The sequence below is a fragment of the Numida meleagris genome, chromosome 8 (assembly GCF_002078875.1).
Source record: "Numida meleagris isolate 19003 breed g44 Domestic line chromosome 8, NumMel1.0, whole genome shotgun sequence".
Taxonomy (NCBI): domain Eukaryota; kingdom Metazoa; phylum Chordata; class Aves; order Galliformes; family Numididae; genus Numida; species Numida meleagris.
The window spans coordinates 14,463,542-14,534,630 of NC_034416.1; the positions used below are offsets into that span (position 1 = coordinate 14,463,542).

At 42.0% G+C, this 71,089-nt stretch overlaps 1 protein-coding gene and 2 long non-coding RNA genes across 5 annotated transcripts; all 3 read left to right on the forward strand.

The window, feature by feature from the left end:
* Positions 1,635-41,406, forward strand: SMARCA1 (SWI/SNF related, matrix associated, actin dependent regulator of chromatin, subfamily a, member 1). 3 transcript variants are annotated; one of them, XM_021405998.1, is made up of 27 exons: positions 1,635-1,809; positions 4,473-4,559; positions 6,701-6,867; positions 8,404-8,504; positions 8,611-8,711; positions 9,495-9,674; positions 10,563-10,718; positions 10,961-11,092; positions 11,832-11,900; positions 12,645-12,754; positions 13,403-13,629; positions 14,125-14,246; positions 14,646-14,798; positions 15,971-16,103; positions 17,013-17,161; positions 17,799-17,918; positions 18,446-18,556; positions 18,759-18,872; positions 20,113-20,235; positions 21,798-21,930; positions 23,470-23,588; positions 23,816-24,028; positions 28,432-28,542; positions 29,246-32,546; positions 35,202-37,386; positions 39,679-39,803; positions 39,966-41,406. In XM_021405998.1, exons 1-24 carry the CDS (start codon positions 1,717-1,719, stop codon positions 29,315-29,317), a joined length of 3,096 nt encoding a protein of 1,031 aa, XP_021261673.1. In that variant the 5' UTR covers positions 1,635-1,716; the 3' UTR covers positions 29,318-32,546; positions 35,202-37,386; positions 39,679-39,803; positions 39,966-41,406. The 3 variants fall into 3 exon arrangements, with proteins under 3 accessions (XP_021261673.1, XP_021261674.1, XP_021261672.1); XM_021405999.1 differs by having other exon boundaries at positions 35,202-35,324; XM_021405997.1 differs by having other exon boundaries at positions 35,202-39,803.
* Positions 49,976-52,348, forward strand: LOC110403070. Its single transcript, XR_002441478.1, has 5 exons — positions 49,976-50,057; positions 50,443-50,559; positions 51,566-51,657; positions 51,972-52,110; positions 52,264-52,348. It is a non-coding gene; the product is annotated as an uncharacterized LOC110403070 (long non-coding RNA).
* LOC110403287 lies at positions 56,904-68,829 on the forward strand. The gene is made up of 4 exons (XR_002441606.1): positions 56,904-56,990; positions 64,530-64,597; positions 65,945-66,080; positions 66,471-68,829. It is a non-coding gene; the product is annotated as an uncharacterized LOC110403287 (long non-coding RNA).

The window sequence follows — 71,089 nt, forward strand, 5'->3', positions numbered from 1 at the left end:
CCTTACATTATGCTTTTCCCTTCCATGATCAAACCAGCCATATGATTGGGCGGCTTCCCACCGCTCTGCAGCCTCCATCCAGCCTGCAGCGTGGCATTGCCACCTAGTGACATCGGGCAGGGTGCTGCTGCCTGCTGCATTGCAATTCTCCTTTGCATCAGAGAGCACACAAATCACAACCCATCATTACAACGTCTTTTATTACTTGAGTTACTGTTATTAGCAGAACCAACATTTCGCTGCTGGCAGCAGGTAACCACTCATGTTGTGCATTCCCGTATTGCCTCGCATGGTTCAATTTTGAAAAACTATACCAAAGCAATGTATCAGTGTTAGAGAAATTAAGACCACCACAACTAGTCTTCTGTTCTCCACAGCTGGTCCCTATTTGGAAGAAGATGGGTATCCACAGTCCAGGATCTCAGAAGTCTTGCATTCTTATTGGGATGGTGACGGAAATGCCTCTGGATCAGCACTTCACCAACTCTTCATGTATTTCTGCAGTGTCTGATATGTAAAAGTGAGTAACAATGATGTGCCTGAGAACAGCATAACTTTTGTCACACAACATGCTAAGTGCCATCTGAATTGGACAGAGCACTGCTATGAACTCCATGTGCAGGGCATGGTGCATGCAGCCCTGCCAACTGTGTTTGCAGACTGTGAAATGAGAGGGGGTTAAAACTGGAAAAGCGAAAAGCTAGCAGCTCATTCTTTACATGGCAACTAGCTCCCTGCCTCCCAGCCACAGATAAATAAAGAAAACTTCGGAGAAATTCTGTGGAATTTTGCAAATGAATTAGAAAAGATGTCATGTAAGAAGGAAAAATAGTTAATACAAAACACACTTCCAAACATTTTTTATAATTAATTAGATTATCACTTGATAATAGAGCTGTATGAGTCGATTTTTCAACCGATGGCCTGCAGAACCACAGGAGCATGCAGCATAGCCTAAGAGAAGCAAGCGAGCGCTTCTCAGCTAAGTGCCAAACGCAAATGTCAAGTACATGAGCAAAAAATATCCAGAGGGGATCTTTCATGAAAGCAGCAGCTGATTGTTGGGTACAGCGTGTAATGTTCCCGCGAACTGCAAGTAGAAGGCAAGCTGCGAGGAACACTTGAGCACATTGTGGATAAACGGAAGCTACGAGCATTTGAAGCTGCGGTAGGAAAGCCAGACATTAATAACTGCTGGTAAGCTATTTTCCATCAAGCCTAAGGACAAGCGCACTGCAGAGCGGAACTTTTCCACCTGAGAGATCTCTTGCAGTGCTGCGGGTCTCGTGCTGGTGCAAACCGCGCCCCAGAGGCAGGGGCAGCGGGGCTCCGCGGTTTGGAGGAGCGCTGCTCTGCAGGTGTTTCACAGCAGGGAGAGGGGAGTTCGGAGCTCAGTGCTTCTGTGCGGGACCAGCACCTGGATGCTGCAGCTCAGGGCGGCGATGGGAGCAGTGCGGCCGGAACGGGGGACAGCGCGTGGAGGAGCAGCTCCGCCACTAACGCTGCCCGCACGGGACGCGCGCGGGAAGAAATATTAACGAGACCTTCCCACACGGTGCCCGCACCCCAGGACCCGACCCGTCCAGCAGCACCGGCCCGGCCCGGCCGCTCTCGCCGAAGCCTCGCGAGGGCTGCGCGGGGCGGAGCCGCGCCGTGTTTGGGGGCGGAGGGGCCTCTCCCCACGTCCCGGCGGCTCCCGCCCCCGCCGCGCACAAAATGGAGCAGGGCCCCGCGGCCGTATGTGGCCGCTCGGACGGCGAAGTGCCCTCCACCTCGGCGGCCTCCGCGCAGGAGCCCGGCGCCGAGGAGGTACCGCTGTGGGAGGCGGGAAGGGAGTGCGGCGGAGCTGCCGGCCCCGCGCGGAGGCCGCGGTGCGGCACGGCCTGTGTGGAGGCCTCGGGCCCGGAGCCGTGCTCGCGGCTCTCTGCCCCGGCCTTGGCGCTTCCCCGCTGCCTCTGCCTGGGGAGCCCCGCCCGGCTCCGTGGCAGTGGGCCGCGGTGGTGCCCGCGGGTGGGGCGGCCTCTGCGTCCTTGGGAGCCGCGCGGGGCTCGGGGTCCTGCGGGAGCTCTCCCTGAGGACGCTGACTGTGTGCCCGCCCGTCCTCGTGATACGGCTCAGAAATACCGATGTGGATGAAGGCAGGGTTTCAGTGCATGGAAGTCCGGCTGAAAAGCACGCCTGACCTGTTGTTTCATTGCTCTTGTGCAGGAGGGCCGTGAAAAACGGCAGTTCTCAGCGTTACCTGCACGTTTGGGAGATAAAGTTTAAGGGTTATTTCTGCATGGGAATGCCCTCTATTCTGTAAGATCGTTTGTTTCTGAAGCGATACTGCGTTGGCAGTAATGTCCACAGAAAGCAGCGGATGGTTGAGAATGCTGCCAGCCTGTGCCGTGCTGCTCCGTGCCTCTGAGGGCTGGGAGGATGGGTGTCAGAGCTCCCGCTCGGCTGCGAGCCTGCTCGGCTGGGCTGCAGGTCTGCTTCACGGTTGTGCAGTAAGAAGGCTTTGGGGTAATGGAGTTTAACAGAACCTGTGGTGCCCCTTTCCTCTCACACTGCTTGACTTGACCATCAGTCGTAGCCCTGACGGTTATCTGAAGTGTATTTCTGCTTTGCATACACATGGTGGATGCCCAAGTGTTTGCTTGTTGTGATTTGTAATGCGTACTTGAAGTACTTGGCTGCAAGCTACCCACAGTACTTGCATGGGTGTGTAGTGACCCACCTGGCTTAGGACTGTTGCCTGCTTAGGGCTCTGTTGGTCAGGCTGGCAGAGATGTCAAGGGCAGCATTTTGATCCTTGAAGTGGTCAGGGTCTGCTGTTCCTGGAGTGTGACGCTCATTCCTGCTGCCTGTCAACTCCACCGGTACGGAACCGTGTTTAATGAAGAGCAGCACTCCAATGAAAGTACAGCATGCTTTTCCCTTGTGAGTGGTCGGGAGGGTCTTGGGCTGCCTGTGTCTTACACTGTTCTCATCAGGTTTTGGCAGTCTACTTCGATTTGTTTGGATTTCCCTACTATTTTGGTGCCACCAGCAGAAACACTGCAACGAGGAGTGAGGGGCAGCAGGGACATAAATGCTTTCAGCCTTGAAAGCTGAGGTGTAGGCTGTGAAATTATGCTGCTGGAGCTGCGTGAACTTCACGCATCAGTTCGTGTACTTGTTTGACTCAGGAATTAAATATATATATGTAATGTGTGACTTAATGTAGAATGTTTTGAATGCTACCTGCAGCTTAATCGCTTAGCCTTGCACAACTGAACACAAGTGTTTTCAAAATCATTAAACAGTCAAACAGCTTAATTATACACTTAGTACTGCTCTTCACCGCAGAGAGTTATATCTTCAGGCCAAAACTTTAAAGGTGTTCTCCAGCATCAGGAATCATTCCTCCCATTTGCATCCATCTGCCTGAAGTTAAAGAGTAAGGTGGCAGATAGGTTTGTCAATAACAATTCTGAAATATAAGTGAGCATAATTCTGCTTGTTACGCTGTTACATGTTTTGTACTGGTTTTGCTGCCTGGCCCTGAATAGTTTAGTTTGCTATTTCACTTCGTTGTTTTTATCCCAGGCTGATGCTTGAAGCGCCTGCCAGCTCACAGCTCTGCTTCTGTGCAGATGGGCACTCTGGCAGCTCCTTCCTGCTAAGGGAGTTTTGAAAACATTTTTGTATTTTAACAGACCTCAAAAATTAAAATATTTGTTTTTTCTTTATTTGAAGGAGGTATGGAGAGGGAAAAAAAAAGCATACTTGAAGGACTAAATCGGGGGAAACAACTATACAAATCACTTCTCTCATGATAGTTTTTTTAGAAATGATATTCTGCCAACTTTGTGGCTTTTGCTGGCTTTGTCTCTTTTTCCATGCAGCAAAGTAGCAGTTGAAGTTGTAGACACTTTGAACTTCCCAACTGATGGCACAAATGCATAATACCAACTGCAAGAATTCACCATTTTGCTACTGTTTCTTAAATAGTACATTGATAGTAAAATTGATTTTTATCGCTTAATTTCTGTTTCTTCCTAAGTATATAACTGAATGTAGTTAAGCCTATATTTCTAAATGAACTCCAATTATTCACCTAGAAGTGCTAAAAACAAGCATTAAGAGATTTACGTTTAGTTAGCACGTTTATTTTTTTAAATATCTTTTTGAGATGCTTGAAACACATAAATAAAGTAAGATCTCAGTGAAAAACTGAACTTGGCCCTCTTCACATGCTTTCCTTCAATCCTTCCAGCTTGGATCTTACTTGTAGAAATAAATGTGAGCATGAGACTCAGCTTCAATTCACATTTTATCTGGTCATCCCTCCTACTTTTTAGTTACATCATGGATTCTGTTGTGGGTGAAGTAATACAATTAATGCAATCATTTCGTGTTGAAATAATTACTTTTTAAAATCTGTTATCTGTGCTTTGTTAAATGAAGATGCTGATATTTACAATTGTTTACAATTTGAATTCCAGAAAAATGATCCTCCATTTCAACTCAAACTTCCTCCAAAGGCAGCCAGGCCTGAAAAAGAAGTTGACCCAGAATATGAAGAGAAGATGGTAAGCGTTTTCACAACAAAACACACTGCAGCTTTTTTTTTGGCATTTGTTTGCTTGAACTGGGTCAGTGCAGTTGCAAGTAATAAGAAGTCATGCAGGCAGGATATGTCAGAAAGGGAACACAAGTGGGACCCCCGGGGGACACCACCTGACACTGGCCTCCACCTGGGCATAAAGCTGTTGACCACAACCCTCAGGCTGCGACCATCCAACCAGTTATTATCCACCAAACTGTCCAACCTTCAAATCCACATTTCCCCAATTCAGAGATAAGGATGTGGTGTGGGACCATGTCAAAGGCCTAGCAGTAGTCCAGGTAGGTGACATCAGTTACCTTCCCTTTGTCCACCCTCCATCACAGAAGGCCAGCAGATTGGTCAGGCATGCTCTGCCCATGGTGAAGCCATGCTGGCATCTCTGATCACCTCCTCATCTCACGTGTACCTTTATGTGTCTTCCAGGAGGATCTGTTCCATGATCTTCCCACGCGCAGAGGTGAGGCTCACTAGCCTGTACTTCTCTGGGACTTCCTTTCTCCCTTTCCTAGGAACAGGGGTGTTGTTTCCCTTTTTCCAGTCACCAGGTGAAAGGAAGTCACTTAAATGAGAGCACTACTGAAGCTGCTAGTTTCTCATATAAAAATACAAAGGTTTCAAATGTTGATATGCCTCATAATATATTCTCAGTAACAATGTAAAAGAGGCTCTGTCTAGGACCAAAAAATAAGGGAGCTTGTAGCACTGAAGAAGAGAGATAACTGGGTAATTTTTGTATGAAAGAAGCAGAAATAGGTGGACGTTTCAAACCTCGTTCTTGGATGACACGTAGTTAAGCTCTTGATTGAAGTTGCTTTTTTCTTAGAAGCTTTAATATTAAATGGATGCCTAGTAAGTGCAGTACTGTTTGTGAAGCCACGGGAGCCAGGGGAGAGTATCACTGTTAGACATAGAAAAATTGATACCTGCCTGAATGAATACTTAATTTTTAGACAGAGAAGACACAAGTAAATCTGCTTGTTGATGAGCTGAATGGTATTGGTTTGATACAAACCGGCAATTTTGGATGACAGGTTATTCACTTCTAAAATCAGTGTATTGTGAATACATTGCCCTCATGTGGCAAGACATTGCATTGCTCTTCATTCCAGGTTCACTCACTGCCTTTTTCTTCGACAGATTGGTGCTGCTGCTGTTCAGGCAGTTACTTCTATGTATAAGTTACCTGCAGAAAAGTGTTCTGTTGTTCATATTTTTTTTTTTTAGGAAAGATATGGTACAAAACTACAGTCTCACTTTATGTATCTTGACATAACCTACAAAATAAATCCAGTGAGAACTGGCTTAAATGGTACAGCATTATGTGATGCTTAGAAATGGCATAGAAGAAGTGATAGCAATTGCATTCTATCCAATAAGTTTCATGTTTTATCCTATTTTTCTTTTAAAAATATTTAAATCGTTTATATAGAGAGGACACAGTGTTTTGCTGTGCTCACATAGTGAAGTGCACGTGCCTCATGATTGAAATCGGAAATCTAAGAGCGAATGCCACTAACTTCAGTGCAAGCAGTATTGAGCTTGTGCATCCCCATTACTTGTCATACTTCTAAAAGCAGAGCTGCTGCAGTGTCTTCTTGGATGAAGTCCAGAAAGCCTTGACACTGACATGTGAAAGGCTAAGATTTCATCTCTTGTCAAGAGTCAGAACTGTAGTTTTCAAAATATCCTTTAAAATGTACCCTTACAGTTACTGGTGTACTGTGCCAACGTAAGGAATATATAGAAGTAAACTTCTTGAGTTGTTTTGACAATTATTTGAGGTTTTGAAGGGAGATGACTTGTGGGGATGAGGTTATCAGCTCTTGATTGTATTTCAGATGGCTGTGGTGTTCCGGGAGGACCTTTCAAACTACAGCAAATTACAACTGGGTACTTCAAGGTGCTAAGTTGTAAGCTGAAGGAGCTCAAGAGCTATTTTGTGATGTCTGTAGCCCTCTGAATTGGCTAGGAGTAGGCAGGTGGTCTTCTGAGTCTGTGCTCATCTAAGTTGTCTTCATGAGTATCTGAATTCTGTTTCTAAGAAAAATACATTTTCTATGAGGAACAGGTACTGATTTTATTTTATTTCCCTCTGGAAACTAGAAAGCAGATCGTGCAAAAAGATTTGAATTCCTCCTGAAGCAGACCGAACTCTTTGCTCATTTTATCCAGCCTGCAGCACAAAAATCACCAACATCTCCGTTAAAAGTCAAGCTGGGACGTCCACGGATAAAGAAGGATGAAAAGCAGAGTTTGATCTCAGCTGGGGAGTATGTTTTATTGTTATTTCTGACTTAAGATTTCAAGAAAATCGTTCATTTTAATATATCTATTTAGTTCTGAGATTGCTCTGAGTCCAGAACTTTTGCAGTCAGTGGTATATAGTTTAAAACTGGATTTGTGTATGCGTGTTGGATCATCTGTGTTAATATGAGCCTGGACTGGGAGAGCACCTCTTAATTAAAGGCCTTGGTTACTGCTATTTACCATGCTCTGCTCTGCGTTCTGGAGTGACAGATGGCATGAATTGAATTTCTTTTGCGTGACACTAAACTTCGAGATGCTCTCCAGAAATGCACCAGGTGTGCTCCAGCCACTTGTGTCAGTGGGACCAGAGCAGAGGTGGAGACCAAGTTCAAACAATGCAACGTGCAGGTCGTGCCGGGGTTGGATCCTCAGCGTGAACTGCCTCACTTCACAGGTCTTTCTACACTGGTCCTAATCCAGATCTGCACTGCATGTAGCATTGCTGAGCAGTTACGTATAAGCAAACACTAAGTTTTTGAAGTGTTTACAAGATGACATTTTGTTTTATCAATTCTTAAAAATACTTTTGGAATCAAGGAAGTGAATTTTCTTAATGGTATACTTAGCAAGTAATTAATTCTGAGTTGACCGCTGATGTGGGTGCTGTATTGCTGTGTTGCTCGTTAAAATCATAGAATCATAGAATGGCTTGGGTTGAAAAGGACCTCAAAGATCATCGAGTCTCAACCCCCCTGCCAAGTGCAGGGTCACCAACCACTAGACCAGGCTGCCCAGAGCCACGTCCAGTCTGGCCTTGAATGCCTCCAGGGATGGGGCATCCACAACCTCCCTGGGCAACCTGTTCCAGTGCATCACCACCCTCTGTGTGGAAAAACTTCCTCCTAATATCTAACCTAAATCTCCCCTGTCTCAGTTTAAAACCATTCCCCTTTGTCCTATCGCTATCCACCCTCACAAACAATCAATCCCCCTCCTGTTTATACGCTCCCTTCAAGTACTGGAAGGCCACAATGAGGTCTCCCCGGAGCCTTCTCTTCTCCGAACTAAACAAGCCCAGTTCCCTCAACCTTTCTCCATAGGAGAGGTGCTCCAGCCCTCTGATCATCTTGGTCACCCTCCTCTGCACTCGTTCCAAGAGCTCCATGTCCTTCTTGTGCTGGGGCCCCAGGCCTGGACACAGTACTCCAGATGGGGCCTCACAAGAGCCAAGTAGAGGGGGACCACCACCTCCCTCTCCCTGCTGACCACTCCTCTTTTAATGCAGCCCAAAATGTACCTTAATACATTGATATTGATCAACAGCTTGATACCTGTTAGAGTGGAGCTGTGGCTCTGGAGGAGAGAGATGCATGTCAGTCTTTCCAGTTACAGCTGGAATGAACCAGGAGGAATAGATGATATACAGGATGGGATTTTTGGTCAAAGATAAGGGTGCTGGAACATACATGCTCATTGTGGGTAAATGATTGTTCCTGTTATAACTTCTTTTTAGTCAGTGTTTGAATTTCTTGTATACACACACACATTGTGTTCTTTAGTTATCGTCACAGGCGCACAGAACAAGAAGAAGATGAAGAACTGTTATCAGAAAGTCGAAAAACATCTAACGTGTGTATTCGATTTGAGGAGTCTCCTTCGTGTAAGTATTCTGTTGACGCTTTGATGCGATTAAAAGCTGATGAGGAGAACACAATTACAGTTTTGTACTTAGTATTCTTCTGCTTAGAGAAATGTTACATTTGCAGATGTGAAAGGAGGAACGCTACGAGATTATCAAGTCAGAGGTTTGAACTGGATGATCTCATTGTATGAAAATGGTGTCAATGGCATTCTGGCAGATGAAATGGTAAGCAGTAATCTTTGGAAATTTTTGTGGGAATTCACTGTCCTTTTCTGTCACTTCCAATTGATTTGTATATTTTCTTATTTTATATCCTTCAGTTTCCAACAGGGAACATACGTTGTGTGCTTAGTGCATTAAGTTATTCTCTTAGTAAAAAATACGTGGAAGAGATATTATTCAAGAAGTTCCTATTCCAGTTATGCAAATAGGAACTGAGAGTCCCTGTGTACTTCAAATAGATTAAACAAATGCTTATAGGTTTTTTTGTTTTGTATGTGACTGGTATGTTCATAAGTAACAGCAATGTGCAAATTCCTTCCTTCAGCACTGCCCAGAAGGATGAATGTGTGCAGCCTCAAAGTCCAAGATTTTGATGGGATTGATGAACTCAGATGCAAAGAAACTGATTTTATTTTTTAATATGTCTTACAAGTATTTAAAAACTTCTTTGGTTAAAATAGAATGATTTTGAATGTTGAAACAAGATGTGTGTAAGATAACATGGATTTTAATGCTCAGTGGATGTTATTTTGAGCAAAATTCAAACATTAAAGTACCTGTGGTATTTACTGTATATGCAGTAAGTAGTATGTGCCATTTTACTGCAGTTAGATTTCTTCACATCTGGAAGTGTAATAGAACGAAAGATACTGTATTGCAAACTTCTGCTGTGTGTACTTTGCTGTAAAGTGCTTAAGTGACATTGTGATACACTAGGAAAGTTGTTTGAAGCTATTTTTGTACAGTGTCTCGTTTCAGAAGGTTTCTTTTTCTTTGTCAACATAGGGTCTTGGTAAGACTCTGCAAACGATAGCATTATTGGGCTATCTGAAGCATTACCGAAACATTCCTGGGCCACATATGGTCCTGGTTCCAAAATCAACTCTGCACAACTGGATGAATGAATTTAAACGCTGGGTTCCTTCATTACGTGCTGTTTGCCTTATTGGAGATAAAGATGCCAGAGTAAGTGTTCTACATTTAAACCATGGATGTATTTTTCTATCAGGAACCACCATCTTGGGGCATGGAACTCTTCCTCAGCCACTTCCTTAATCACAGTATTTTTCAATAGTCTTTAACTATACTAGCATGGAAAATGCAAAATGTTATACTTGTAATTTTCAGGATAAAATGGAAATCAGTAAGTGAAATAATAAACTGGTATTGAAATACAGCTGTCTGTGAGTAACCTCTTCTGTTGTGTTCCTCTTTGATTTTTTTTTTTTTTTTGGTGCTTTGATCTCCTCTGTATTTGCATTATGACAGTTTTAATTCGTTTTCCTTTATTGTTCTCACCTTGTTGCCTCTGTCTTCACCTTCTTTAGGTGACTGCTCCCACTTTGTACTTGAATCCAGTGTCTATGCTCAGCCCTCTAACTAGGCTTCTATTGTAGAGCTTTCATTCCTCATAGTGTAGGCTTTGAGTAGGGTGGCTTGTTGCTTGAAGTGGGGAATGAATTCTGTGCATCTCAGTTCCTAATAGGAGGAGGAGAGAAGGGGATAGATGGGCTGTTTCAAAACGCTTTCCTGTTGATGGAGAGCTTTTGGACTGTGTGGTTTAATGTAGGTTTTTTTCTTGCTCCCTTAGCAGTTTGTACTGTACTTCAACAACAGGGGAAAAAAAAATACACTAAGGAGTAAATATCTAATTCTGTGCAGTATAATTTCCCCTCTAAAGGGGGAAGGTTTGACAGCTTTAGTTACAGTAACTTCCAGTTATACAAAGTATTTTTCAGACTTGTTTTGTGTGCTAACGTAGTGATTCAGTAACGCTGGCAGAGAGAGATCTTCATGAACTGCAATGGAACTGTTTCTTTATAAAAGTTGATTAATTGTCTTGCTGTCCTGCAGGCTGCTTTTATCCGTGATGTTATGATGCCTGGTGAATGGGATGTTTGTGTTACATCATATGAAATGGTCATAAAAGAGAAATCAGTCTTCAAGAAATTTAACTGGAGGTACCTGGTAATTGATGAAGCACACAGAATAAAAAATGAGAAGTCCAAGGTAAGCACAAATAATTTATCCTTTTAAGAGAATTTTTATACAACATTCCCTCTGATTTAAGCAATTTTTAAATGTTAGGTATGTGGGTTTTTTCTTGTTATAAGCTGTTGGGCTGTAAATATTAATTTCTTATAGCTCACTGTCTTTAAATTCAGTTCATGTGACTTCATGTTTCAGAAACCAATGAAAATAGCTCATGTTTAAATGCACGTTATGATGATAACTATTTGTTGTATTTTCAGCTGTCAGAGATTGTCCGGGAGTTCAAGACCACAAACAGACTGCTGCTTACAGGGACTCCTTTGCAGAATAACCTCCACGAACTGTGGGCATTGCTTAATTTTCTTTTACCTGATGTCTTTAATTCTGCAGATGTAAGTAGAGTTTGGAAGTAAAATCTTGTTATTTTGATTCTCAAACTGCTTTCTGTAGAAGAGAAGAATGTTCAGCCTAATGAGAGACATAAATTTGAAAAACCTGGATTCAGCAGAAGCTCTGTGGCTTGCTTAACTTCAGACTTTCTTCTTGTTTTTTCTTTTTGCTGAATCTAATTAAGATAGTGTGTTATGTTAGTGTAGATAAGGCCTCAGACTAGCATTAACAATTTAATACTTTGGAAAGATGAAGAATTTTGCGAAGTGGAGTGGAACTTGGTAAGGCAGTACAGAATGGAAACGGTAGAGCATCCAAATGTGCATAAGCTTTTTTCATTTAGACTTGGAATCATATTTCACTGTTAATGTTCCCTTGTACATGTATTACCTGCATTGCTTTTGCTGTCATGTTTTCAATTGCATTTATGACTGAAGGATTTTGGCTTTTTTAACTCTTGCCCTACCATTAATCAAGCACTAAGGGTAGGAACTTGGATACTCCAGTGGTGAGCATGGAATAAGACTGGAAATGGAACATAGTAGTAATGTTTTTGTCAGTGGAGTTACTCAGTTTACTTAAATGTTGTAACCTTCTGGGTAGCTGGCAAAGAATTGTGGCTCTACTTTCAGTCACTGAAATCATTCGTCACTCAGCTGGAGTGAAAGAGAATCAATATGTGTCTGTTAACACCACAAATGATAAAACAATTCATACTAGTTGTGCTGTTTCTTCCCACAGGATTTTGACTCATGGTTTGATACCAAAAATTGTCTTGGTGATCAGAAACTTGTAGAAAGACTTCATGCTGTAAGTAAAGCTTTAATCAAGTGTCGTCATTAGTATACACAGAGTAAAAAAACATATAATATTTCTCCTTTTGTCTTAGTCAAAATTAAGATGAACATGAACATACTGAGTTACTGAAACACCCAACTGAATCTTATGAATTAAATGCTAGGACTTACTGTTTAGTCACTGCTTTTTGTAATGTTGCTGTTTTGAAGCAGACCAAATCTGTACATAAAATACAAAAATGATTTTGAGACCTTTTCAAAACTATTTATTATCCTGAGTACTAATCTAATACACCCTTTTGCTAGCCTGGAAGGACATGTCTTCATCTTTGATTTGCAGTGCACAAGATAAGACTTCCTTCTGATTTGATTTATAACTTAAAACAAAAGAAGTCTAATGTGCAGTGCTTATCTTTGAAATTTTGGTGTATTGTGTTTACGTCTCTAGAGGAAATAAAACAGACTATAAAGGGAAATAGACTTCTTTAAGCTCATGGATTAGGTTTGTGCTCAGGACAGCAGCTGGGAGGAGTATGGCAATCTCTGTAATACTGCACATTTTTAGTGTGAACTCGGGAGTGTAGTAGTGGACATCTCATTTTTCAGATTGTAGCAGAATTGTTCTGAAGGAGTCACCATGACAACAATAGACATTGGTTGGTTTGGAGTAAATGTCATAGAAGTGAGTCTAACTTTGTGTTTTAGGTGATGAGTTTTAAGTAACTGTGTCTTTGGAAAAAACTCCTAATTTCTGTAGGTTTTGAAGCCATTTTTACTGCGTCGCATAAAGGCTGAAGTAGAAAAGAGTTTGCCTCCAAAGAAAGAAGTAAAAATTTATCTTGGACTCAGCAAAATGCAGAGGGAATGGTGAGTTACTTACATTAAGATTCTTTTTTGATAAAGGACACTACAGCTCTTCACAAAGTTTGTTTGGTAGTTGCACATTAAGATGGTTGAGCAGAGAAACCTGTTATAGCTTTTTTGGGGGCATTTCAAAGGTGCACAAGTTGTGAGGAACTCAGGAACTGTAATAAAAAGGGATGGTAAGAGTGAAGCAGAACCTTTTTTTACCTTAAGTTTATTTGAAAAAATGTATGCCTACCAAGTTTCATTTCCATTTTTCTTTTTTTAAAGCTACATGCCAGTAAAAGTCTGAGTTGAAATGACAGAAGAAGAGTGAGGAAAAAGTCAGGTCAGTGTAGCAGCTTCAGGAGAATCAGGGAAGTCTTTAATCAACTTCATAGTCACAAGATGTGGAAGAAAGCTTAAGAATACCCAGTAAGTGACAGATCACTGTCGCTCACAGGCAAATTGCCTTTCATGTTAGGTGTGGATTTATAAGTGCTTAGTATCAGTCAGATGTTTTGTCCAAGTTTGGTAATAAAATGGCTCATTATTTAAGTAAACAAAAACAACTCCCGCTTCCGGAAATTAGTAATTGGGATTTGCAGGTGCATTCATGCTTTAAATATGAAATAAACTGAGAGTTATTCAAAATTGCCTGTAAAACTTCAGGTATACAAGGATCTTGATGAAAGATATTGATATCCTAAATTCAGCTGGGAAAATGGATAAGATGCGTCTGCTGAACATCCTGATGCAGTTGCGGAAATGCTGTAACCATCCTTACCTGTTTGATGGTGCTGAGCCTGGCCCTCCTTACACCACTGACACACATCTCATCACTAACAGCGGAAAAATGCTAGTTCTGGATAAACTGCTGGCAAAACTCAGAGAGCAAGGTGAGTTGAGCTTGTGGACAGTAATGCGACGAACAGTCATCATAGGTAGAATTTACCTTTTGAAAGCTTGCAGAGACTCATTCTTGTCTTTCCTCCAGTGTATGTGTTTGTTACCTTCAGTGAGGTTTGGTTTGAAAATCAGTTTTCAGTAGACCTTAATGCATGGAGGGATGGAAGGAAGCCTTATAGGAATGGTGAAGAGGACCAGTGATGTGATTAAGTAGAAGGAAAGGGAGAAGTCTCTACTGCTGTCTTTAAGAGCTTTTCTGGTGAGAGGATTAGTGTCTGTGCACATCTTACCATGTTTTTAAGTGTTCTACTTCTTCAGCTTTGTATTTATTCTATAGAGATTATCAAAAAGCCTGTCTTGAGGAGAAGTTAAATTCAATATCAGAAAAGTAACTTTATAAAGAGATTTATTTAAGTTAACATAATAGCTCTAAAAAATAATTTAAAAATACAAAACCATCAGCAGAGGATTCTGTGTTGGGTCAGGTTCCAGAGTGCTACTCTTCAGCCAGATGACTCGTTTGTTGGATATTTTGGAGGACTATTGCATGTGGCGTGGGTACGAGTACTGCCGACTTGATGGGCAGACACCACATGAGGAAAGAGAGGTAAGAAAGATGTGTAAACAAGGCACGTCTGGTTTACATCTTAATTCATTATTAAACTGCTGTTGGATTCATATACATAATATATAAGGAATGATGCTTGTCATTCCTTAAAAGGAGTCATTCATTTAAAGGAAAAAATGCTACAGTTTAAAAAGGCAGCAGGACTGTTTTCTAATCAGAAGTCCATAGTAAGTAGGTTTCACGTGTTCCTCAACTAATTGAACAACTTAGTGTTGTGTTGGCTCTGAGTAGGTTTGCACAGGTGAAAATATCCACATGGTTACTTCTGGTACTGTCATGGAACATGTTTTTTTTCTTAAGCTCTGAAGAAATTTGTTGGAAAACTCACGAGTGTTTTGTAAATAACTGTAATGCATTCATGACACTCCTCTCTTTTAGGAAGCAATAGATACATTTAATGCTCCCAACAGCAGTAAATTCATTTTCATGCTGAGTACCAGAGCCGGGGGTCTAGGAATTAATTTGGCAACTGCTGATGTGGTTATTCTCTATGATTCAGATTGGAACCCTCAAGTAGATCTGCAAGCCATGGTGAGTTATCTTCTAATACATGGTGGTTTGGTCGAGTTATCATTGTTCAAGCTGAAGTATTTCCAGAACCTGCTTTTTAGTTATTTTTCTTTTTTATTTATTACCAGCAAACTAAGGGATCAGATAAAGTACTTTGGCTGTTTCCAAAGTAATAGGAAAAACTAAAAACATGCAACATTGTATTGAATTCTATTGGAAACCTTATGCTTCTGCAAATCACCAAATCACCTTTTTTCTGTGGAAACATAACATAATTTACTTGTAAATTAGGGAAGAGAAACCCTAGTGTTTGATTTAAATATATCTTTTTCTCTTTCTGACTGCTAATTAATTTCTAAGATCAAGTTATGTAACTTGTGGCTTAAAAATCTCATGAGCCTCTTGCATGCTTGGGGCAGTTGTTCTCTTCCTTAATGTTAAGTGCATTGAGTATTTACTGTAAATATCTCATACCTTCTTCTGAGATGCACACTGTTTAAGAATTATAGATGAAATTACTGGAAACTGCTGAGTGTGATTTGTGAGCTTTAGGAATTTCAGGAATATCATTCATAACAACCTTGTTTAAAAGGACAGTCAGAGAATGCTGGTGCCAGCACTCAAAAGGACCATATTTCTTTTTCTTGAACAAAATGTTGACAAAATGTTTTTATTCATATGTTGTAGAGAGAATAACCACCAGTTTTGATGCATGTAAACACAGTAAGCTATGACTAACTTCATATATTGTGCACTGCACATGTACGATGTGAGCTCCATACAGATGCCTTAATGTAGCCAACTTGGGACAGCTATGATATGAAGCTGTAGCTGCATGGACTTTGCACGTGGAATTAATGCTGTCAAGCCAAGGATGCCATGTTTCAGTGCTTCTGTCATGTGAACTGAATGTAGCGTGGGCTTGTGTACGTATATCCCACAGCTGCAGTTTAAACAGACGTTTAATGATGTGCATTTACAATAAAGTAGATGCATTTATTGCAATAGAAAGACCTCAAATCTAAAAGGTGTAATAGCCAGATATAGCTAGGTAACTTTTGTGTTCTGCTGAATAAGCAGGGGGACAAGAAATTCATGCTACCTTCAGACTGATGTTTCTGCCTATGTAGCAAGCTAACTGTCTATTGCTTGTGAGTTTTGTTGCTGAACACTCATTAATTTATGTTTGTTAGGATCGTGCGCATCGTATTGGTCAAAAGAAACCAGTACGGGTGTTCCGACTAATCACTGATAATACTGTTGAAGAGAGGATTGTAGAAAGAGCTGAAATAAAACTGAGGCTGGACTCTATAGTTATACAACAAGGTATCAACTGCTATGTATATTTTTCTGCAACAGAATTGTTCAGTACCTTAAAGTATTTGCGAAATAGTTGTACAAATGTACAGTCCAAGAGAAAGCAGGCCTTGTGTATAATAACAGTACGCTAAATCCAAGTATAATGCAGAAGTTACTCAACTGTTCAGCTGAAATTTTTGAAAGAACTGTTTTCTTGGGTGATGTGGGCATAGACTCAAAGTAAGACTCTAAATGAACCAAGTACTGCTGAATAGGTGAACTTCTGACCGCATCTGAGCTTACTGGAGGTTAAAGCTGCTTTGTGTGGCTTTGTTTAAAAGCTCTGGGAAGAAGAGTTTGTCAAAAACCAAAGTTCTGTAGTTGAGTTTGTGAAGTTTGTGAGCCATCGAGTTGTTTATTTTGGAAAGGATGGGCTGCTGGATGAGTAATGGTCAAAATTGTGATGGTCTGTGGAGTGAACGGGTTGGGGAAATTTTGGGACAAAGATGAGAGGTCTATGAAAAATGAAAGCATTCGCATATGGGTCAAAATCAGTGAAGTGAGCGTTAAAAAGATTGAATCCTGTTCAGTGGTTATTCCAGAATAATTTGTCACTCTTCCTTTTGAAATAGGATTTTAATATTAAGTTCAGTTAACTTTGCAAGAATAACACCTTAAATACAAAATGGGTTACCTGAATGTGAAATTCTTTGCTATGGCTTGATCCATGATCCATAGTTGCATTCTATATTGTTCTTTAAGTTCCCAATTTCTGTTTATTTTCAGCTCAAGTTACATTTAACTTTTTTTCTTTGGTGGTGTTTTTTTTTTTTTGCTTTCTTTTCTGCCAGAGAACTGCAAAAATTCTCTGCATTCATGTTTTTATTGGAACTTTTACCTTTTCTGTAGCTTTCAACATATTTCTTCTAATTTTAGGGAGGCTCATAGACCAGCAATCCAACAAACTGGCAAAAGATGAAATGCTGCAAATGATCCGGCATGGAGCTACACATGTCTTTGCTTCCAAAGACAGCGAGCTGACAGAAGAAGACATAACCACTATTTTAGAAAGGGGAGAAAAGAAGGTTAGAGCACTTCTATATAGATTTTGAAATGTGTCAAACATTAAAAATAGATATGCAAAATGTATTTTACAGAAGAAGACAAGAATGGTGTAATGATTATGTAAATCTGTTTTATATGCCCACCTATTACTTCACTATTCATAAATATTTCAAAGCTTCTGAAAGCTTGGAAGGAGTAGGAGTAGTGAGTTGTAATTACTTCCACCATTTCAGACCGAGCACTGCATCTTCAGCATTGTTTAATTCATGTGCTTTTAGAAACATGTACATTTTATGCCAACAATTCTAATCGACGCAAAATCTTTATGGAACTTCATCGAGGAATGGGTAGCTTTGTGGAAAAAAATGAACTACCATTTCAGCTCCAAAGTGTTGGGCATAAATTTCATTTAAATCTGAAGTTAAATCATGTAATTGTAGGGCTGCATCACAGCATTTATAGTTTGTTTAATGGCAAGGCTTAGAGTCAGTTCAAAACTGGAAAACGCTGTGGGCATCTCTCCTGGATAACAAGAAAAATGTAAGTAGAAGTGTAAAGCACAAAAAAACCATGAAAAAATGATTTTAATAATGATGAAGGCTTTTTTCTCTGAAAACAGAACTTGAGTAAGCCTAAAAATATCTTCCTGTATTTTAGACAGCTGAAATGAATGAACGATTGCAGAAAATGGGGGAGAGCTCTTTAAGAAATTTCACTATGGACACGGAGATGAGCTTATACAACTTTGAAGGTGAAGATTATAGAGAAAAACAAAAGGTAATTTTTCTTACAATGACAAATCTTTGAGAGTTCAGTTTAGCATAGCCTATATGCTTGGTCCTCTAGAAATGTGGCTAAAAAGGCTGTGCTAGAGAAGGAAGAAATCACTGAAGAATTCACTTAGCTCTGCACAAGCATCAGGATTTTTCTTGATAACTTCATTACCAGAAGTCAGCTTAGTAGAGCATAGTCTTGAAGTATGATTTTGTAAGTTTAATAATACGTTTAATTGAAGTCCTTCAGTAAGATTAATTCACTGCTGTCTAATGGATTTTTTGCCAGGGTTGTAGTTCTTGTAGAGCTTATTAATTGGGATATTTAGAGAAGCAATTCATTCATATCATAATAGATGACAGAATTTAGGGCCCTAGACTATCAATGGTGTTTGAGTAGATAAAATCATAACCTCCCTCAAGTGACCAGAGTCAGTAGAGTACTGTAAAGATACCTGCCTGTGCCACTGCAAGACTACAGCCTGCCCTAACTGTTCTTCAGTATGTTGTTCTTCAATTCTGTTTTTGTAGTTGAGCATGATGGAATGGATAGAGCCTCCCAAACGAGAACGCAAGGCTAATTACGCAGTTGATGCGTATTTCAGAGAAGCTCTACGTGTTAGTGAACCAAAAGTCCCCAAGGTAAGGCATTGGCAAGTATGGAACTTATTTCTGTGTTTCTTTTGCTTTTCTTCTCTTCCCTGTTACATCCCCTGCTATCACCTTATACTGGTAATAAAACTAATGTGTCAAGTGGTACATTGCCCACTCAGTTCAATTGTGGCAGTTTAACTACACAGAAATCAAGTTTATGTAATTTTAATATGCCTATCTGTTTTTAAAGGCTCCACGACCTCCAAAACAGCCGAATATTCAGGATTTCCAGTTTTTTCCGCCACGGTTATTTGAACTTCTGGAAAAAGAAATTCTGTACTATCGTAAGACGATAGGATATAAGGTAATGCTTTTTCTTCCCTCCTACCTCTTACCCCTCACTTTAAATTAGTAAATGGCATTTTTATTCCTCTATGTAAATTCACTTGAAAATTGAAAATAAAGTAAATAAGACTGTATTAAATTATTGTTCTGGTCTTATTTTCTTTTTGTAAAGTGCTTCTCATTTTGAGTGGAAATGGCTTAAAGTCTCTCCTCTTGTTTCTGTTCCACTATAGAGTAGAAAAAGCTGTCTGTAATTCCTTCCTCTATTAAAAATGTCATATGTGTGTATCTTTGTTTTGTGGTGAGTTCCTAGCAGTAAGGTTGAGTGGAAAAAGTGAAGACAGTTCTGATGCTTAATATACTTTTCCTCACAGAAAAGTATGATATGTGGTCTAAGGTGAAAAAATAGTTTTTGACAAATATAAGATCGCCTTGCAGAGTGTGGGGCGTGGGTTTCTATGGTTGTTGTGTATCTTGCACAGAAAGTAACTTCAGGTAATATTGAAGTCAACTTCGTGTTGTTATGATGGTAAGCAAAGTGACATCAATTTTCTTCCCATTTTCTTGGCATATAAAATGTTTAAAGATGTCAAGTCTCAATGTATTACCGTTACAACAGGGAAGACAACAGTTACCTTTTTTTTCCCTACTGTGTTAGCTGAATTCCCCCTTCTCCCCTGCTGACATAACTGGGCAAGCAGTGAGCATAGTTTGTGTTTTGATGTTGATTTTCATGACTTGTGCCAGTGTTGGCTGATTAACTGGAATAGATCCCCCTACTTCCAGACATGCTCTTTACTGCAAAACAACCATGTCTCATGACAGATTGTAGCAAGAAGAAAGCACTTATAAGATGTGGTGAACGTAAACTGTCATAGGAGGCAAGGTAGGAAACTGCCATTGCAAAAGAGTAGAATAAATATTAGCTATATATATGTATATATATATTTTTCTCTTTAAGGAAAAGCAGAAGGTGTCTTAAAGCCTAGTAGGAAGCAAAAAGATCTTTCTGTGAATGGCAGGAGAGATGAGAATAAAAGGAATTAGCTGAGGGAAAGCAATTCTTCAATGAATGCTTCAATAAAAAGTTGAGAGAGTTGCAAATTCTCGTTGGGAAGACTGGAACTTAAGGCCTAGAAGAAAGATGTTCTGGTCACTGCTTGCTTCTGAAAACTGAAGGAATGCTAGGTGAGGTACTGGAAAGAGAAATGTGTCTTTAGTAGCATTGCATTATTGCTTATTGATGCCTCTGTTCTTAGGTTCCCAGGAATCCTGACCTCCCCAATGCAGCTCAGGTGCAAAAAGAAGAACAAAAGAAGATAGATGAGTCTATGCCTCTGAATCCTGAAGAAACTGAAGAGAAAGAAAAGCTACTAACGCAGGTACAATAAGAGCAGGTCAAGTATTATATTGTGTGTATATATATATTTACTGTTATGGAACGTAAATACAAGTAATAATGATGCCACAAATGCAAAGGAAAGCATGATGAAAGGAAAACTGATGTTACAGAGAGATACAATGATTTGGACTTGTAATTCTTCTGAGAGACCTTTCCTGTCCTTGAGTAAGTTTTCATCAGCTGCTGTTCCTTGAACGTCTGCAGTGTTTCTGAGGCAACGACTTGTGCAGTGAATGTGCTGCCCAGCAGTCCATGCAGAAACCAGTCAGCGGCTTGCTTCTATGTGCAGCTCTCTTGATTTTTGTCTGAAAAGGTTTAAATCAGAGAGGACAAGTTAGTATCGACATAGATTTTTTTTTTTTACACATCTGTATAAGACAGCATGTCACCTTCATGATTTCTGCCTCAGTTTGGTTTGGCATGTTCTTTCTCTGCCATGGCTGTCTCTCTGTCACTGGCTATTTTCTTGACACTTCGGACTGTTACATCGCTGACTAGGCTTATTAAAAGCTAATTTGCAAGGAGAAAGATGTATCTTGAAGTAACAAGTTTTTGGTGTAGGAAATTTTCTCTGAAACAGTTGGGCTTAGTGTACCTTGAAATTTGCAAGGTCACAATTTGACTGTTAATCTCAGCTGTTGATAGCAGAGGAAATACTTAAACTGTTGTTGGTATATGTGTCAGTGCTGCTGCTGATTAAAAATAAATCTTTGTATTGTGTATATTAAACTTATAAAGAAGCTGTCTAATTGTAGAGTCAGCTGTAGAACTGGCAGAGTTCCTTGTAAGAGTATCTCTGATAAAGAAACTCAATATACTACAAGTTGCTGTTCAGGCATGTGACTTTTATTTTTATATTCTTGATGTTGTCTTCTCTCCCTGTCTTGAAAATGTATTGTCTTTCTTGAATGATGTTTTTGTGCATTGCATCTCACCTAACTGTTGTTCAGTTCTGAATTCACTTCAGTACACAACACATTTTTATTTGACAGTGCTATGGGATTTCTATTTGACTGCATCTTTTCAGACTTGAGATTTTTTTTTCTTGACATAGTTCGATTTTCATCCAACTGTTTGGTTTGAGATTTGTGGATGTTCTAAGTAGCAGCTATTGCTTTAGATGCTTGCATTGCTAGAGGAACTTGTAATGACACTTGTAATGGAGCTTGCTGCATTATTAGAACTTTCTGTTGCCTGTATTTGATGAAGGGTGACTTAGATGAAATTATGGTGACTTGTGAGTGAGATTTTTCTATGCAGAGGTACTGCAGAAAAGATTTTAAAAGGAAGAAAACAAAAAAGCTTTTACTAATGCATGTGGAGTCATGAAAAAAAAATCCATGCTCAAACTCTTTAGACTTTTAATGACACAGGAATAAGCCCTGGGTAATAGAAGGGTATGGAAACCTTGGAAGACTGTTAAGCACTGCGGTTGTGTGACACTGCAGATGCATTGCCAATTGGAGTAAATGATACATGCATAAGACAAAACTTGTTACCTTTCTCCTCAGTGATGGCTTCTTGATCTCTTGCTGCTTACAGGGTTTTACAAACTGGAATAAGAGAGACTTTAATCAGTTTATTAAAGCTAATGAGAAATATGGTCGTGATGATATAGATAATATTGCTCGTGAGGTGGAGGGAAAGTCGCCTGAGGAGGTCATTGAGTATTCAGGTATGTGGATCTGCTAAGTGTGTTAGTTCTGATATGCAGCAAAAATCATGGATATTCTTCTGTAAGACATAGAATTTGGATGTGTATAGGAAGAATTTTTTAATAAATATAACATAATTCTTCCCAGATGACTTAATTGCATTAAAAGTTGAGTTTGCAGCATAGAATGTCTGCAGCTGTCCTTACCATCCCACAGCTGAAATCCAGAGCATGACATAGTTGATTTAAATTGATGCTACGATCTTGCAGATTCATAAAGTTGCCTTATAGTATCTTCATAATTCTTTATAGGTATGTATGCTGCTCTGGCTAGTGCACTGTGTCTTGGTCTGCGGTATTTATGTAGTATCTTTTAATTTGTTCAGAATTCTTCCTATTTCATCCTTTAGATTAATTTTCCTAAAATCCTTCATAAAATTTAACCTTGCAGTGTTCTGCCTGTTGCTTAAAAAAAGAACAGTTCATCAGGAGCTCCCTATAAAGTGCTGAATTTACTCTGAGTTGGTTAAAAGATGTCATGGGAGAAAGCCGCAAATTAAAAGTTCTTTGTATAATTAATTGAAGCAGTAAGTAATCCCTGGTGACCTTAGGCAGCAAGTGAGAGCTGATGTATGAGTAGACATAGTTTAATGTTACTAACCAGTTTCACCACTGTTATGAGAAGCCACCTTTCAAAGCTTTTGCTTTTCAGTTTTACTAAATTCAGTTTTACTAAATTCAGTTAATTGTATTGGATGTAGACCATCTTGCAGTTGTTAGTAAGCCATTGCTTGTAGATATGAAGGCTGCTCTGAAAGCAGTGCATCCTATTCTATGATGCTGGCCCACAAGATCAGAGGCAGATGTTGGTGATAAGGCAATAGAGGCTGAACCTTCTCACCAGTATCCCATTAAATTTTGTTGCTGTGTGACAGATGGCAGCAGAGGGGCAGTCTGACACAGTGGTGTCTGACATAGAAAGGTATACGAAGCAAAGGAGTGTCATTGAATTCCTCCACGTTGGGGAAAAAAATTGCACCCATTGACATTCATCAACGTTTGCTGAACACTTATGGAAACCAAACAGTGGATGTGAGCATGGTGAGGGGTGGGGGGTGAGTTTTCGTTGAGACAACAGTGACAGTGCTCATCTCTGCCAGTGCAGATGTTCACAGGTGTGGCATGCAGGCTCTTGTTCATTGCTGTCAAAAGTGCAGAGCTAATGGTGGTGACTGTGTTGAAAAATAGTATTTTGTAGCTGAGAATTTGCTCTATCAAATGATGTTATTGTGCTCTTTGTATCAGTTGTAGTTTCCAAGGAAATAAATAGGAGGCGTTACTTCTGGAGCGACCTATGTAATTGACTTTAAAGATGGTGTATGAAGGCTTGTGAAAGCTTTCTTTGGCTAGCATAGTAAAAGGGAGAGTATTAACAATTCCTTAAAATTTCACAGATATACAAACTGCATTACATTTTCTGCTGGGGTGCTTTAATGGAGTAAAGGCATAAGAATAAAGGAAAAGACTTTATTTTACCAATTGTTTTGGGTTTTTTTTTAGCTGTTTTCTGGGAACGTTGCAATGAACTGCAGGACATCGAGAGAATTATGGCTCAAATTGAACGAGGAGAGGCAAGAATTCAACGGAGAATCAGTATCAAGAAAGCCCTTGATGCCAAAGTAATTACGGCAAGATTTTAAAACTTTTTTAGGGTTATTGCTTCTTACTGTGACTGTGGTTACAGGTGGATAGAGTCTTTTGAATCCTTTCAGAAAGGGAGCAGTTGGGGGATGGGAGTTCTAGCTTTTTGTGTAGTAACCACGTGCCAGTAATCTGCACTAATATGTAATAAATCCATAGTGGCATGCTGCGTGTTTAATAGTGGTTATTCTTGTTTCACATTCAGATTGCGAGGTATAAGGCACCTTTCCATCAGTTGCGTATTCAGTATGGGACAAACAAAGGAAAAAATTACACAGAGGAAGAAGACAGATTTCTGATCTGCATGTTGCACAAGATGGGTTTTGACAAAGAAAACGTGTACGAGGAGCTAAGGCAATGTGTGCGCAACGCTCCTCAGTTCAGATTTGACTGGTTTATCAAATCCAGAACTGCAATGGTAGGTATCAGTTATGTGGACTAAGTTATTTTATTAAGTCATTATTAAGTGTATTCTTCCTTTAAGTACCATTACATAACCTGGATTCATGCTAGAATATACTGGAAACTAGGAAACAGGTGCTGAAAACGTAATGTTGGCTTTCATTCCCATATCTAGCTTTTGCTAAAAACAACCAATTCCTGTAGCACAGCAAACAACACAATGCTCAGCTTAGAGAATCTGTTAAGTCACGTGTTACCCAAAGGGACTAATGCTACTAGGGGTAGGTTAGCATTACAAAGGCAGTGGCACTGCTGTTGCAGACTGGAAGTTTTAACGTTGTCTCTTAAAATGTGACTGCTCTTCAGAATTGTTGGACAACATCAAAGTCTGAAAACATCAGAATTATATACTTGGAGGAAATTTCAGCTTTTCTAATTTTGTTCCTGAATTTTTAAAAGCCTAAGGAAGTTTTCAGGGATAAATGTGAGCCAATCATTGGAGCAGTTGGTTTAAATTTAACTTTGTCCTTTTGAAGAAGAATTATCATATGTAAGTGCTTTTTAGTTATCACTTTCTGAAGTGATAACTAAGTGTTGCTCATTCTTGGAAAATGAATCCAAGTTTGATAGCTAATAGGCAAATACTCTGAATTTTGACTGTATTTTTTTCCTTTTTCTGTCAAACAGAAACATACTTTCTTAAATTTAAACTTAGAGAGGTGATGGTGCTAACAGAAGCCTTGGTGGCTGCAAATAGTAAGACATTGCCTTATTGTACATATATACGTACATACAATGTAGGTAAGTAGAAATTTGAGTGTAGGATGCCTGTGATGAAGCTGTTAGTTCAGCCCTGCAATCACTGCTTAGGTCAGCATGATTCAGAGCCTATTTATGAGTACAGCGTGCAAGTCTGCACCATATAAAGAACGTATACGTGATTGGCATGTGAACATACTTAAGTGGGAAATGTCCTTCCAGTTTTTCCTGTTACTTGACATAACTCAAGCTGACTCTCTGCCAAGGAGTGAGAGCTGGACGTAATGGGCATGGCTGACACGCCAAGGGGAAGTACCCTCTCCTGGATTCAACTGTCATAGATTCTCACTTTTGCCTTGTAAACCAGTTTCTAATGCCATGATACATTGCGGTCGTGTAACTCGCATGCTATATTGTATACAAACCTGCAACTTCTAATCCTTTAGTAGCTGCAGAAACACTGTGTATTCCTTAGCACAGTTTCCCAACTTCAGGATGTGTTTATAAAATGTTCTTCCAGAGTTTTGGGCACAGTACTAAGAATAACAGAACAATTTAAAATATTTTAAGTGTGTATTTGAGTGGGTAGGAATGCTTGCTTTTCCAGTATTATGGTTTCACAGTGCAGTTTCTGTCTGACATTTCAGCAATTGAAGTGTTTCTGGATAGTCCAGTGGTTACCCTTAATTAAAAAGGATAGCAAGCTTTTCTCGCTGAAATGTCAGGTTGAAGAAATACTGGTGGTAAAATTGTAGCCGTAAAGAATCCTCCAATATTAACTTCAGTTACTTTTAAGTTGTCTATGGAGGAATCCATTTAAGTAAATCATAGAAATTGGTACTAGAAATTAAAAAATATGACTCAACATTTAACTTTGCTTGTCATATTTAAGTCAGAGTTAGTGTTAAATCTTCTGTTTAAATCTTCTTAATCATACATTCAGTCAAATTTTCCTTTTTAAAGGAGAAAGGAGTCATTTTCTAAAGTGTAGAAATATGTTTTGTGGTATCTATTGCTGAAATTGAGGGAAGGACATACAGTGAACTTTAGATTCTTTTCTCTTAAAATTATATGCAGTAATCCTAGCTTGTTTTTCTACTGTTAGCTGAAGGAATAGTGTGAAAATACAAGGGTTATTTTGTCTTTCATTTTATGTATCCATTTATTTTTCTTAATGGTTATGAATTGTTAGGATAGTTATGATTAAAATGCCAATAACTGATATATTTTATGCATACAAATATAGTGATATCTGTGGAAGTATTCACTTCTGTGGATCTGTTTTGCACAGGCTTGATACTTCTGTGAAGAAATGTGCTGGAGAATAATTTGATTCCAAGAATAACATACTGAGTATAAATAGAAATCATTACGAAGGTGCATACAGTAAGGTTAGCAAAAGTGGATAAAACCCCTCCTTAAAACACTGGAATTCACATTAACCTCAAAATTGCCTTTTATTACATTGAAACTCATATGAAACAGGTTAAGAAGGGAGTGTAATTCTGAAAAGAACTTGTTATTGGGCTTTCCAGGAAGACTTTGCATTCTGCTATCCACTAGATGTCTCTTGAATTCCACCTAAATGGCTGATTTATGTTCCGTCTTATTTGTTTCTTCTCCTTCTGTAAATTTCTCATTGGAAAACAAAACCAAATTGTTTCATTGATTTTTATTCCAGTAACAGATTTTTTTAATTTTTAACCAAAAACGTAAGTTTTTAAGGGAGAGCTTAGCTGCTCTTTAAAGTGTTAAGTTTCTTAACAGGGCTCGGAGACATACCTGTTCGATTTGTTTCTGTCCTCGCAGGAAGAACGTGAAACACTGTAGCAACAGTGAATGGCCTGTCTGCTTTCCAGGCGTAATTTAAGCATGTCCTTTGACCTTCCTGCAAACCCTGCCCAGCATAGGAGAAATGACCCAGTGTATGTACAGGGATATTCAGACCTGTTGACAGAGCTTTGAACTTCTGCTTTCACACTCATGCCGACATCTCTGCCTTCAGTCATGCGGAAGGAGATGGTTCAGTGCACCCATCTTATTTACTGCAATACTAGCTGTTATAGCCATGAAAGTGGGGAGCAAAATACACCTTATCTCTTTCAATCCTAAAGAGAAAAGTATCAGGCCATACTGAATGAAATTGCATCTCCAAAGGTGCAAGGCATTTCGGACTAAGTGTACTTTCATAGTACTAAAATGAGGTGGATCAGTCCATACAGAACTTCATGTAGTTCAGGGCAGAATTTATCGTGCCGTGATAGCAGGTGTAGCAGAAACCTCTGTGTGTGCTGCATATTAATGTCAAATGCTTCTGTGATTCTCCTGAGAGAGCTGTTTCTGAGTCCTCTGTCCACAGCATGTTCTGGAGTGGCAGTCCCTCTGGGAATTCTCAAGTGTGAACCTGAGCACCTCTTACAGTAAATGTATCTACCTATGCAAACATTTTTTTTTCCTGAGAAATTAGAGGATCTGTCTCTTTAGGCAAATGGCTGATGGTTATTTCTTACTGCCCTTCTGATAACGGTTTGTCTTGAATTTAACACAGGCCAATTTCTCTTATGCTCAGGAAGGTTGCACTGATTGGTTTTGCGTGGAGCAGGTTGTCATTAGTCTACGCGTACAGTTACGAAGTCTGAGTGCAATGTACACAAATTCCAGCGATGTCAAGTGCTCCTGCCACATGGATAACATTTTTCTACTCTTGTCTGCTTTTAGCCATCCTTAGAGATCTATGTAGTGTCCTGGGACAGACACTCCCTGTTGTGTTTGGGATGCAGCGCATGTTGGGCTCACTCGCACTCAAGCTTTCTTGTACTCGTTGACTTTTAATTTGAATGCCAGTGTTTGTGTGGAATTTGAAGGTTTGTAGTGGTTGAAGCGTGGATACTTCTGGTTGATCTTTTGCTGTGGGGTTTCTTCTACATGACTGTGGTAGAATACATATATTTATTCCTTGAGCTAGAATGAAAAGCCAGTGGAATTGCTGTCCCTAGCATACATAAAATGTAATAATAATAGAAATAAGTACTTGTTCTGTATTCGGTAAGAGATTTTTTTATTTGCAGGTAGGAGACAAGAATCAAATAGATTTTTCTTTACTAAGCCAGCTTTTATTAACTGCAGTGCAAGTGTTGCAGTTGTGCTAGAAAATGTAATTTATACTTAAAAAAAAAAAAAAGCCAAAAAAACAATTCATGTGATTTAATGTAGATCACTTTCAGATGCCATGGAAGACTTGCTGCTCACAAGAGTTTGAGGTCTCCTACCTTTTGGGCGCTTTTTGACCAAAATTCAGTAGTGAGTTCCAGGCTTAAAGCTGCATGGATCTTTGCCAGTTTGGAGCTCTGCAGTATCTTAACTCTTTGCAAAGAAATGGTGTGTGTCACAGCCAAGTAATGCTGAAGATTTCTTTTCTGTCTGTTTTAAAGATGTACCTGAAGACCTCTCTTCCTACAGTTGGCAAAGTATGCTGGCAGGCAGTGTATCATTTGCTTCATCTAAACACGACAAAAGATCAAATCAGTCTTTAGAGGTGTTGGTTCAGAAGATAAAGACAACTCTGAGATACGAAAAATGGAGTACTTTGGAATTCAAGAACTTCAGCTATTTTTGTAAATTAGAATTTTATTTAATATCTGTCATGTTTTGTTTCCTCAGGAGTTTCAGAGGCGCTGCAATACTCTCATATCTTTAATAGAAAAAGAAAATATGGAAATTGAGGAAAAAGAAAGAGCTGAAAAGAAGAAAAGAGGAGCAAAAGTCACAGCAGTATGTTGAACAGCACTTTATTTCCAGTGGGGCTGAATTCAATTATATCTTGTTAGAAAATAAAGATAATAGCATCTGATGGTTTGAAGCACGAACCATTAGTTGCATGATTAAACAAATAGCTGTCCATTGGCAACTCCCCTAGATTTGATGTTTCCCAGTTTTCCCAATTTGTACAATTCGGGTCTTTCCTTTTCATTTTGAGAAGAGGCTTTAGTGTAAATAGCTGAGGAACTGTTAAGAAAAGAAAGCTCTTTCCTTTTTTTTTTTTTTTTTTTGCCTACCTACTTGTGTACATGATATGTTGGCTCTAATTCAGCCTAAGGACTGTCTTTACTCCCCTGTAATAGTTCCTGGAGGAAGACATTAGAAGTGTTCTGTTTATTTTAAAGGATTGTCATCTTTAAAGCAAGTAAAACATAAATCGAGGTCATGATCTTATCTAATTTGTGGTGTATGGTATCTGTACCATTGAGACCATGTCGTGCAGGACTTGAGGAAGGCAGAAGGGGCAGCAGAATTCTGTCTAACGCTGGGATCATTTTGTTCACTCTGCCATTTTAGCCTATAAAACTTGAATTGGAACATATAATACATTAGTGTTGCTAATCTTTTTGATTAGTTAATGTACTGCAAAACATTGTGATATGATGTCACCATTTCTGTGAATTTATTAATGTTGAAACAATTTTCTTCTTTTTAGTCACAGAAGAGAAAAGCAGATCTGGCTGCTGAAAACTCCGGGAAGAAAGATGCTAAGAAAGTTAAATCATGAACTTGGGAAATGAGTTCAAAATGTAAAGCTGCCTCTTTCTTCATCTACAAGTATTAATTGCCAACTTCTCTGTATTCATGGTACTCACCCACAAATCCCTTGGCTTAATTTTGCAAATTTGTATATTTTACAACATCTTTCTTTACCTAGAATGTGTAGCTTTATATTTTATGCATTCCAGTATTTTTGTGTACTGTATTTCGTGAATTTCATGTCTTCAGCAAAATTCACTCAGTCCTTGTTTTTTTAAGCTTGTGCTGAGGTTTTAGCTTTTATATGTTTTATATGCTGCTGCTTTGAAAGAAAACCTAGATTCTATAGCTGTATTGTTGTTTCATATTTTAAATTTATATGGCTGTGGGAAAATAAACTGAATTAAAAGTATTTGCAGAGAAATATACTTCACCTTGGTTTTCCCTCCCCTCTCTTTTCTGCGTAGCCACTCTTAAAGTGAATGTTAAGGTTTGCATAATTGTGCCTTCATCATCAGTCAGATTTTCTTCAGAGTACATAGATAGGAGCATGACAAAACAAAATCTAATGAGGCTGACGTCCTTGTTTGGTGTCAGAATTAAATGGGCGTTTTCTCAGAAATACTCAGAAGGAAATGCTGGAGATAATTTTTATTTTTTTTTCCTAATCACTGATTTCTATTAGGCTGCATGTGTGCTTAAACACAGGATGAGGTGCTTCTTGGAATGACCTTTAGATTAAACCTTTTCTATGCCTAATGAATGAAAGTGCACAGCTAATAGCTTCTTTAAGTAGCAAACAAAATAATTTGTCTTTGGTTGGTAGGCTGCTCAGATGCATTGCCTTGTGCTGGAAGATCTGTTGCTGTAATTAGCTCTTAACTTCCTCCTTTTACCTTTGATTCAACATGTCAGTCAGAAGCAATGGGGATATGCTATAGAGTGCTCCTTTTTAGTATTTCCATTTTAATGAGGGGATGAAAGTGTTGGATGTACCTTTTCTTGACTTTGTGAGAATGGCCTTTATTAGGCAGGTTCATAGTTTCTGCTCTCCTTAGAGTCTCTGCTTTTCCCAGATAAGTAGAACAGTGACTGTGACATGTAATGTTTTACTTTAATCTTCTGTCTCTGATCTGGTGTTTAGTATGGACCTTGCCACAGTGAGACATGCCCTTATAATGTCAAGTCTAGATTAATGCAGTGTGCTTTACATGGTACCTTCCTTGAAGACAATGTGTACATTTCTTCTAGTGCAGTTTGCTTCCTTCATGAGTGGTTTGAGATGATAACTTTGCCTTGTATTTCATGCTTTTGTTGGCTACTTCTGAATTTTGTACAACTTAGACTTTAATAAAAACTGGTTGAGTTCTAGGACAGAGTTCTGTCCACATTTTCATGTTAATTAAAGTCTCTTGGAATGTGTCTGAAGTTTTCTGGGATTAATGTCTGTAAACTTGATGAGTAATTTCCAGTCTTTCCTCATGGTCTGCATAGAAGGTTTTGCACAAAAATGAATGTGGTGGTTTGGCTGGGCACTTTCAAAGATACTATTCTTTCGATTGCCTTTTGTATTTCAGAGTAGAGTTTTTGTTCAGGGACAAATTCATTTATTGTTTGTACTGGGCTTTCATTTGTGAGACTTGTAGTTTAACAGAGTATTTATCTGTTGAGAGCTCTCTTGAGTTGAGAGCTATGCCTAATAATGATGATGGGTCACAGCCTTCAGACAGAAGGCTAACGATGGGTGTCAGCGTACTTTAAAGTGAGTATGCAACCACGGTGGGATAGGGTGCATATGGAAAAGGATGGCTTTCCAAATACTATTTCTGGTATCGGAGTAGTCAGCATCCTATTTTGTCCTTGGCAGGAGGACATCTAGTGTAATTATGGTCTGTAAATTGTTTTGCAGCTACATACATATAAATCACAAATCTCTGGAGCGTTGCTATTAATAGAGGAAGATGCCTTATTTATATTTGCTTTTCAGATCCTATGTCACTCAGTAACTTTATTGCCCAAAGTTATAAAAACAAGTAAAAAGAGGAAGGGAAATAAATGCTGGAAGAGCCAAATGAATTTTTTACTTAATTATATTGGCTGGGGTAGACCCTGCTACTACTTAGCATTAAAAATATTACCTGATTATGCTTTAAGTCTTAAAATACATGAAGCCTGTTTTTCTGGTTATTGGCTTTGTTACACTTGTATGTTCTTGTGTATCTGGTTTCTCTGTATTATTTGCAAAGTATATGGAAAGCTTTAAAATGGTAATATTTCAACTTGTTCTTTTACGCAGACTTCTTGGTTTTGGTTACCTCCAAGTTAATACTCACTTCTCCTTCAGTGACATGATACAGTAGCTGTATAGCACAAGATCATGCAGTCCTCCTTTCAGATATTATCCTCTTGATCAGACAGCTTCTCTGAAGCATGATAGATACTCCCAGGAAATATCTGTTATCTCTTACAGACTGTGGTTCCTAGTTAAACTAAATGTGCTGTTGAACAACAGTCCTTGAGAGCACTTGTATACTGTATACTAGTTCCTCAGCATATTGAGTCTTCCTATTCGTCATGTCCCACAGTGATAACTAAAGAAAATAGCTATCAGCTGCTGGTCAGGATTAAATTAAAATGGATCTTTCTTTTCCTTTTCTGTTCTTCTAGTTGTAGGTATACCCACAATATGTGTTTAGCAGAGTCTGAACGATATGCTGCTGTGGCTCAAAGTTAGGTGGACTGAAATAAAGGAATCACTTACTTTTAACTATTTTTATCTTAGATGACGAATACTGCCTGTAAGACATTGGTAAGCACATAATGTAATGTCACACAAAGAGCTCCTGAAAATCCTGGGCCTTCAGACGATTGGATAGTTGTTGAAGAAATATGATATGAAAGGTTTGAAAGTAATTTCTTGTCTCCTCTTGAGTGCACAACTAAAATTTGATGATGGTTGTGTTGGGGTTGAAGGAAGTAATGCAGCAATCATCTTGCACTTCTCAAAGTGCACATAACCTCCTTGGAGAGGTCACAACAGTTCTGCTGGCTTTTTCAGATACTCATTGTTTTCAAGTTATCCACCCTTTATTTTTGAGTTATGTTTATGATGATGATAAATCTACATGGCTGAATCTTCATTGTTTTTAATTTCAGTTTCTCATAATGGCATCTAGAAGGAAGGGTTTTCTCCCTACTAGTAATGTGAAACCATCTTTAGATGCCATTTGAACAAGTAGCATCGCTGTGCTAAAACAGTAAGTAAGGTTTTTCTTGTACATTTGTGTTGCTTCTTGAATATAGTGCTAGTACTGGTTATGGTTTAAAAAAAATCAAAACGATCACTCCTTGATATCATAAGCAAAGGAGTACAGTGTATGGAAGGTAATTGGAATCCATCTGAATGTCTGATGGAAGTAACTTCTTAAATGTTTTCCTACAGCACCTGTGCTTTCTGCTGTGTGCTGCCACTGTCCCTAGTGCTGTCTGCAGGCTCTCACTGTGCGTGCCTCTTCCCCAGCTTCAGTGCTGGGATTAAGCACATCCAGCGATCACAAACTTACACCAAAGCTATTGAAGGAAAAAAAAAAGCCCTAAGTAACAGCAACCAAACCCTATGTGGGCATTACAGATTGGAAAAACAAATGGAATTATTCAGCCAGCAGTGATTTGAGAGTATGAAACAACCGGTGTGCGGACACTGGCACCGCTGGTGATGCTGGGCTGGAAGGAGTTGATCTCTGTAGTTCGTATCTGGTTAAGAACTGAAGATAGATAGCTAAATTTTGTCAGTTTATCTAGTCCATGTACTTCAAGCATGTATGTAAATGCTTTGCTGAATCACAGTTAGAATGTTTGTTTTCATTTTCCCCATAAGAGTAAAATTGAACTCGGTTGGCGTATTTTGAAATGTAATGTGTTGTTTCAGTTGCATTTGCACGATATCCAGCCTTAACAGAAGTAATATTTGCTGCCTCCAACTTAAGTTCACATTGTGTTGAAAGCTAACTTCTGAACTTCTTAAAAATGAGATTTGTTTCAGTTGTACATCCATAAAAATTGAGATGAACCTTATGTCCTCTGGTAACTACACTCTGGTACAGACTGGCCCATGCACTTAGGATACTGTTCAAAATAGTTTGGTTTGTTTCCATTGCACTTGTACCTCTCAGAGCTTCCAGGCTATGGCAGCTGAATGAAAGGGCTGCGTATGGCCGTTCCACATCTGCTTTCAAACTCTCTAATTTCCTGTAATCTTAAATAAAGAACTAGTAGTGTCTGTATTTTTGTGATAGCCTTACCTGTTCTTGTCTCATGATAAACTGTATGTTGATGCTTTATTAAAGTATATTGCTGTTTTTGTTTTTCCATACCTGTGGTGTGTTACTAAAATAAAATATGTTGGAGCTTATGTCCACTAGACATAGAGAGGTAGGAATCAGGCACTGTAGTGCTGCAGCCGCTGATCATTGGTAGATGTGACTCCACAATCTCATTCTTCAACTCAGTTTAGAGCCCAGCTGAGGATGATCCCAAAGCTACTTCCTACTTTCATGCTGTCTGTGGCTATGTCTGTCTATGAGCACTGGTGTCTATTATTTACAAGAAGTTTTGGAAGCACTACCTGCCAGTTCTTCTAGAGAAGCTTCTGTGTTCAAACATGAGGACTTGTAAAGGGAGCAGCCGTCCTGTCTGCAGGTCTAGTTGTTAGTTTCCCCTTGTGGAGGACTTGAAAAACTTAGGGCAGAACTGTCCCACCTGGAGAGATACTAAACTGATGTAATAAAACAGAAATCTTTGTTTTTAATATTAAACTATAGTCATTCCTGAAGAGAATGTTTCCATGGCGCTCTCCACTAAAGCAGTTGTGTGCTTTTATGGGTGCTGTGAGAACACTTCCATTTGGGCCTGCAAAACTCAAACAGGAGGGTCCCCGTTTAAGCAGGGCAACTGGAGGAACTTGATACTTTGCAGGGCCTGGTCTGCTATAGTGCACGAACTGGAAAACAGCAGAGGGGAACTGCGGCTGGTGGAAAGGTGGGGAGCAGCTGCAGCTGTAGGAGCAGCCAGAAGTGCAGTGGTGGTTGGCGCTGTGGTGTGGTGATTGCTCACTGCAGCCACTCGGTGTCAGGGAAGGTCACCTTTCTCAGGGAACGGAGCTTTTTGCTTCTATCTGGCAGTTTCTTGCCTTAAGAAAACAGGGTGAAAACTCATCTTCATTTATTTCCTCTGTTGTTAGTTAGTTGGATGCTGCTGAAGGCCACAAATTCTTCAGGATTGGGGTTTTTTTTTGAGTGCTTTCTCTGCCTTTTATTTTGTGATCTCTACAGGGGAAAAGAAAACATGTTTGACTATGGAGTACTTTAAATTACAGCAATCCTAAGCGCTGTAGCCCTACCACTAATGAAACTGTAGCTGAGATTTTGTGCCAGTAATGCCAGGTGCTGCATACCAGTGGCTTTTGAATTTCATGGAGCTTTTACACAATTCCAAGAGTATATCCGTTATGTTCGTGGTCAGTCTTTTCTAAATGAGTGTAATACAACAGTTTGTTCAGGTAGCAACTGCGTTATAGCTTAAGGTTCTCGGAGGAATTGGCTGTTATAAATTTTTAATTGTAATTCACTTTGAGGAACTGGTTATAAAACAATTATGGTAAAACCAGCAACTATATTGGTAAACTGTAAACTTTTAATATTTATTAACTGCGTCAACAGCCGTATTTATATACTTACGGATAGAACTTCAACTTTGCTAATTGCTCATTTTTTCTGCCTGAGCTCTCTGTTCATTGACTAATGCTTTTTTAACGAACTCGTATTCTGTGGCAGTAGGCACAGTAAGAACATAGAGTAACAGAAGTTCATATTCAGCTCTTCACTGATACAGAGTCCTGTCTTTTATTTATACAGAATATCTGAATAGATACTGTGCATGAAGTGCTCTTCTGAAAAGAATAGCTGCTCATTAGAGACTGAGACACCTCATTCGTCGACAACATATTTGCTGCTTAGTGTTTTAATGTTGTTCAACAGGTAAGGGGCCGTGCCTCAATGTATTGGCGAATGTATTAATCACTTTGTGGCAGGGGCAAGCTAGACCACTCTAATTGAGTGATACCACTGATCAGTTAATTCTTTCCAACTGTGTTTGACTTAAAAGCCTGCTTTGGTTGCATGTGGGGAAACCGCGTGTACTTTATGCCATCAGCCCTCTGCTTCAGTCCTCCCCTCTAAATAAAACTTGAGCTGATGTGGTGCCTGCTTACTTCTTGCTGTGGTTGGAAATCCCTGGTGTCCTCACACAGTTTTTAATATGAGGATTAGTATTTTTCATTCAGTACCTTGTTCCCTGTCACTGGAGGTCGTTGGCTGTCTGATCCAGATAGGAACATCCCTGGGTGCTACTACCCTTCTCAGAGCTGCTTGTAGCTCTCCTGCTTGGCATGTGTGACTCACCAGAGCTTGAGTTCAAGCAGCCCTGTTGACCATCAACTGATGCCAGGCTGTGCTGCTGAACGGTGCTTCCATGGCTGCAAAAATGGAGAAGAAATGTGAGTTGTGGGTTATTACTGTCACTTGAAATACTGGTTGGTGTTTGGATTGTAGGGCGGTCAAGTCTCTGTAATGAACAGAGGTGCATGGATACGTGAGATGTGCTCAATAAAAATGTGCCTCTGAGTTGAGAGGAAGGTTTTGCATCCAAGCCTTAATTCAAATCCTGCTGGGCTGGCTGATATCGTGGATATTTTCATGAGGAGGCTCCTTGGAAACCTGTCCAAATTAACAGATTGGGATCTTGGCAGGATTCCGAGCTGTTGTGTGAGGGCTGCTCTCACAGCGGGCCTCTCTGCTAACATTGGAAATGAGGAGGGAAAAGGTTGGGTCTTCAAAACAATCACCTGTGCCAGCCTGGGGTGAGAGCTGTGCTGGGAAACTTGGTGTGCAATGATCTGGCAAGTGGTGGTGAAATCTCTGTTTTATTGGTAAAAAAACTGAAAATTAAAGTAAAGCCACTATAACTGCTGCTGGAAGTTAACTCAGTGCTGAGGTGCTTGCTGCTTTTTTTTTAGATTTGTCTTAGCAAGGCCGTAGTCCTGCAATCTCCTCCCAGTTGGCCAGTCCTTACCAAAAGTACCCACAGTATGCATGGATGGTGGCCATGAGGGGTGAGCTGGGTGGCCCTTCCTGCTCCAGGCCTAACTTGCAGGCCTCTGCCTGCTTCAGCTGCTGGTGGATGAGGTGCTCCTTGTGCCCACCTGCATTCCCCTGCAGCAGAGGCCTCTGCCAAAAAGCAGCTAAACATGCCAGTGTCACTCTGTGTGCTGCAGGACTGGGCTTCAGTGACTTGCTGTTAGAATTGTTGCTGGAATTAAAAACAAAAAAACACCACCACCTACCCTTTCAGATCAGTGTTTCCAGAACACTTTATAGCTTCTATGGATATGTACCTCAGAAATGATTTTAATTATTTACATTACAAAGTAGGCTTTGAAATTCACCTTTTGATGATTCCCATTGCTTGAATGCTCATGCGGATGAGGTACAAGAAGTTTCCTTTGTTCAAACATCAACCCTGGAGATTCAACCTTTCCCTTCCATACTGAAAAAGAAATTTAATTTTTGCCTTTTTGGTATTCTGTGATAATTAACTCCTCCGTGTGCTGTATCTTATCATTGTACAGGCCTGAAGATTTTGTGCTAGTAACAAAAGGAAAATCAATTGCAGCAAATACAGTTGTTGCCTTCTTATTAGGTTATGGTATTCAATGCAAATTAATGTTTTGAATTTGTTGTCAGTCAATAGGTACAATTATTGATTTGAGACTTATGAGGTAAAAAGTGAATAAATAAGTTTTTGACTTTGTTTTTGCAGCATGAGAACATGGCCAAGTTTATTGAGCTCCAAGTTATTTTGTGGTGAACCTTGAAGCAGAACCAGAGACTATTTATTTTTTGGATGCTAATGGAATTTTCTTAAAAAACTGACTGGCACGTGTTCCATTTTAGGAGCGTATTCAGGGACCTGAAAAGTGAGAGTTGGCTGTCTGAACACCAGTCCTGATTTCATCCAGTCTTCCATGGGAACTCCTCTTGGGTACAATGCTTTTAAGTGTGGTTTTGTGCCTCTGGTGTAGATGTGCTTGGTTGCAGATGCTGGTAGAGCCATCACAGGCAGAGGGAACGACCCTCACATGCCATCACATTTGCTTGAGCATTTCTTTACAGGGATCCTTACAAGCAGAAGCTTTGATGGATGGGTGAGAAATCAGCTAAAACCAACTGAAAAACAGGGTGCAGACAGATCATCAGATTTTCTGGTAATAAAAGCACCAAGTTCTGTACGCAGTGGCAAAGCTTGTTTTTCTCTCGTGCTTAGCATTTTGTTTCAACAATAAAGGTGATTTGAATTGGAAGGGCAGGTACAATGGTGTTTAAAAAAAGACTGAATTTCTGGCAGAAGCAGAACACAGGCATCAGTTGTTTGCTGTAAGATTTATGGTATTCTGTGCATTGGTAATTTACTTTTTTATTTCCTTACTGCAGAGCTACATCCAACCCTAATGGTCTTTCTGTATTGACCGATTGCTGCAGTCACTTTGTTTAACAATCCCTATTCTACTCTGTTGATTTGTGTACAAGACATGTCTAATAAGGGCTCCCTAGAGCCAGACGTTACCTAAAGCAAACGTTGCTGACTCTCAATTTTTGTACTGATCTCCATCATTCTGCATCAGATGCCTTGCTGCATGTTGCCCCCTCATTCATTTTCTCTGTTTGCAGAGTCACATAAACATTTATGTTCTGTGTGGAGTGTTTGAGGTTCACTGTAGTCTTAGGTGTAGAGGTAGAAAATTAGGATTGTGAAATTCACTTGAAAACAGGAGCACGGCGTTATCAAGTTGTACTTGGTGAAGAAAATGACTCAGTGTCTTCCATATGGCTATTCTGAGGTACAGAACTCTTTAGAAAAGGATATTTGGTGGCATTCGACTATCCTGAAGTCTACCTGATTTACTTATGTTTACCTCCAGCTTTCTCAGTGCATCTGCCTTTAGAATCCTGTGCATGGGCTGGCTGCATCATTCTTGAAAAATACACATCTCTCATGCACAAATCGGTTGGTACCATGTTGAAAGTAGGCTGTCTGAATGTGGTCAGAAAGTCTTCATCAGCAGAGGAAACTAAAAGTAACGTGTAGTTAATTACATCTATTAAAAAAATAGGTGGAAAATATTCTTTTCCCCTCAACAGAAATTAAACCTTTACAATAAGACATTCCAATAGTTTTGAGTGGTTGCTGTATTCCTTGCTCATGTCTAGATGCTCCTGAACTAGACTAGATGAGGCAACCTAAAACATTCATCAGCCTGTCAGTCAGAGCCTGTCTGCGTGTGCCAGGGGGGCTGGAGAGCTAAGGAGAGCCTGCTTTGCAGTTAATGCAGTACAGTGTGTTTGTGTTGACACACAGCTTTGATAAGACTGTTGGTGAATTACTTCCTGCTTTTTTTGAAGTCATTTCTCAGGGAAGGAAGGTGCCTAGAACCTAAGATCGGCAGCATTGCTAGCTTGCCTATGTACTCAGTTTGTTTTTGATTTAGCTTAGAGGCCTTCTTTGGAAGGTTGCTGTAGAACTGATTGTTCTCATTGGGAATTAGCTGTAGTAATAAAAGTTGTGAAATTACAGTATTTTTACTGCTCTCATGGATTTAGGTCAATGCCTTTAAAAATAGACCAGAAAGGAAGGAGAAGAGTTGATTGAAGACTTTGTACCCTTGATCAAATGGAAGCAGAACCTGGCTGGCAGGAAGCCTATTAGAATAAAAGACAAAATAAGACAGTCAGTTTTGTCAGATGGGGACCACGTTCCTGCTGGAGATCTGCTGTGATTGATGTGAATCCTCTGAAGTCGCTGGAGGTTATAAATAGTAGGTCCTGTGCAAAGACTGTGGGTTATGTCTGTATCTTAGATAGCTAGAAATAGATATAGATACCTTGTCAAAAATTCAGTGGCATCATAAGGAAAAGTATATATGAACAGATCTATCACAATACTGAGCTCAGTAGATGCTTCTCCTGCAGAAGCAAAGTTGGGGAGGGTATCTCCAAGGGTTGCTACATTTATCAAAGAGAAAAATGAAGACAGCATCTTCCAGTTTACTAGTCATCTAATAGTCATCAAAAAGACCACACAACTTCGTTTAGTATGATTTTTTTTTTTGGCAGCTAACATTTATCTGCTCACTCAGAGCCATCTTATGTTCTGTCTTATAAAGCTTGGCAAGTGCTATCGGCCTTCTCTAGACCGCTTTTGGTACTACCTGGCCTCTTTCATCTTCTTGGCTCTATTATTTTGTGACTGGGACTGTCTTTTATTCTTCTTGTGTAGTGTCTACTGCCCTTGGCCAGGATCTGGGCTGATGTCATCACACTTCCTAAAGAAGAGACCCAAGAGCTCACCGGAGACCCAAAAGCAGATCAGTTCCTCTTTATTGCAAGCACTGCTCCTCAAGTGTATGTCTTCTGCTTATCATTTGTACTTACTGAGCACAGAATAGAAGAATGAGTGAATATCCTAAGTTGGAAGGGACTGAGACCCTTCCCATGTGTCTCTCCCACCAGCCCCTTCCCCCATCTTTGAATGCTCTCTAACAGTTTTATCTCTTTATTTTGTAGCGAGCAAAACTGTACTCAGTACTCAAGGTGAAGATGGTACCAGTGCACAGCAGAGTGGGACAATCCCTTTCCTCGGCCGGCTGGCAGCACTGGGCCTGATGCACCCCAGGGTATGGTTAACTCTTCTGGCTGCCAGGGCACGCTGCTGGCTCATGTTCAACTTGCTGCCAACCAGAGCCCCCAGATCCATTTCTGCAGTGCTGCTCTCCGGTTCCGTGTTGCCCCTCCGTCCACCTGCACATAGAGCCAGGCCTGCCCCATCCTGGGGGCACAATCCAGCACTAGGTCTTCATGCAGATGATGACAGCCCTTGATTTGTGACAGTCTTGATGCAAGGCCTCTCTACCCTCAAGGAAGTCAATGCTCCTCCCAGTGTAGCATCACATGAGCACGCTGTTATTTAATAGAACTTTCACATCTTTATTGGAGTCATGGATGAAAACGTTACTGGTTTGAAATGGAAGCCTGCAGAACCCCCCTAGCGGCACCAGGGCAACGCAGGGGCCATGGGCCCCCTCGCCCAGCGGTTTGTTTGGGGGTTGTCATGGGACATTCTTAGGGTCTTAGGCTCTGTGATCTCATGACCGCCTCCCTCCTGGACCCCTATAAATACGGGGACCCGGAGCCCAGAACTCTGTTGGTCTTCGACCTGCGCCTTGCCTGCCAGAGTCCTCTGAGACAAGGAGCAACTTTCAAGTTTCCTTCCCACCCGTGGCGAGAGCTGTGGTGGAGGGGGATGGTTCCCTTTCCACCGAGGAAGCGCCGCCGGCGGGAGAGCAGCAGCGAGCCGGAGCCCGAGCCCATGGAGATCGACCCCGTGGAGAGCGACGTCGAGCCCATGGAGGTGGACCTACCTCCCGAGGAGGAACCGATGGAGGTGGATCCGCCTCCACCGGGGCTGGGCAGGCACTATAAGATCATGCTTGCCCGTCGACGTCGCTGGCTCCGGGAACGGCGCTCCAGGGGCTCTCGCTTTTCATCTAGGCGTTGACGAGTCAGCATCCGCCCGAGAGCCCCTGCTGCTGCTCCCCGCCCCCCTTTCCTTCCCCAGGACCTCTCCCCTCTTCTTTCCCGAGCTCTGAGGACAAGGACTGGCACTGGCACAGGCGTCCTGAGCCGCTGCGCCAGGACAAGCGGAGGAGCACGGCCTCGCAGTGAGCCCTGCGGAAGAGGGCCGGCCTGGGACTGGTGTCCTCTGAGGAGCTGCTCCCAACAGCAGGAGGACAGCGAAGGGCCCCGCGCGCCCTGCGGCCTCCAGGCAGCGTGAGAGAAGCTACAGAAGCGGCTGTTGCTCTGGGGGAGCGGGAGACTGTGCATGGGACGCGAAGAGGGAAGGGCTGTTCCAGGTGCTCCGTCAGGACTCTGTTTCCAGGAAGGCAGGACAAGGAACAACATAAAGACAACGACCAAAGAATCTTGAACAATAAAACGGCAAACACAAGTCAAGCCAGTAAGCGCCTCCTGTCCTTTTTGTCCTTTTTGGTTCTTGGGGTCTGCCCTGGGCCTCCCGTGTCTGTCCCGCAGGGTGAGGTGCAGCCCAGGCCTCAGGGCTGGGGAGGGGCCTGGGCCCACGGCAGCCCCGGGCAGGCTGTGAGCACAGCCTTTGTTTGGCCTTTGCTGGGCACAGAAGGCCAAGGCGGGGAAGGAGGGCCATGGGGATGACCCTTTCTCTGGGTGTAGGGCAGCACCGAGGTGTGGGAGAGGCCTTGGCCACCCCTGGCACACTGAACCAACGCAGTTGTGCACACAAAAAAAACATCCGTGTGCCCATGATGCACTTACAGTTCCTTTGCAATGACAAGCTCCTTCTTGCCTTCTTTCCCTGTCCACACCTGTCTGTGCTGAGTGTATCCTTTAGGGTTAGGATGGATATTGAGCTCTGTGTTACAGCATTGCTGAGTGAAATGGGCTGCGATCTTGGCTGGGGTCTCTGGGTGCTGCTGTAATGTTAATAAGAGACTGGTAATAAGATTCAGTGTTTGCAGCTTTTTCCCATTCATGTCTGTTCTGAGTAGCTCACGGAAGCAGGGACTTAGCTGCGTAGAACAATAAGTAATTGATTTCCTTCCTATTGAATAAGTGATGTGCCGGTGGAATGATTAATGAAGAAGAAATCATGAGTGTCACTGACACAAAAATGGGGATAATCATTCCCTTGGCAATTTTTTTTTCTAGTTGAGTTTAACTTTCTAGCAGGGAATAGTTTTGCTAATTTAACAAAACCACCCCATAAATAACTCATCATTTCTTATAAATGTCAGGTAAGGAAATTTGTATTGAAGCACTGGTAAATGACACCTGTAAAAGAAACATTGCCACAAATAATGGGAAAATTGCAGATGTATTTTATACCTATCCTGAAAATCAAAAGGTCTCATAAATACAATCTGTAAAAATGTCTGCGGAAGAGTTAACGTAACAGTACAAGCAATAAGCCCGACCTTTCAGTGTAATTTATTTTAGATTTGCTCAATCCTTTTTTATTAAAACTAGCACATCTGAAGCAGAATTAAATCCCATTATACCTGCTCTGTGATTGTATCAATTTTTCTCTGCCATGGCACACTTTATTAAAAGTTACTTTGTTTCATATTGGCTAATGCAATCAGGGGAGTAAATGAGGTTTTGTGTTCTTCCGTAGAGAAAGAAGCGTGTGGTTTCTGTCCTTGACAGTGGCGTCAATTGCCACGAGGCTGGGCTGCGCTCCTGCCTGACAGCCACCGGTTCAGGTGTTTTGTCCAGGCACTTCTGCTGGCTGCTGGGAGGACACAGGTGCCCATCCTGCACCATTCTGCTCCGGTCCTGGCCCTGCGTTATATGGGGCAGTGGCCCACGTAGTTACATGGGGCAGTGGCCCACGTAGTTACATGGGGCAGTGGCCCACGTAGTTACATGGGNATGGGGCAGTGGCCCACGTAGTTACATGGGGCAGTGGCCCACGTAGTTACATGGGGCAGTGGCCCACGTAGTTACATGGGAGTTAAAAGTAGGTATGCATCTGTAATGCCTTGGATTCACACTAGCAGAGACACTGTGGAGTCTGGGATTGATGAGAAGAGTTCTTCTGGGGTTCATACCAGGTTCAGGCCCCCAGGCACTGAATTCTGTTTCCTAAGGTAGATACATCTTAGTTCCGGACAAGGATGTGTGCTTAGAAGTATCCTCTGTCTGCATTCCTCGTCTCCTGTCTTTTAGTGGAGCCTGTTTTTTGTACCAATTGTTGGTTGCTCTAGAAGCCAGCAGTTGCTGAAGTGTCAGTCCATTTGCTGCCCTTGTGTGGTATTTAGCTGGCTGTTTTCCCCCTCTGTTTCTTGCAGGGCAGTTAGGTTGGGTTGTAAGGAGGGGATTTAGATGGAGCCAAGTATTTTCCAGGTTTAAAGCCTGCCCAGAGTTATATAACTGAACAAGGTCTCCTGCACTTTGGAGTATTTACTGCTTCTATTTAATGGGCTGTTTAATATTTCAGTACTGGCTTCTGTAGCTTAGCTGGGCATATTTCCATGCTTATGGCATGTTTACAGTGAATAATAACAATGGGCACATTTTACGTGTACAGCTTAATGCCCCCAGATCTGGTGCTATAAATTGCTATGTGTGGGCACCTGGGGCAAGAACATTTACCCCATCTGCAGTTTGTTCTGTATGGCATTAGGGCGAGAGCTGGCAAATGTGAGCTCACTTTTTGTTTCTCCTCCTTACTGTCAATGTGATGCAGTGTAACCTCTTTTTCCCTCTCCCACATAGCATGCACGGAGTAGGGGAAGAACCGTGGCTGGAGCTCTCCTGAAAGAATGTGTCCTTTGCAGGAGAAGAAAATCAGAAAAGCCTCAGAGCAAATCTTGGTTCTCTTGAGGATCATGTTGGTGTGTGTCACCAAGGGAACGGCTGAAACCGGGAGCACACAGCTGCCTCTGCAGCCCCTGTGCAGCACCTGCCCTTCTCTGCAGAGCGCTGTGTTCAGCACAGCTCTTCTTGGTGCCTGGCTGTGTTGCCAAATCCTCAGAGCAGCCTTTATGGGAACAGTGCTCCTCTCCCTCACTAAGACAGAGGGTCTCAAGCTCTGGACTTAAAATGAGTTTTCCAATTTGGAAAAAATTCAAGCAGCTTTCTGCCTTTAAAATACAAGTGTTATCTCACAGGAGTAAAAGTAACTTCAAATGTATATTGGGTATGGAATGAGGCCTCTGGGCAGTGTTGTTGGTGATGTGGGACTACATAAGGGACAAATGGCTTATTACTTATTTCCGTCTGCCCACAGCTGACCTTTCCAGGTGCAATGTGCCTTGTCTGGTGCACCTGGAAATGCTCCAGGGCAGACCACATCCTCCTAGGCTTCAGGACTACACGTATCTTCAGACAAACTCAAATATCTGCAAGTGGTGGAAAAAAAGGAGAAACTTTGAAGGGGAATCACGTATTCACCACCAAACCAGATCTTGTTTCTAACAGGTTCTGTTTGGTTATTAATTATATCTTGAATGTTCACTTAAAAAGAACTTAATTCTGGTGACAAGAATTGAGCTGACAAGCCCCAATGCCACGAAACTCTGTTTTGTTGCTGAGCAGCTGTATCACAGCCAGCTGAGGAGTGGACCTTCCATCACAGTAAGGGCACTCTTGGGAAGTGAGGGATCACTGCTCACCACGCTCACCCAAGTCCTTGGCCTCCCCCACCGCTCAGGCACTCACTAGTGATACCTGGAGTGAAGGCGCAGGCACAAAACTCATTTCACATGGACCATTGAGCAACCATCAGACATGAAACACGTTCAGTCCCTACCCCCAGGCTGTGTTTGAACCAGTGACCCGGAGGTGCAATGCGCTGCACCTCCTGCAGCTGCAGAGCACTTTGCCTCTATCTAAAAGCAAATTAATCTGTCACACCGTCACCCTAATCCTGTTGTTTCTTTAAATCATTTTTAAAATTTCTTTTACAAATCAGCACAAATGTAGAGGAACTATTCAAGAAAATGTTTACATTGAGTTTCAAATAGCCAATTTTTTTTTTGTCTGCTGGGTTACATTTTTCTGCATGTACAGTCAATCATATATTTCTGGTCTGGACAGCTTTTATATGAGTAAAAAGGTTGCCAACAGCAATTCTCTCTGATAATGTAGAACCTTTCCCTTCTACCAGGCAAGATTCTTTTTTTTTTTTCTTTCTTTTTAATTTAAAGATGGAACAGGCAGAAAAAAGTTATGCCCATAAATGCCGTACACCCCTTCCTATTGTTGAGTTTCTGGTAGATATGGCAGCAGATGGACCCAGCTGTAATCCCAGTCACTGTGGGATTCCTTCTCTTTCAGAATTTCCTATTTCCTTTCGAGCAAGGGAAGAGCTGGGGAGGTGGAAAATTAGAAGGGCAACTGCAAAACAGCAGAAATCTTTACTATGCCAGAAATCCTGACACTTTTAAGCTGTTTTGAACTGTGGGAACTCCACTAAATTCAATGTGGATGTATCAGTAGATTTGGTTGTATAGTGGTAAGACTCCTCAAATGATCTACTTGGGCACCTTGTCTTGTTCTGTGGCTGGAGAACCTGATCTTGTGATCACTGACTTCAGCCCACATTTCTGAGTGGAGCGTTAGGCAGCAGCTCACTGCTAAGGGAGTTCATCTTGTGATGTCTCTGGGCAATACACAATAGAGATGCTGCTTGCATTCCTGCAGTTTATATCAAATGCCCATGATGGTGTGGATAAGAATAATTAGTTAAATAAATACTTTGGTGTCAATGCTCTGGCAGGAGATATCACGGGACTTATCTGTATGCAAAAGGATAATTTAAGTTGAGAGCATCTACAAGGATGATCAATGCCAAATCTGCTGTTACCATTGATTTAGGCATAATTAGTTTGAATGAAGACAAAAGACTGTCATCAAAAGTAATATCTTGAAGCATAGCAGCTAATTCAACAGGCAGAAGCCTCCATCAGAGGTGTTTAGAGAAGGTGTTTGGATCTCCTGTGCTGATGACATGACTCAGTGTGTTGACTCTGGCTGGATTTGCTGGTTGGTTTGCTCTGGTTGGCATGGATGCTGTGCTACAACAAATCCATCCTGTCTCTTCCAGGACAGCATTAGCTAACTGTCTTGTTTTTTGGTGGTATATTTGAGGAGCTCTGCACCAAAACAACCCTAATGTCCTGTTACCGTGTTAAAGATTTCTTTTTTTTTTCCTTTGTGACTCAGTTGAAGATTGGCTTTGATTTTTGGATCTGCTACTGGTTTTTGAAGTCTCCTATAGCCTCTCCCTGACTGTTCCCAAGCTTTTGCAGCTGGCTCAGAGCTAACCTCAGTGTCTTTCTATTGCCCTTTCATTGGTACATAGTGTGAAGCTCTTTCCCCTTACCCGGTGGACCAAGCGTTCCTTGCACTCTGTTCCCCACTTGCCCTGCATCATGTTTGTCATCTGTAAAGCATAGCCCAAAGTAGTCGTATGGTGCCCTAATCCTCTGGAGAATGTGTACGCCAGGTCTGGGTTGACAGATTATCTGTGTAATAATAGACTCAGATACAGTCAAGTGACAGAGTTTCTTCTTTCTCATGCTGTAGTAACTTCAGTATCAGAGATCTCCAGTTCCTAAGTTCTGTACCAGCCATGGTGCTGGTAACCCCACTAATGTGTTGCCTTATCTGTTACGCATCCAGTGTCTGTACCCAGCTGTAGCTGGCTCTACAGGGTGCCAAGCTGATGGACACTGCTGCAAAGAGTGGGCAGCCCAGGAGAGCAACCTGTTAGAAATCTGTGTGCTTGACTCATATTCAGAGGGAGAAAGAACTAGCAGTGGGCTAGCAAATCAAGTGGGATAGGTGGGAGTTTGGCAAAGAGAGGTAAGAAACAATTAAAATCAAAACTGTTCCAAGGGGAGCATGACCTTTCAGTCTAACCATCTTTGTTCTGCTTGAGGCTGTGGCTTTAGCTGAATTTACCAGGATTTTCCCTATTTTTCCAGAATGAGTTGCTGACCTGGCACTCAATTGCAAGTGGCCTGCTGACTTCAGCTGGGCTGTGTCAGCTTCTCCTGGTTGCAGACCTGACCCTGTGCTGGTTTGGATCGATTCAGGGGACAGGTCAACTGCCTTGATGTTGGCTGACGTTGGAGGTTCAGGAGCCCCATGAGTAAGGTGCACTGAGTAAATGATCTGCTCTTTCACCATCAGCCTTGAAAAGTGTCAGACTGAGTGAGTGAAAGTTAGCTTGAACTGTAGAAAAGGGGATAGAATAGGTGAAAGTTAGCTTAGTGAGTCAAGATGAGCAACAGTGTGTTGCAAATTTGTCCTTCAGCTCACTGTCAGTGTGGCTTTCCCCTAGGGTCCTTAGGAAGCAGCATACTGGCCTGCCAAGAGCCAGCACAGGCTCTGTGGAAAATGGTGAACAGAGATGGAAGGGCCAGAGGTGAGAGAGCACTGTTCAGCTGGGCAGCTCTCCAGGCAATCCAACTGCACCTCAGTGGAAGTAAATGGTTTCTACCCTTTCTACTGAGATTTTCTTCACACAATAGAAGGTCACCAATTGATTTCTGGCTGAACAGCAGAACTGCTTCCAGGCTGAATAAATGTAACGTGGTCTTTTATTACCTTGTATGGCTGCTTCTTCCAAGGAGCACCTCTTTATTGTTGGAGAATGCCGCAGAGATAGCACTGTTTTGAGCCAAAGGGAAGAAGAATGCCAGCACAGATAATCTGCCTGGGATTAAGATATCAAAATACCAGGGAAGGTTGTTTAGGGTCTGGGCTAGTAAATTAATTTAATCCCTAAATTCTTTAATCAGGAGCTTGTTCCTCAGTTACTGTGTGTCTCTGCAACTCACTAGTACCAGAAGGAACTTATGCTGATTGAGGAGCTGGTTTATATATACATTTATGATTTAGTTTTCATTTTGCCTCTCTGTCTTTCAGAATTAAGCAGAAACAAGGCAGCTTAGGAGAGTGTCTTCATGAAACAAGAAAGTCTCTTAGTTCAAATTCATAGCCGAACTGTGTTGGAATTGGGTCTTTCAAACACCAGTTTAGATAAGCTCTGGGGTAGGCTCGAGGAACAGGGCAGAGGAATTGGCTTTGTCCTCTGCCGGCATCCCTTTCTGTATGGTGCATGTGTGCACAAGAAGGTGCTGGGTGGTAGTGCTGGATTTCCTGGGAAATCATCTACCCCCTGAATAAAAAGAAAATGAAGGGTTAGTGCTGTCCTTAATCACGCATGGCTCAAGGTTCTCTCGATGAGCTTTCTTTCTTAAAAGAAGATTGGTTCTGGCTGGGAGGGGAAGAGACAATACGACGGTGCGTTTGCTTTCCACATCCTGGATGGCATTTTGACTCCTGCTGAGGCAGCAGCTCTGCTGCTCTGACTTCTCCCTTATGCCTGCTTCCTATAAAGTCAACTCTGAGGGTTGCTGAAGAGTTAAACTTTTTAAAAGCAAAGATTCTAGGAAATGCAAACAATGTAGTTTATAATAAGAAAGTATAAATTAACTATGGAGAAGGAAATAGCATGTTGAAAATAGATTAATAAGGAGCATGACTGTGGATGCCTGGATAGCTTTACCAACTAGTCAATTAGAGCCAATTATCATCCTTAAGCTCCTAGCTCCGTGTTTAGTATGCTTGTAGTGTGTCCAATTTAGCTTGCACTCTTTCATAGGTTTACAATTTTCTTTCTGTGTCTGAAATGATCTAGCTGGAGACACCACAAAAGTGCCAAGCATTAAGTATATAACAATTGTAATTCTTTTGACTCAAACCTGATTTGATTCAGTTGAAAATGACTTTAGCGTATTGGATTTACGGTTCATTTAACAAGTGCTGTAGATGTCAATACATTAGTGTAAACCTGATGCAGGTAGTAATTTGGTTTCTAATGAGGTCCCCCAGCAGTATCCAACTATGAAAAATGGGACATTCTTCAGTGGAGCACAAAGTGCACCTGCTTGGTCACAGATGTTGTCTGAGGCCCTGCCTCCTAACTTCCCAGGAAAAGCATGGCTTTATGTCTTGCAATGGGCTTTAAAAATGCCTTGAATTGATAGAAAGTTAGAAGCACAGATTGTGAAGTATACAAGATAACTCTTTAGAAGTTTTGTTTTAATTATAGATTTAAATTACAACTTTAACTCCTATAGTTTTAATTGTGCAGTTGTTGCAGATGCAAAATTCCAGCCGGATTTAACGGAACTGCAGCAGCTGAGATCAAGAGAAACCTTTTATCTTTATGGGGCTGTGTGATAATACCTCCTTACCTCACTGCTGCCTCCAGAAGGTTTCACGGAATGATCTTCGTAGTGAAGGTTCTGTTTTGTTGTAAATGCTTGGGCTGTGGTGGAAATGGAAGCACTTGAGAAAGGGCAGGACAGAAGGCCATGATGTTCCCTTGCTCCTCAGCCCCTTCTTGCCTTTCTTCTGGAAACATATTTCAGAGAAGCAGCTCTGTAGGGCATGAGTGAGTGGGGATGAGCCACTGAAAAGAGGACAGCAAGGTCCAAAGGATGAATCAGTGATGCTGGTGTCAGCTGCACCTCAAAAGTAGGATGTGGTTTTGAAGAGGTATTTGCCCATGATATGTTTCTGTGTTCTTAGGCTTTTAGCTTTGGACCTGAGGGTCCCTTCTCAGACAGCAGCTCTTGGACTCACTGCCATGCCCAGGGGACTTCCAGGGACGTGGGTCTCTGTGGGGGGAGATTTAACAACAAAGACCCCAACAGACTCTGGTAGATCTTATCTCTATGAGGCCTCCGGAGTCTGGAGACAGGGCTAAGGTGTAAACAGAATAGTCTTTAGTACGCACAGCTAATGTGGTCACTTCTGGGACAGTTAAGCAACCCTTTGTTTGTTATCTACGTTGTTGTGAAGAACTTAAGGATAATTAACCGTGAGTGGATTTACTACTTACGAGTGAAGGATATATAAGGTGTGTGTAAAACACATTAAGAGAACTTGCTATTCTAAGAACTTGCTATAAAGAGTACTTGCTATTATGAGAACTTGCTATTCTGATGCCACACTGACTGGGGGATTTCTGTAACGGGACCAAGCGCCGACAGGTCTCCATGCACATGTCCCTCCAGCTTGTCAGCCCTTTCCAGGGTGATGCAGGTGACCAGAAGCTTGTTGGTCCCACAGCAGCTCTCAGTGTCTTTTTCCCTATGGGAAGGGCCCTTCCAGGCCTCTGGCCACCACCTTTCAGTGTGATTTTGTGCTCACAAAATGTTTAAAAACTTTTGTATGCTGCAGTCTAGCAAGTAGCTTATGCTTCAGTATCAAGCTGATTTCCAGAAGCTGAGACATATTGATCAATATGGGGTATATCAGAGCCTGACCCCAGCAGACTCTGTTGGTGTGATTAACTGCATGGAGGATAGGTTCAATCCTATGCAAAGAAGCCCATCACTGTCTCTTGATTCACTTCACGTCTCAGATGGAAATACAATGCTCTTCTGTCCTCTGTACTTCTTAATTCCCTCCCTTTGCTGTTATTTAGCTGCTAAGTGCTATGTGCTGCTGTAGATAATGGAAGAAGCCATTCAGAATGAACAGGAGGAGCGATGAGCTGCGAAAGGTGTTAAAATACAAACTTTGCCTTGTGAACCTCCAACAGGTAAGTCTATTTTAGTTTAGCAGTTGGCTGTGCCCATACCATTTGCTACATCTGGGTTCATTAAACATGTATACTATACTCTGTTAGTTGATAAAACTAACATACAGGACCCATCTGCAAATTTGTTCATGCGATCCCAGCTTAAGGCTGAGACAACAGCGCAAGATGCCTCTTCTAGCAGCTTGCTGTGGTTTCCACCAGTGAGAACAATCAATCCCAAATGGCTGCTGATATAGACTGGATTCTTTAACGGAAATGAATCGCATTGTGCCATTACGTGTCATTAGTAGCTGCTAATGGCATTAGACAGAGGAATAAAATTTGCATAGGAATTATTATGTAATGCATCCTCTCCCTATAATGATGTTGGTCTCCCAGTGACTTCTGCAGGTGCTTCTAATTGATTTGTTTGGAAGTAGCTCTGGATAGCACAACTGTTCAACTGAGATGCCAGAGTGAGCACAGATCGGTGGCTTCAGCTGCCTTGGGAGATCTATAAATACATGTGCTATTTCATAGTATCAGAAAAGTGTGTTGTTTCGATATGTTAATATTTAATATGCTCTCGAAGTCAAAGCAATTTTGCACTTTTGTGCTTTTGTGTGTTCTATACTTAAGACTGAATAGTTGTTTAAAATACGCTGTCCAGCATCCTGCTCTCTCCAACAAACCTGAAGACTGAGCTGAAGTTAAGGTTGAGCAGTAAACTCTGCAAAGTATGGCACAGCCACCCTCTGAGGTGGAGCCACAGTGGAGGAGACAAACTGTCACTGAAAAGGAGAAAGGCAGAACTGGGGACTTGCCAGGTCAGATCTAACAGCTCACACTGAAAGGTGTGGTTAAACTGCACCGAGTCCTTGCATCGTTCAACATTAAATAACTTCAATTGAATGAAGCTTAATTAATTTCCAAATATGGAAAATGCAGCCACTTAAGTTCTGAAGAAACAAGTCTACACAATTTTGATCATTTTATTTAAATGCTCTTTTGGAATAATTTTCCTCAGGGCTTCTATGGAAAGCGGCATTTGGAGGCTGCAGTGCACACGGTGCGGGACGTGTTCTCACCGAGCCCGCAATGCTAGGCATGCTCTGTGCTGTAAGTGAACTCAGTTTATTGTGTCCCTCCTCCTCTGGGTACAAAGCCCCAGCAGTCACCATTTAAGGGCTACCATGGGTGAGCATCCCCGCTGACACCCATCTCCACACACAGGCTGAGGACGGTGTTCCCAGCTCACTGATGCCTGGAGTCAGCCATGGCCCAGTGGAAAACACAGGGGCCAGCACGCGACTGCAAGGTGTGCCTTGTCTGGAACAAGCCAGGAAGTTCATCTTTATTTTATATAGTTTACAAAAGGGCATAAAATGCCATGCCATTTCATTCCAAACAGCTTCTTATGTTTTCTACTGCAGCACACGGCACTTAGCAGCTAAATAACAGCAAAGGGAGGAAATTAAGGAGTACAGAAGACAGAAGAGTGCTGTATTTCCAGCTGAGACACGAATGCCTGCGATGAGAAGAGCCAGAGCCAAGGCTGCTCCGCCTGTCCATGTAAGGGTTTCCTTTAGGGTTGCAGCAAACAGCCCCTTCCTGTCATCTGTGTGGTTTTTCTACAGCCACCAGGTGCCAGTAACACCTGCATGATGTTTCGTAGCAGCCAGGGCCTATATCTTTGATTTTTGTTTCCTTATCCTTTTTACCTAGGTCCAGGCTTGCAGAGCAGTGGAGATATGTCACAGCAGAGGAATAGGCATCGTCACCTCCTAATGGTCCAAAATCAAGAGGGAAGTCAAAACAATCTTGAGATTACAGTAATTAAATTCAAGTGAAGTTATTTTTCCTGTCTTAACCTTTCTACTTTCACAATTCCTGTTTTCCAGGCCTTTGGGATGCTGCAAACAAGCTGAATGCTTTTGTTCTGTCTCCTTTAATGACGATATAGGTCTGACCCAACAGCAGGTGTTTTTGTGCACTGGAAAGTTGGAATTAAGAGCCTTATTCGTATCTGAGAGGTGGCAAGCCTGCTTCTTCCCTCCTGGTCCCTTTTATCATGCAGGTTGGCAGAAATATTTTGGTTTTTCACTTAAAAAAGCACATTTGTTATAAGTTAATATTTTTTTTTCTTCTAAACGCTCATCCCTCTTGTTATTACATTAGCTATTCTACTTTGTCCTTCCGTGAAGCAAGTTTCAGTTTACAGGTACATCTGCTTTCCGTTCCACAGCTTTAAGTCGTCAGGAAAATCTTAAAACCTACTTAATGAAGCCTTTTAAATGCTCGTCCTGCACTTTTGAGTGAAGTGCAATTTATATTTCATAAAAGTAGAAGCTGAGCTGCAAGCTGTAAGTAATTATCATATAATTAAATGTCTACTATGAAAGAAATGAAAACTCACGCTTCTTGGGAAGCTTCCGTGACTGGTTTATGCAATAGCAAATTAAATTACATTTCTTCATCTCATGAACATTCTGGAGGTATGTTAACCCAGTTTGGAGATGCACCTCTGAGACTGCTAAGCTGCTTTGAGAGAGGAAGGAAGTTGATCAAACTAGCAGATTCCATGGGCCAGGTAGACGAACACTTAAAGATGTGACAGGTTCTGCAAACTAGACTGTTTGCCTTCTTGTCTGGGAACGCTAGCAGGTAATAACGAAGAAATCAACCCTCCACGAGCAGTTACTTAAGTGAGCTGCCGTGTTATTAGATTACTGATGTATTGCTGGGTTCCAGTGGATGTGGTTTTTCTCTGCAGTAGAGAAAAACAATCAATTTGCTGGGCATTTTTGGGTAGGAAATCTGGACAGAGGAGTAACTCTTCATGTATTCAGACATCCTGTGAATCCCCCTCTGCTGCCCAAGGAGGGCAGTGAGTTCATGAACAATGTACTGGGTGAAGCTTGTGGTGGGGAACTCCAGCTCTTGGTGTGAACCCTTCCTTTCATTTGATGGCTACTTTTAACAGCTGCTTCTGTTTTCTGTTATTCAAATAATGGTATTCTACAATGAAAATTTCATGACAAGAAAGGATATGGAGTAGCATATCAACATGCACATTTTGTGTTCTCTCTATTCGTGTTTTTGGCAGTTTATGGCTGGAGGGATGTAGCTGGCTTAGTTTCACCTGAAAGCAGCAAAAACTGAATTATTTAAAGACGAGAAGCTCTGACTTGGAGCTGTTCTAATGTAAGGAGCTGCTGCAGTAATAGTCTGTTATAGCTTTATGCAGATGATGAATGAAGTATTTTTGTGTGCTGATGGAATCAAAGAGCAGTTTCTGTATGACTTACCTTAAAGAACAGAAAGAATGAATGTTTCATCATATTTTTGTAGTATTCTGATCTTGCATGAAACTTGTGTTCCTTCACTGCAAAATGGGCAGACTGAGCGGAAGCTCTGAGAAGATCTGCTACTTTGCTGCTCGAGGGCTGAACGAGCCCCATTTTTATCTCCTCAAAAGAAGATCCATCTCCTGCTGCCTCCAGTGTATAGCACAGTGATAGTTAAAAATCTCCGTTCACAGTTGTATACAAGGGGGTGATGACAATGTAATGGTATCCTTCATGGCATGCTAAGGGGACATATAATTGGTGTTGGCTTTTTTTTCCCCCCCTCTCACTTTTTTCCTAAGGTTAACAACTTAACCTTGACTTCAGGCTGTATTTTTTTCTCATTACACTTCTCCATTATACATTATTTGGTTTGGTTACAGTCACTAGAGTTTAACTGCTCTGACATATTAATTTTTAAGGGCATAAATGACTTCATTAAAATAATGTCCTTCAGATAAGTGCACTTGGCACTGTGATTGGAAGTGGACAAAAAGAAATATGAAGCATCAGCTCTTCTATATTAATAATATATTACCGAAACCAAAAGCAGTGCAACGTATGGATATAAAAAGCTTTTTAGTTAACTTGAGGTTGCCCAGGCCCCTTAAATCCTTTGGGGATGGAGTAGCTGTTGGACCAGGTCACTCTCAAGGGTTAGGTTAAGGTTTCCTTAGGAAAGAAAGCCCAGAGCCCCAGTGTGAGTCGGGTCCATCAGCTACCCCACACTGCACTGCCACAAAAAGTGCCCAAGACACAATTCACATTCTTTTGGCAGCCCTTTTGCAAAAAAAAACCACCAAAAACCAAAAAAGTTCAATAGCCTACATCCTTCCATTCATTATGATCAATCATTTGTACAGCTGTCAGGATTTTCCTTTGTAATGTGATTTTAGGCAAAGCTTTGTTTTATGTCTGGAATCTCTATTTATTTACATGCAACACTGGTTTCTTAGTCTTCCTGCTTATTCAGCCTTCTTTCTTAGCAATAAACGCATGCTTGTTGTGAATCGGAAACAAAGAGGAACGCTGTCTGTTGTATCTTGATAGGAGACGTTCATTGGAAGTAGCTTAGAGTTCAAATAGGTGCTTGGAAGCCAAGGCTGCTCTTCTGCTGCCACTGCTGGACTCCTTTCTTCAGTCTCTAGCACTGAGAAGTCACAATAAACTCAGTTACAAGGGGGGTATAGGCTCTGTTGTTGTACAATACCAAGAGAAGGAGCAGCAGGCAGCCTCTCCAAACCAAGCACTGCTCTTTCTGCAAAGGGCCTGCAGTGCCCCTGGCCAAGAAGCATGATGTAAATGCTAATGCATCTCCCAGCAAGCCTCTTAGGGAAGGTTATGGGCTGAGATGTATGGTAGTTACTACAGTGACTCAGCCAGAGAACAGACCATCCAAGTGCACCGACAAATTTCCTGTCTGCCAGACCCTTCTCCCCTGTGCAGTCCGATGTTGCCTGGTCTGTAGCTGGGCCTGATCCCTGAGGTTCCATGGGGAGCTCCCATGTGTTGCCTCAGCTTCTTATGAAGTGATGAACAGTACGAGCCTGCTCTTGAAAGTGTTTCAGATGCACCCTAGTGCAGCTGAGCTTTGAGCTGAGTGCTGACTCCTGCTTGCCCCTCCTTTTCCAGGGCTGTCCTGACCTCTTGCAAGGGCTCTGAGCTTCCTTCATTAATTGCCAGGCTTGAACGTGCAAAAAGCCTTGAGGTAGTAACTCACCCAATGGGATTATGGACCTGGGCTGAACATCCAACCCCCCAGAGCCACGCAGCAGGCACGGATGGCAGCTTTGGGGCTGAGGCCTTGGCCGCTTCCCTCACATCTGCAGGATCAGCACTGCTCCGTGAGGCGACAAACACCGGGCTGCTGCAGATGAAAAACCCTTCCTAAAAAATGAAGTTAAAATTGAAGCTGACCTGAGTTAAAAAGCAATTTTCTGAGAATGCGGAGGCACAAGGGGAAGTGCTTGAATGTGCTGTTAAGAGGGGCTGTGAAGGCGGGAGCTGGGCGGCAGCAGGGAAGGGGTGCTGGGGGAGGCCTGCCATGCGCCAGGAGCACGTCTCCGTCATGGAGCATGCTTTGTGGAACCGCTGAGTTCTGCCTGGATAAACGGATTTTAGAAGAATATATGTATTTTTTTCAAACCATGGAGTCACTTGACAAAGTAGTAATAAATCTGCCAGCATTTCTCCTTTGACCAAAGCTGAGCTGTAATTCGGGCTTCATTTCAATACCTAATGCCATTTTGGGGTGGGGAGAGACCTTCCCAGCTTTGGAATTAGATTTCTCTACAACGAGTATTATACTCTTAACCCTGTATCATTGCCTTAGAGGAGCAGCAGTATTTAAAATCTTCTGTAATGCAATAAGCCTGAGCTCCAGCTAAGCGCGTGCTGTGCCGGCATAATGCTGCGCTGGTGGCGGCTCTTGTTATGATATTGAACGTGAGGTAAACACAGGGCTTTCTTCAGGAGTAATTAATAATTTAATCTCTGTGAAGCAGAGGTGGCACTTCATTTATCCCAACCGTTCTTTGATTTTTCTCTCTGGCCCATTTCATCTGGCATCTCTGCCTTCCTCCCCTTCTCACCCATGCTGGTTGGCTTCATAATAAACTTTTTCAGCGAAGTCCAGCTTTTTTATTTTTCAGATAGCACTAAGCTTTTATTTTGTGTAAAAATAATCGTGTCTTACTGTAAAAGCAGTCTTACTGTTGAGCAGACCACTGGTGTGATGGGGAGCTACAGCCCCTGCAGTGGCTGCTGCAAAGCAGTACCCGCTTTGCTAAGCACAGCTCCTGGGCCAAACCATGGAGTATACATGTCATCCTGTCTGTGTGTGAAGCTGAAAAGAATCTGTAGGGGGACTGTTAGCTCAGAGGCTTGAACTGGTGATTGAGCACCTGGTGAAGGGCTGTGGCTGCCCAGGGAGCACAGGCAAATTGTTTGCAGCTGTGCTGCCCAAGCGACCTGAAGGGGTGGACTCAGCGGGGAGCCACCCTGGGCTCATACAAGGGCTGGCCACTGAAGGGAGAGCATTGCTTGGGGCTAGGCTGCTTCCTGAGGAGGAGTGCTGCGCAGCCAGAGAGCCCCTTCACCAGCTGGGTGAGTTTAATGTGGATTTTTAATTTTGTAACCAGTTTTTTCCACAATGAACTGCAGTCACAAAGCTTTGTTTTCTGTGAATTTGTATTTCACGCTTGAATTTCACTTCTGTATGTGTAATTTTGAAAACTTTCCTTGGTTCGGATATTTCTGATGTCTCCCTTGTGTGGATTTTCTGGTATCTGAGGTGCAAAGTTAATGGTATACCCTTTCCCTTAAGGAAACTGTCAGAGTTGTGCTCTTCACAGCCACTCAGCTTCAAACACTTTGTGTTACTGAAGTGAAATTAGATGATGGAGGTCAAGTATTAGTGAGAACAAACAGGAAGACATGCAGAATGAACTAATTAATTAGAATGTTCCAATGATTATAAAATAACTATAAAGAAATCTCATTCTGAAGTACTGGAAAACTGTATCTAGAAAGAAAATGGTTTCCTCCTTTCTGGCTGTATTTTGAGTAGGAGCAATCACAGATGTTCTCTCGTTGGAGGTAGTCCTTTCCCTGGATTTCCAGTGCCTCTCATTTGTCAGTGGAAGACAGGGTAGGTGAAAATCTCCTATGACAAGCACAGCTCTACTTCTTAGCCTTTTGATGTCCAACTTCTGCAGTGATAAGCTGGCTAGTGGTGGTGACTCCAAAATTGCCCCGGGGCCTTTTGTCTCTAATGCTCCAGGTGCAAGTCTGGTGAGGTGCAAAGGCTTTGTAGCAAAGACACGTGGGGGTCGAGGCCTGGAGCAGGTGGCATGCTGCCTGGCAGTCTGCTGCTGTCCTTTCACTTGGTCAGATCTGGAGTCATGTGGGCTGTTTCCATTAGCAGAATTTGTTGAAAGAGCTCATTTATTTTTGATGTACCTTTCTTATTTTAAAAGAATGCATGAAGTTCTATTTTATTAAGCATGGCAGGAGCTGAGCAGTAGGAAACAAGCTTTCTCTCCCTTACCTTTGCATTTTTAAGTCCTTCTTAACCAATCCAAAAAAGCTTCTAAGTGGCTGCTGGTGTTCATGCAGGACGTGTTCAGGTTTCCTTGTGCGTTCCGCCCATTACCCTGGTTTCTGCTGCCTCTTTCACAGGCATACAAGTTACATAAAGCAGTAGCTAACAAAAAAAATCTCCCCAGCTATACAGGATTTGTGTGAGTTTTTTTGCTTCTGTGGAGTGTTACTGCTGCCTACATCTATACCTAATAACTTGCAAAGAACGACCTAGCTCCCCAGAGTTAATAAACGTTTCTTATCTTAGGATAAACTTATTTATGTCCAATACGTATTTCACTATATTTGTTTCCAAAGCAATACAATGATAAAGGTCATTTAACACTATTTTTTTAGCATATCCTGTAATGTTTAGTCTTTAGTAACAAATCTATTTTCATTACAAAGTGCTGCTGACATCTTACAGGGTCTGAGCAGAGCTTTGCTCAGCCTTTTCCCAGACCGGTGTGAGGATGCTTGTGTGCACCCATGTGTGATGCACCGGGGCCTTGTTTCAGCTGTGGGGAAAGCGTGCCCCACGTGGGTATCACTGGAGGTGAGTACTGAGGCAACCGATGGCAGTGATTCAGAGTATCACCATGGAGGCAAGGTAGGGAGGTGTGACTCTGGATTATTTTTATCCCATAAGATGCAAGCAGTTTAGCAATTCTAGCAGGTTCCAATTTAAGAGCAACTGATGATTATTTTCAGTACACATTTTCAGGATATTTTCTTCCCCATGCTTAACTTGAGCAAAGAACTCTTTCAGCACTGCGAACTAAATTGGTTGTGGCACTGTCACGTTGACTTTAAGTATTGCTGTTTCCATTTCTGGTGGCTAGGACTCTTGTGCTTTTGTTCTACAATTAATATTTTGACAAAACCATGTAAGGGAAGGTACCGTAGGCATAAATATTTAATACCTTCCTCTCCAAGTTTCTTTATTGCTGAGCTTGGTGATAAGTTAGTACTTCAGACTGAAATGCAGATAAAACAGTAATGTGAGCAGTTTAAATCTGCATTTTTCCAATGCTCCTCTGGTCAAGACGACTGTGTTGCAGCAGGAGTACTGCTGTTTAAAATTGTTTACCTCTACACTTCAGCTGAACGCTCCTGTACGTGATAAATGAGGTAAATAAAGGTGCCTTTCGGGTCCCAATAACTGCACAAGAAACCTAATCATTCTCACTAACATAAAATAATTTAACAAATGGAACGGTGCCATAGCAGCCTAATAAGAAATTTCTGTGTGCTGCACCACATATGGCCAAAGCCTCTTCAGGCATAACTCAGGCTCTCCCCAGCTTTATGGTAGGCTTGTGTTTTATGTTTAACGTGGAATAAAACTTTGCACGTGGCATCCATAATACTCCCACATTTCATCTTTTCAGGATGTATTTAATTTTTGATCTGGGCATGAAGCATTATTATCTCTTCCCCCCCCCCCCATGATAACTGGCATCACTTCACCTTATGGGTAAGATGTGTTGGAGTTTGGGGATGAGGGGGAGAAGCAGACTTAAACCATTAGGTGTGGATTTTCGTCTCTTAAATGACATCGTAATGTCTCTAAAGTGAAACAGAACAATACCTTTAGAAGTAGATACTGAAACCCTGTCCTCTTCCCCCTGCTGCCTCCTTCCCCGACTCCCCCAGAAGAAAGCCATTTCTGAACAGATGAAGTTATTACTATTTAATAAGAGTAATTTTTGCACAACATGAATGGGCTTTTGCTAGCCGAGGCGGTGTCATTTGGCTTTGTTTGTATTTTTAACGTGATGTTGCTTAACTGAATACTGTTTGAGGTAAAGAGAAGTTAATCTCCTGCCTTGTTAGGGTGATCTGAGTTACCTCCTGCAGAGAAGTGTTCGCGTGTTAAGTGTGTGTCCTTGGAGATCTTGGTCTGGAATTCAACTACCTCTGCATCTCACTTAAGCAGGATAAACATTTTGTGTTCCTGCCTGGAGTACATGCTAGTAAAGCGCACCAAGCGGAGATCTAATAAAACTTCCAATTCTTCTCCAAAGTGCAGTTTAGTTGCAGGTTTTATGTATTTGTGTGAAGAGTCAACTTGTGCCCTAATCCTGCGCTTCCAAGCCTTTGTCTTGCAGATGCCAAGGTAGCAATGCAAATAAAAATAGAGCTGAGGAGAAATGCAATGTTATTAGAGCTTTGGGAGCTTGAAGAGACACTTATCCCAAAGTCTGCTGGTTAAAACAAACATAAGAACTCTCCGTGAGAGTGTCTCAATTCCAGCTGTTTCAATCCAACCGTTGCTTCAGATCTATGGGTACTGGCAGCTCCTTGGCCGTGTTATGTCTTTATTGCAGGTGAGGCTGGGTGCTGTGGGGGGCTTTGCGGAGCTGTGGCCACCACAGAGATGGGGCTGTCCTGGGCTGCCCTCAGCCTCTGAGCTGCAGGGGTACAGAATCACTGCTGTGCCTCCAAAGTGCAGGAGCTGTGTTTCATTAACATCAGCCTGAGTGTCATGGTGGAAGCACAGATGGTGCATTTTAAAAAAACAAACCAGGAAACACTTTAAAATAAATGAGAAGCAGTTATTCTCTCCTTTGGTGCCTATTGTAAGCAAGTGTTAATGCAATTGGGCAGAGGCTGTGTGGGGGCTAGTTATTCCTGTCTTTGGTGCAATGAGAATAAATGAAGACAAAGTGGGAATTCATCTGAATGCATCTACCCATCCCAAACACGAGTACCCCCCATGTGAGCTTTGCTAATGAGCGGCTCTGCCAGAGTGGGGCAGGGGCTGTAAGTCCTGACCATGAGCACTACCATGCTGCAGAAGGATGCCTCACTCCCCCAGCAGGTGGGCACTGCAGGCAAGACTTGGGAGAGCCATGTTAAGAATGTCCCGTCATTATGGTCCTGTCAGTCAGCATGGAGCTGATTGGGTGTTTTTCTGCTGAAGCCTGATTATAGGAGCATAGTTCCAGTGAATTTCTCATTTTAAAGTTATTTTTAAATATAGTTCATAGTGCGTTTGTTCCTGACATTTAGCTTTGTTTACAATAAATTAAAGCAAATGTCTACATTTAACTAAAACCAAAAAGGCCAAAACCTCACTACAAGATATTTTTCAAGCCACTGAAGTAATGCTTTTCAATAAGTGTTTACACGTGGATATCTTGCTCCTTGTCAGTGCACTCTCATCCTGCCTTCTGCATGTTCTCTCCAAGAAGTCCTGGACAGCCTAGTGAGGTGATGGGATTTCCCCCAGGCTGTAAACTGTTTCTCTTACTCCCATTAGTTTGTTTGGAAAGTTGAAAAGCTGGAGTAATCAAAAATAATCATCGGTGTCAAAACTATTATGAATTATTAAAAGAGGCACAGCAATGGGAGCTACAGATAATTTCTCATTCTGAAAATGAGCACGTCTTATGTTATTGCTGCAGTAATTACCTAAAAATACTTAATACTTAATTACTTCCAAGGTGTCAATCTTCATAACTGTTTATTAGAAAATTCTAATGCATGGAGCAGATGCTTCCATGAGCAAATCTAGTTGTGGTGAACTTGACATTCTGCTCTAAATATTATTCCATTTTGATCAACATTATTTCTCCACGCATATCTCGTTACAGCTGTTACAGATTGGGAAGGGAGGGTTTATCCAGCTGCAGTGGGAATTGCTTTGCTCACTCACGGCTTTCAATTTCCAACTGCTGGAGCAATTGAAAATGCAACCAGTTTATAATGAGGAAGAAGCTGGAACAGTTGATTCCTGACCCTGTGCTTGGCTTCTTAGTGTTATTTCAGCTGTACAAATGCCTGGTTGAGAACACAAAGGCTTCTCTTTCAGGGAGCAATCAGCTGTGCGTAGAGGGGTGATGCTGGGGAAGGGGCATGGGGCAGTGGGACGTGGATCAGCAGCGCTCTGTGCCTTTTTCAGAGTCCCCATGTGCTTGTTATTGCTGGTGTTGGCTGCCAGAAGCGCGCTTGGCATTCTGAGTGGGCAGCTTTAGTCTGGAGTGCTTGTGAGGTTATCCTGTGAGAATTGCAGTGGAAACTGTGAGTGAATTAGGACAGAATGTAGCCCAGGAGTGTAAAATCTATCTGCTGTCTTGTGCAGGAAACGTTTAAGAAGTCTGGAATGAATGAACGCAACAGAGAAGCAACTGGAAAGCAGTAGTCCCTAGTAGCAAGCTCTTCAATAACCTGGTTAATCCTGAATTCTATAAACCAGTGGCTTCAAACCCTGCTGTGCTTGTGCATTGCTGTTTTCTGTGATTTTTCTATCTTCTTTTGAGGAAAAATTGTGCTAGATCAGGTATTGCTAAGAAGCCCAGGGCCATCCCTTCTTCACTTCAGCAGCGGGAGCTTCGTGCCTTTGAAGCACAAGGGTTAAAGTTCCATCCTCCCACCGCTGCGGTTTCTTTGGACACCAAGGCAGTGTTGCAATGTACTCCATTAGACCTCGTGCTATCCTTCGTGCTTCATCAGTGACTGATGCACTAAATGTCCTTTACCCTCCTCTGTGCTGTCCCTCAAACATCCCCACAGCTGAGGCTGGGTTGCAGTTTTGCTGCACTGCCTGGCTCCATCCTGGCACATTCCGGGGCGGCAGTGCTGTGCAACCAGGGATGTCTGCCTGCCTGCTGCTGGGAGGCAGCAAGAAATTGCCTACAACCTAACGGTGATGTCTGCACTTATCATTTCTGATAGCTTGCCATTAATTCTGAGAGTAAACAGCGGGTGTCTGGAGGCATGAGGTTTGTTGGGAAACTTGTATTTTTTGTTTAATGCTGTGGATGTTTATCTGTATGGCCTTACTACATCTTCAGGCCTGTTGCACTGTATTACACGTCTGCTGCATTGTATTTAACAGGTATTCACTTAACCAAATGTTCTTTGCAAATCTTGCTATGGCAGGAGCCTTGCAAGAACAAAATCCTCAAGCGGTGTCAGCAAACTGAGCTGACTTTGTGCAAGTTTTGTGTTACCTATCCCTTGCATTTGTAGAAAATAACTAAACCAGCGCAGTTTTCATTCATTGAGGGGAAGTGAGTTCTTCTTAAATGTGTTCATAAGGTTGGAGCTGGGTCACCCTGAGAAACAAGGTGAAACCAGATGTAAAGAATCAGCTTGATTTCAGCAACAGTGGGTGGGCATGAGGAGTGCCACTGGCTTCCATGGGATGTGCTGCAGCAGTCACCATGCAGATGCTCAAGGTGTGGGTAAATGCACAAGTACTGAGGTACTGGGAATTCATTTTCTGTTTTTTTTTTCTAAGCAAAAATCACATTTCTGTGGATTACCTGTGACATCTAAAGGGAAGATATCACAGAAGAGAAAGCTTATGTATGACTGTAAAGCAAATGTCATCCTCAGACCGATGCAAGACCACACATCTGTGCAGGCTGCAATATAAACAGTCTTGCTTTCTGATGAATTCTGCCACGAGGAACCCAAACCTTTGGGCTTTTATCCCAAATGAAAACTACAGCCAGTAGCAAGCAGGCGCTCCCAACACAGGGCTGCTTACTGATGGGCAGCCTTCCTGCTCTTGAGGTTTTTCTTTTTTTCCTGTGTGCAATGCACTTTGGATGCAAAATCCTCACCCTTTAGTAATTTCTATGGATACCTATTTCTATGGTACAAATGAGGATAAGAGTAGTCACCAGCACTGATGTCCATGAGATGGGTAAGCCCTATGCAGGAGTTGGTCTGAGGCTCTCTCTGGCTGTTGGCTCCATACTTTGTTCCTCCCCTTAAAGGCTTTGGTGACTGAATCAGGCTTTAAGATTGGGGTCACAATTACTTTTATGAATCACTTGTGGATTTTTCAGCCATTCTCAGTTTAACAATACTGATCATAATTGCTATTTAGAGTAGTCTAGACACGATGAAAAATACTTTAAGCCATCCTCCTCCTTCCTCCACTCAAATTGTTCCTTTTCATTCTGAAAAAGATTCAAAATTGAGATGTTTTAAAAGAAAAAAAAAAATCCTGTTCTAACAGGTACCTGAATTACCTCCTAGCATCCTGTTCTGTACCAGAAAGATCTGACTTAGTGTTTGTTTGAATTTGGAAAATATTAAAAGAAGGAGGAAAACAAACTCAAAGTAAGGGGATACTGAGGAGCCTACAGCTCAGTTGCAGCTTTATGAAAATGAAGTAAAGCAAGTGCATTGGGATGGTTTGTTGTATCTTGGGAAAAGGGGAGCTACCGTGAGCAGATCACGTATTCTGCAGCAGACCCGGTTTATTTTCTTTTACCCTGCATAATGAATATGCTTCAGAAAAGAATGCAAATGTTTTTTCTTATTTCCTGTCTCTAAAATTGGGACAGGGAGTTTGCTTAAAAGATAACAAAAGGATTAAAATGGGATGCAAAGCGTGCAATTACCTGCGATAAGCAATGCTTTATGTTTTGGTTTGTGGGTTATAAGTCTGTCACTGAAGTGTTCTTCACCTCCTGTAATATTTTGTGAGACTGCATTGCTTTTCAATTATACAGCTCAGAGAAAAGTTTCCACTGACAAAAGCAGTGAAAGTGCATTGCTTTTAGTATTGGTTTTTGTTGTTGTTGCTGCTTTCTTTTATAGGTCTCAAGTGCCTCTTCAAATACAAGTCCAAATGACAGGAGTCCAGGAGTTTGGAAGTTATTAGAGAGGTATGGATATATGCAGCTAATGAAATATGCTTGCTTACAATATATCAAGACACGCAGAACACCAAGGAAAGCTCAGCAATTTCAATATTTAATACAAGCTGAAGTATTATATGTATTTTTTGCAAATGCAGCACATGCTAATCTATCACTGAGCGTTCGTCTCGCAGATTCAATTTCCACTCATAATTTTTCATTTCTTAGTTTCTCTTTCACATCAGCACAGCTGTGTGTTCTGATCGGCGCTGGTGAGATCTGTTGTGATGTGGCACGGGGTGAAGCCAGGTGATGGACTGTGGCCAGGCAGCGGGCAGTTCAGGGGCCTTCCAGAGCAAGCTTGCATTTTAACTGTTGGTTCTGCTTTAAATCCATCTTTCTCAAGTTTTCACCCCAAACTTACCACCAGTGGTACTGAAGATGGTCCTTCAGCTCTCACTAGTGTGCCTTGAGCCATGTTGCAGCTCAGACAGGGCGAGCAGTTTCTGCTGTAGTTGGCCCCAAACACTGATAGCATGTGAATAGATTCAATTGCAGCCCTGCTATGTGGTGAGGGTGGTGTGATGCTGGTGAAGACCCAGCTGCTTTTCTCCCTGGCAGCAGCACGTCTCATCACACGAGGCTTTCTGAGGCTGTGAGGGCTCCTATCTGGTAATCAACAAGCTTGTAATTTTGAAGGCAGAATGAGAAATAATTGTTTTATTTGAAACGTAGTACTGAGTCTGCCACTTGACATGCGGCAGCTTGTTCTGGAGTGGTTCTTGTCAAATTGTTCAAAAAAAACAAACAAGAAAAGAGAAAGCTTTCCATCTCTGAATGCTTCCTTGCTGTGCAGTGTGTCCGTAAAGCAGTGTGTATTTCATGCAGCACTCCCCACCAGGCCACCTCCCTCAGTGCAGGGTGTTGGAGCAGCTGTGCAGGGGGTGGTTGTTGGTTTCTCCTGGCCTGCCTGCAGCATGGCCAGTCCCCCTCCAGGGCTGGGTGTCTGTGCTAACACGGCCGTGCTGTGCTTTTCATCCTTAGTGCTTGGATTCATAAAATCTGGTGTTCACCTACAAGTGTTCTCTTGAGGGCGTCCTTTGCCTTTTATGGCTAAACACCACCACAGCAGTGTTCTGTACAGCTACGGAGACTACTTAGAGTGGTGTATATTTATTGCATGGCTATTGTGAAAGCCATCTTGCTTCTGAGCCACTTTTTTCCAGCACAGTGCCAGCTTTGGCTCGTAGGGCATTTCACCCCTGCGATGGTTTGAGGTCATGCATTGATACTGAAGGAAGGGTTGTATCTCAAGTCAAGAAATAAAGGTATGTGTAGTGCTTTCCTATATCTGATGGGGCTTGGCCTTTGCAGCACAGGCTGTGATGCTTGATGCAGAGCACAAACAGAGCTTGTGGCTGCCGCTGGGTGAATGTTCCTGCTTATTGCCAAGCCCTGCAGCCAGTCCTGGGGTGCCTTCCTGTGACTCCCACCCTGCACAGGTTCGGAGGTGAGCTCTGGTCAGAGAAATGGAGCTTGTTGTGTGGCTGGCGTGGGAAATGCCTGAGCTGTGAGTTGTCACAGGATGAAGGATCACTTGATGCCTGCCTTGCTCTCACGTATGTTTTTCTGGGCATTCACTGCTGGTAATAGTTGGAAGCAGAGCAGTGGGGTAGTTAAATCCTTGGGTTGATCCAGCGCAGCATTCCTGTGTTCATAAATAATTGGCATGCTAAACACTGCTGCTGTTAATTGCACTGGTGCTTGCAACTATTAATTCTAATTACTATTCATTATTTCCATAGCGTGTCAAATGTGCTAGAAACAATATCTGTTGGTACTAAGGATTAAGATATGGTTACAATAAGAGATAACTACTGTTTTTGTCTCTTCCGTGCAGTGGTGGAGCATATGTGCGTGGGGACGTTTGCCTGTGTGACGTGATGCAAAGGTTGCTGGATTTTGGGGTCAGTCCTCAAGATAAGTTGCTTTATTTTGTGGCTGGTGGAGCTTTGCTGTTTTACTCCCAGGTTGAACACGGCCCCCTGGTTTTGTGTGCCCACCCTCAGTACTGCTGTTAGCAGGGTTGGTGACCAGTCAACTTTGCTCCCTGGAGATGCTGGTGGGAGGAGGACCTTCCCATCTGCTGCCTCAGTAGATCTGTTCTTGTTCCCTTCTTGTGCTCCTCCAGCAACCGATGGCACAGGTGCCAGCTTCTATTTAGAATTCCCTACTGGGATGGTTGGTAAATGTTACCTGCTACAGCTGCACTTGGCCCACCTTGCTTGTAACTGAGTACTGGGAGGGTGAGATCAGCCACTGAGGCAGATGCAGTTCTTGGGCAGCTCATTGCAGCTGATAATTTTAAGACCTTTATTGCAGACAATCGATATGCAGAATTGTAGTCCTCGTGTAGATGTTTTATTTCGGTTTTTGCTTCCTCTGGCAGTCTCATCTGAATTACTATACAGCTGAATAGCTGCTGACTGCAGCCACATAGGCGTTGGTTGCGATGTAACGCTTGGCCTCTGGGCAGACCTGCAGCAATTTTTAAACACGAGAATGGAGATGGGATGCTGACGCACAGTCACAACTCTCACTTACAGGGAATCTCTGCTTTCAGCAGAATTAAAAGGGCAGATGGGGTATGAGCATCTTCCAAATCCAGTCTCGCTGAAAAGGGAATTAGCAAGATCATTAAACTGCCTCATTATTACCATGGTAATTACAAGATTAACACACTTCACTTCAGGATCTCTAATTTGTTTTGTAATATAAGCAAGATGGGGAGATGATTTGGCTATATTTGAAGTCTTGGGACAGATAGTGTCTGAGGAATAGGTAGGGGGTTAGCTGCACAGAATGATGCATATCAAGTAGATATCAAACAGCTACATATGCTAATATGTGATGTATATGTGAGCTGCAAAGATCATTTATTCCGGAGAGCGGGAAGTAGATGCTAGGTTTGATCAGATTATCAAAGGTACCTGAGGATCTGTCAAGCACAGCTCTTCCATGTTCTTCTGAAACCTGAACATGAAAAGACAAGGCAGAAATGGGTCTGACGTTACTAATGATGACAAGATCTGCAGATCCTTCCCTGGCACTCCTTGCTGATTTTTCCCTTAAGGAGCCCTGGTGGGCGTCCTCTGCTGCTGAAGGTGCGGGCCAGGTGCTGCCTGGTCCTTTTGCTTGTGGGTCCTTAGCAGCAGGGCACCATTACAAACTTGAATTGGTCACAAGAGGATGTAACACCAGTGTGTTGGTTTTGGGGCAGAGAGAGACTGCAGCTGGTGAGCACAAGTGGTGTGGGAAACATTGAGGAAAACTGCTGCACAGCGGATGAAAATTACAATGTCCTCTCCTCCAGGAAACTGCTTATTTCTACACAGCTGCTGGATTTTCTACCTCCAGAGTTATAAACCAGCATCTTGACTTGAATCCCTATTTTTCTTCTCTTGCTGTTATTTATTGCTGTGACTTACTGTTTGGTATCCATTTATGCACAGTTTCATACAAGAGCTCTGTTATTTTAGTTTGGTTAGAAGAGAGTTTTTAGGTGCTTGTTTAAAGCTTGCTCTGACTGTGTTGAGATCTGCCCAGTGGCAGATAAATCAGGCCCACGCCGCACAAGGCTGGGACAGAAACACTGTTCCTTCAGCTTGGGCTGGTGATGCCAGCAAGAGCCCCAGCAGCAGCAGGCTCCAAGCAGCACCCTTGCTCCAGCCCAGGGGCTGTGGCCTTTCCATATCTAACATTTGAGCAGCAGATGGAGCAAAGGACCAGAAAAATGCTTGCTGGATCACTGTGCTCCAAGGAGGGAAGGAGCCTGCTGCAGCAGTGGTTTTGCCGTTTAGCATCATAGCCTGGAAAGGACCGTGTGTCTTAGCTGTGGTCATCTTGGTGTGCTTCCCCTCACCATGCGAAGAGCCCACTGAGCTCGCCTCTCTTCATCCAGCAGTCACAACAGAAGAAAATGAGCCCAAATGGGCACCAGGTGCTCATCTCCTGCACTGCCAACAGCATCTGGATGGGACAGTACAAGCGGGAGGGCTGTCTGAAGGGTGATAGGCAGTCATTGCTTCCGCTCTGATTGTAACAAAACAAATTGTTGCTGGGAGCAACGCTGGCTTCTGCTTCCCAAGTTCCAGCATGTGGAGCTGAGTGATTATGAAGAGCTAACAATTCCTGTTAAGAAGCGATCATATCTCAGAAAGGCTGGGAAATGTAAACTTTCAGGATTTAGAAAACGTAGTGGAAAGATCTCAAGAAATATCTGTTGCTTTTTGTTTCTCTTTTCTTATTTATTAAAAAAAAAAAACAAACACCAGAAGCTAGTGATTTTGGGTCCTGGCACATGACTTTTAAAGGCTTCCATCTGGCAAGGTGCAATGGAGTTGTTAGCAAAGCATTGGAATGGGTTAGGGAAGGAGTCAGAGAGCAGGAGGGTTTTATTTATTTTAATAATTTCGCCAAAGGTGAGTGGGGACCATCTCTGCTGTAGCTCCTTCTGTGTGAAGGCCGGAGCTCAGGCAGGACTGATGCCGTGACTTTTCTTCCAGCTGAAGTGCCGCCTTCTTTGAAGCAACTTCTCTGCACCAAGAGCTTCTGCAGAAGGAAAAAAAAATTACCGCTTTGACTTTCAGATATGTTCCTAATATGATTCACATAATTCAAACTTAAACTTTCTCTCAAAGCAAGAGGGAACAATTGCTGGTGTGCTGAAGGGCCAATCTGCCCTTTTGTTTTATATGCACGCGCTATCTCATTAGATAACTAAGCAGCACAACATTTAATGATTTATTTAGGATAATGAGTGTGAAATGTGAAATTTCTGTGAGCCTCCACAAAGTACCGCCTGTCAAGTGTATTAAAAAACATTCGCTACCTACTCTGAAACAACTGCAAAGCTATATATTTTAAAATTATCTCCTAAGCAGTGACTACTTTTGTGAGTTATTGGTTCATATCACATTTACTGTGTTATCACAATAAGTCATTTTTTCCTGAGCACCTAGATGTTTCTCTTGTAGACCCAATTGCAATTCTCTTTCAACCCATTTATATTCCTATTAAGTTTGGCTGAAAGGTGTCACATTTTTCGCTCTGCCTGGATTCAGTGCTGACAGTTATACCAATGAACTGAAGCAGCTATTCCGTCTGCAGTCAAACACCCATGATATCATTCCCTGCTAGTCAGTAAATTAAAAATGCTAAAATCTCCGCTCTTCTTTGGCCTGCTGCCTGTGCTTTGGAGGTGTTTATTGCCGTCTCCTACATGAAGATTGCATGGTGCTTTGCATTTGATAATTTTCCCAATACATTGGAACGGTGAGTAATTGTCTCCTTAATGCTGCAGGTGTTGCAGAAACCAGACTTGAATAGAAACGTGGGTACAGACGGGCTTTCTAGTCCTTGTCTTCTCAGAAAGCTGCTATTGCACGTTTGTGTCAGTGCCAAGTCTTTGTCTCCAGGATCTGATATGCTGATTAAAAGGCCTGCCTAACCCCTGCTCCATGCATCTCCTAATGCTCATCTCTTGTGCACGATACTTTTCTCTTAAATCTTATGCTGAATTGTATGACAATTAAGCAGCCCTTAAACTTTTCATGGCCATTTTAATCATGTCACGGCTCTCATTTATGGGTTACATTTGATCTGGACGTTAAATGATCAAGTTAATCATGAAAAGGGGAAAAGTTCTCAGCATTCGTTCTTTTGTCAGATCTTCTGCTTTGCCAGTGACTTCATCCATTTTAATGTGGCCAATTTGCTTGTTGAGTGCCATCAAGTGCTGTCAGACCAACGCAGTCCTCTAATCATTCATAAGATTCTGTGAATTTAGCCCTTCTCTTCTTCATGAGTTCTAACCTTTTTGCAAATCATTTATTAGTTGATGAGATTATTTGTGGAAATGTATTTAAGGCTGTGGGCTGATGAATAAAGCAGGTCCTTGGTCTATTCATAACATGCTAGGACTGATAGTGCAGTCCTGCTTAGCAGCCTGCTGGGCTGCTCCGCCTGCTAACACGGGATTTGCTTCTCAGCAAGACTGGAATTTAAAAAAAATGTATTTTTCTAAAAGGTAAATTTTAGTGACTGAATGCCACCACACTTGTGAACCTGCTGTTCTTCTGTGGCAGCTGCCTGTTGCTGTAGTTGTAATGGCTGCACTTCCATCATACCCCTCCTTGCCTTGCCCCAGCCACTGGGCAGCTCTCCCCATGGTGAGATGGGGTGTGGGGACTGTACTCACTGGCATGGTGGCATGGCAGCACCCTGGTCCTGGAGGAGGAGCTGCATCTGTGCATCTCTATTTGCGGTTTTCTGCTTAGCAATAACAGGTGCTAATGAGATATGGAGACTCTGATCTGTGCATAATGTTGCCTTGTTTCCATTTAAATGTGTCTGAAGAACAACCATTCCCCAGGCATCTATTTGTATACAAATCTGCTTGTGAAAATCTTTGCAGGATGCAGGTAAAACAGGGAGATAAGGAAGTCAGAGCCAGCAGAA

Excerpts from the sequence above, each read along its gene's own strand:
- SMARCA1 (XM_021405997.1), top strand. The coding sequence starts at position 1,717 with ATGGAGCAGGGCCCCGCGGCCGTATGTGGCCGCTCGGACGGCGAAGTG. Across the intron at positions 12,755-13,402 it reads AGCAAAATGCAGAGGGAATG|GTATACAAGGATCTTGATGA; the intron begins GTGAGTTACTTA and ends GTAAAACTTCAG. Across the intron at positions 28,543-29,245 it reads GAGGAGCAAAAGTCACAGCA|TCACAGAAGAGAAAAGCAGA; the intron begins GTATGTTGAACA and ends TCTTCTTTTTAG.